Source organism: Haemaphysalis longicornis, unplaced genomic scaffold (assembly GCF_048455015.1).
Source record: "Haemaphysalis longicornis isolate Haplotype H1 unplaced genomic scaffold, Haemaphysalis longicornis Haplotype H1 scaffold_6, whole genome shotgun sequence".
Lineage (NCBI taxonomy): Eukaryota > Metazoa > Arthropoda > Arachnida > Ixodida > Ixodidae > Haemaphysalis > Haemaphysalis longicornis.
The window spans coordinates 87,144,054-87,216,142 of NW_027526407.1; positions in this window are offsets into that span (position 1 = coordinate 87,144,054).

The window sequence follows — 72,089 nt, forward strand, 5'->3', positions numbered from 1 at the left end:
ATGTGGCTGCCTCGCTACGCTTGCAAACCAGCGCAGTCGCTGCGACAAGCGTTTTTAGATTAGGGCAGTTTGAAAACTACGCCGTCGGAGGCGGCCTGAACTCATACCCCGGCCGCAGCGGCGCTTACGTCGCGTCGAGACCAGCGGAGCGAGCCGCTGCCGCCGCCGGCGACCTGCCAGGAAAATCCCCTTCACTCAACGTTGGCGAGAGCCACAGTTCGTTCTTTGCTCACTGTGTGTTTCTTCGTTGTGAAGTGAAGTGAAATTTATCGCTGCTGAGACATAGCGCGCAAAGACAGCAGTGATGTACCACCCCAAACAATGCTCCCGTCGTCTGTGTTCGCCATCCCGCAAGCCTGTTGCTATAACGACGACAAACGCTTCTTTGCCAGGCTTAAGAGCTGAAAAATCGTCCTTCTATCTCGTAACCGAAAGCCGTTTTTCGATTGAAACTTTGGGTGAGCGTTAGAATGGGGAAATTGAAGGCGAAATAAACAGCTTAGGACATTACATCACACCGAGGAATTAGCGACGAAGCTGTTTTCGCTTCGAAGCGGGAGGGCAGGGCGACGACATGTCAGTCAAATCAAACCGGAGATAGCAAATGATGATGGAATAGAGTGCTGAGCGCCATGGGCTCAAGTCATGGCGGGACTCTGCTTCACAAATATGACGTCAGGGCCTCTGCTAACTTTTTCTTTCCTCCATGCCTCTTATGCTACATAGGCGTCAAGGCTGCAGAACAGTGACCCTCGCTAGGCGTTCGCAGAATAACATAGTAAGGAAATGAGGGGCTCATTGAGATAATACAGAAAAATAGGTCGGCAGTCTACAACGCCAAAGGAGGCATAGGGGTGTGGTTAGGCTTTTTTTTCGTACGGTAATCAAGTTAACAGTTTTTTTAATATACGAAAGAAAGAAAGAAAGAAAGAAAGAAAGAAAGAAAGAAAGAAAGAAAGAAAGAAAGAAAGAAAGAAAGAAAGAAAGAAAGAAAGAGAAACACGTGCCCAGAGTGGGGACCGAACCCACGCCTTCCGATTAGACCTCGAATGCCTTACCAATTCGGCTATCTGGGCGACTGTGTTCTCCTTCACCTTCTGGGATATTTATATTTACTAAAAGTATATCTGACGCTTGAGGGTAGTAGCCAGCGCAACTCTGACTACAAGGGGAGAAGGGGACCTTCTTTTCAACCCCCGGGGCATGACTCGAACGTCTACAGCCTGTCATGAGCGGGTAACTGGTGCGAAGCCCTCTTATGCTACCTAGGCATCAAGGCTGCCAGAACCGGGACTCTCGCTAGGCTTTCGCAGAATAATATAGTAAGGAAATGAGGGGCTCGTTGAGGAAATACAGAAAGATAGGTCGGCAGTCTACAACGCCAAAGGAGGCATAGGGGTTTGGGTAAGCTTTTTTTTTTCCTGCGGGTAATGAAGTTAACATTTTTTTAATATACGGAAGAAAGAAAGAAAGAAAAACGCGCGCCCAGAGCGGGGACCGAGCCCACGCATTTCGATTAGATCTCGAATGCCTTACCAATACGGCTATCTGGGCGACTGTGTTTTCCTTCACTTTCTGGGCTATTTATATTTACTAGAAGTGTACCTGACGCTTGAGGGTAGTAGCCAGCGCCACTCTGACTACACGGGGAGAAGGGGACCTTCTTTTCAACCCCCGGGGCGTGACTGGAACGTGTACATCCTGTCATGAGTGGGTAACTGGCTCATGACAGGCTGTAGACGTTAAAGCTTGTCAGCGAACTATTGCTGCGCCGTTCCTACAACGATTTGCTACCACTGTTCTACAACGAACCAAATTAAAGTAAAATTTTCTCACCCTCTTGTCTGGTTGATACGAGCGCGTGACATACCAACACTATAACAAACCCTCTTATGGGAACCGTCATGCTTTGTTAAAGCAGTTGAAAGCCGCCGTACCGGTGCACCACTCGCAAAAAGCTAGCTACTGTGGCTAATTAAATTCATGCGACCGCTCAGTGCATCGTTAGGTCGACTTGGTAATGCGATAAGGCTCATTAGGCTGGCTATACATGTCACCGCAATAAAATGTTGCGCGTCACACAGAAAAGATAAAGGCAAAAAGGGCTGATTTTGTCGTGATCTAACAGGATTATCCGTTCACATTGTATTGTCTCCTTTGTCGACACAAAGTACGTGACAGGAGTAGATGGGTTGCTGACACAAGTACACCTTGTTGTGGTGCAAACAATACGTGTCTTTGTCTTCCGTCAGGGCAATCAGGCTGCATTCTGTGTTTTCTGTCTCTTTACTATGATGGTAGCACTATTCACTGAGACTTTCCGGGTCTTTTGTCCTGGATTAATTGACCATTGTGAAAATGGTCAGGTTGCGCTAAAAAAGGGCCGACATTTAGCACCTCCCTTTTGTTCTAAGGGAGGCCTAGACGCGCGTGTGTTTGTCCAATGTAATGATGTGAATACCATAAAAAAATTACAGAACCACTGAGAAGTTTGCGAAAAGGCACAGTACTTGTGCCCCGCTACTTATAATGTTTCTGGATATGTTGTTTCTCGAAAGATCCCTGCTAGAGAATCTTCATGCTCATCTTGCGGAGTTGCATTACCTTGTCTGAGGTAATAACACACTACATGTACAGAGGAAGCGTAAAGGGGTATTTGAAGCGCCATAAAAGAACCGCCGATGATACGTCGAACGGAAGATGAAAGGTGTAACATTCAGGGACAGAGAGAGCGGAGCGAGTCAGGGAACAAACGCGTGGGGAGGACAGATTAGTAGAAATTAAGAAAAAGAAATGGACGTGGGCAGGGCGTGTAATGCAAAGGCAAGCTAACCGTTGCTCATTAAGGGTAACAGAAAGGATCCCTAGAGAAGGCAAGTGTGGCAGGTGGCGGCAGAAAGTTAGATGGGTAGAGGAGATAAGAAGTTTGCGGGGATAAATGGGTCGAGTTAGAACAGGAACAGAATAATTCGAGATTAATCATATAGACCAGCCAATCCAGCATTTCAGTGGGCTGGATTGGCTGGTGGTGATGATGATGAAAGGAACCACCAAAGTTCGCTGTTCACTCGGCGTCTGTAAGCACAGCACTATTCTTAAAAAAAACGTGCCGGCTGCTGATTTCAATGTTTTTACAAATTATCGGCCTATAAAGATAGCTGATCCCTTGAACAAAACTTTGTTTTGCAATCCTACTGTGGGTGCTGGAATTTTAAATTAAGGAGGTTCGCACAGGTGCCAAGCATACTATTATTGCCTGCCGTCGAGCTTTCCAGAAATAAAGTTTGCTGATGTTGTCATAAAAATTTATTCTGGCAGTGTATGTTCTAACTGCAGATTTCAGGGCAGCAAATGCGAACATTGCGTCTTTTCGTAAAGCGGGTGGAAGGTTAGTGGCGTCAGTGTTGCAGAATAAATACCCCCCTTCAAAGGCTTTTCTCCGTGTCTTGCCGCGTCCTTCCAACTTAGGTATGTCAGTAAATAAATCCAACTTGTGCTTGCTAAAAGGCAACCACATATAGTACATTATTACACCTGAATGAATAACAATGTTTTGACAAGCAATGTTAGTGCAATTACCGTGCCTGTGTTTGCGTGAGGCGTGCATGCGTGCCTGCGTTCGTGCGTGCGCGCTCCTGCTCGTGTGGGCGCTCGTTACGAGAACAAGAGGTATTATAAAATGTCTGAGCTCATGTGGAAGGGCAAAGTGAGAGAGATTTGAATGGGCACGCTCACAATATTGTGAATTTGAGAGAAAACATATTCGCATCTAAAGTCGTCTATCTGTATTTGGCTTAGAATATTGGAACGAACTAGAGTAGCAGATATTCTGGTTCTCATTTGGTGAAAGAAGTGAGGTAGGGCAAGTTATGTGAATGGGCAGAGAAGAGGAGCTGGAGGAAAAGTTTAGTATCGACGATGACGAATATAATTGACGAGTACTGACAGCTCCTTTTGTGATGCCTGAGCCCCTCAATGGTTTTGAGGAACTCTTGTCAACGCATGCCTTTGTCACACATGCCGTGTTGATTCCCGCCTTTGTCAACACATGCCGTGTTGACAAAGACGGGAATTTAAAGGAGCCATGAAGAGAAAACACAAGTTTGGTTCATTCAAAAGATTGTCTCGTTAGAATCATACTGACACCACTTTTAACGTAAACTTCGCTCAAATAAGCTACATAATTAGGAAAAACGGGAATGGTCATGCGACCCACCAGCTCATTTCCCGCAACAGAACCTGTGATGTCACATGGGCTAAGCTCTGCGATTGGCGGAGGCTGGCAGAAGCAGACGCAAATTAGGTAGAGCTTACAAACCAGACGAACGAGCGATTTGCGCTTAAATTTAGGGCACATTCTTTACAAAGCAATAAGAATGATGGGACAAACAGTGGAAGTTACGAAAGCACATGTAAACATAGAAGTGTATACTGATGCGTTCTGCTGTTCGTACTGCGCACAGCATGCTTTGGTTTAGCTGCACAGCACTACGGGGCTTGGGGTTGTCTCAGACGACACTGGCCGATTGACGCAAGCAACGGTGTCTTACGTGACCCCATTTGTCGAGCGAGCACTGTTTCAGGGAACGAATATTTTCTCCCAAAACAAAAACAAGCCAGGTTTAAATGCGGGCAAAAACAAACCAAACGCTTGCCACGGTATGGTGGCGCGATCTAGGTTACGGAACGTAAAGAAACGCGGGAACAAACCAACACCGCTGTACAGGGTGGATACAACCTTTGAACGGTCCCGTGCCGCCGCAATTGGGCCAACGGGCTCAACGCGTTATTCTTTTCGTTTCCCACGAGACCTAGCAACGCGAAACAGACAATATGATTCAAACTTCTTCAGTAAACAACGTTGCGGCGATAATTTTAGCGCGGTTTTGACACAATGACTTGCTTCGGCGGCGAGCGAGCAACCGAACATGGCGGCGCCAGCGTTACGTGTCTCTACCCTGTACGGCGGATGCGTGAATGAAGGTACCCTAGGCTGCAGAACGGTCGGTTCCCGTGATGTCACTTGGGACCACGAAAACGCACGATTGAGCGGGAAAATCAAAATTTTAACCTAAATTGTTTAATTTCTCAGTGAATAAAGCACCGCTTGTATCCGGACAAGCGCTGGGGGCACTATAAAACACGAAATCTTTCGAATAAAACCAACTTGCATTTTCTCTTCATGGCTCCTTTAATCAGCGCTAAACCGAACATGGAGCGCGTGTCGTAGGAACAATACATTAAATAGGTCGTCCGATGGTCTTTGGCCAGCGCTCAGAGTTGCTATGAGTCGGTTATTTAAAATTTGCGATTCAATAATTCATTGAAACTCTAAAACCAACCTGGCGACACTGCCGGATTCCGTGGAGCCTAGCTTCGTCTTCGCAGCGCGCAGGTATCGTCATCCCCCTCCGCGCTCCAAGTGCCGCCACGCGGTGGTTTCGGCGACATAGCCACCTTCTCCCAAAGCATTGCGGCGGGGTTTCGTGCCCAGAACATACTTTGGGAACTCTGCCTAAACGTACGTTCAATGTCACTCAGCTTAAAACCCGTTGTTCATGTTGGTTGAAGGACATCCCTTGATCTCAAAGCCTTTTTGAGCACTTTTTTTGGGCTAGGTATTGTTCTGTAATCTTCCACTGCGTGTCGCCCACCATGCACGATTTTTGTCACTTTGTACAAAACACACAACACCCCCGTGTAGAATGCCAGCAACAGCAAATATATGGAGGATTAGCTGAATCGAAGGACTTTAGTTGTTTGCTAGTGTCTTCAATGTAATAGGCAGGCCGCGAAAAAGGTCATATGCTTCGTTTGCTCACAAAAAGTTTTTTTTTGCGTGCAGACAACTGCCATAGGAAAAAAAAACAAATAACCGCTTTTTGTCTTGCTACAGAAGGTTTCGAAGTGTCCGGCCCAAAATTATGCCGATTACCTGCTGTTTCTTTCTCCGTCCGCATAGCAACAGCTGCGGGTGCGCGCGCTCCTCGTCTTCCTTGGCAACGGGGGGAGATGGGCGCGCGCTGCCTGGCCGCTGACATGGCACATACCCACGTGGGGGATTGGCCAGGAATCTCCTCGTCTTCCTTGGCAACGGGGGGAGATGGGCGCGCGCTGCCTGGCCGCTGATATGGCACATACCCACGTGGGCGATTGGCCAGGAATCTCCTCGTCTTCCTTGGCAACGGGGGGATATCGGCGCGCGCTGCCTGGCCGCTGACATGGCACATACCGACGTGGGGGATTTGCCAGGAATCGGGCGTGAGAAGGGCTAATGCACCCGCTTAAAGGAGTACTGACACGAAATTTCAAAGCTTAGATCCGCTCTAGCAATCAAGTACAACGACAACACAAATAGGTGTGTGTGTGAATAAATGCATCTTTCTTTCTTTGTAGTTGTGTGCGTGTGTGTGTGATCTCTCCATCGCGAACATTACCGAACCGCGCAAATTCAACTCGTGCATTCGCACTTTCACATTCTTCCCCTCGGGGAAATGCGGGGAATTTTTTTGGTCTGTGGTGCCCTTCACGCAAACCTAATAAGATCTTATACACTATCTCAATTGGAAACCACATAAATGTGTTCGCTGTCTTGCCTCTTTTCTGTCTTTTTGGGGTGGCTAAACAGCAAGCAGTGATGGAACATCCACATTTTGATGCTACACTGTCAGTGCTTAGGTGCTTGAGTTGACGAACTGCTTATGCAGCGAGCAATTTTCGAAGGGGACATTTCGAACGTAACCGAAGCGCGCCCTCACTTGCGGTGGAATAACACACATCTACACTTTATGTGTATGAACATTCTTCTGCAAGTAGTCACCAGAGTTGTGAAGGTCAATGTGCGTGCCTGATTTTTCTTCTCTCCTAGGTCAGTACACTTTTCTGGCTAGGCTATACCTTTTAGGTCATTGTGAACGACACACATAAAGCTCTTATATTTTGGATAAATATTCTTTTTTGAGGTGTCTTAAACGTACAGGCGAAAAGGTGCGACACGCTTATTTACGACCACCCCTGACAAACCTGCAACCAGATGACGGAGTTGTACCCACCGAAAGGCCATTTTTCCTTTCTTTAGGGTAGTTAAGATTTACAGGCAGGGTCTACCCCTCCATCAAGCTCGACCCCCTTATAACAGTTGTCAAAGCAACTACGAAGGTATGGTAGTGTATTCCGTAGAGAGTGGTACATGATTTAAGCAATATTTAGGGCGCATCAAACCACGTTTATTGTTCCTAGTCAGCATTGTTTCATGAGAGTGGCGCTATGCTGATATCATACACGCATATTTCAAGGTTAGTAAATGTTAACACACTGCAAGTTTCAGAAACATCAAGCCGTAACTATTTGTCAGCGGCGGAAACGTTACTCCGCATACCAACCGCAGTTCATCATTGCCTGTTGCCGTGGAGACTTTTTACAATCTATTTTTCTAGCAACTCCCTGAGTAGCAGGTGTCCCAATGACACGTCAGAAAATTTATACAATTTCCCTCTTAAACTTCTCTATCCCCTTTTTTAACACTAATACTTTACGTATTTTAAAATGCAAGATCACTACTATAGTTGAATATGGAGTTCTGTTTTGTCATTTTTTCCCAAGTGTAACGGTGCGCAAGGAAGTGCTTCCTTCTAAAAAAATCTGCCGAAATTCAGAAAACTGTCTACTATTGAGTAGCATTCTTATACCGCTCAACTTGAACGTGAGCTTTTCGCAGTTGATTTTTTTTTTTTTGTTTTTCTAAATACCGTCCGACCAGTTATCTCAATTTACGCTATTATAATGGTTAAGAGTCATACTTGCGACAAATGTGCATTTTTGTAAGTGAAGGGCGTTACATGGTTCACCCTTTTCTATACTTTTAATACGCCTTTGTTTTTAGTAGTTTTTCAAAATTCTGTTTGACCAATTACTCCCATTTACGCTGGTATAACGACTACAGGTTGAACTTCTGTGAAAACCGCATGAAAACCGGGGCGTTATACACGGGCCGCCATTTTGCGTAAGTTCTTTATATTGTTGGAAAGTTCAATTTTTCGAAATTTCGCGCGACAATCATCTCTAATTACGCTATTATAATGATTGCAAATAAAATTTTCGTAAAATCTGCATTATTGTGGACATGCTGGGCGTTACATGGTTCGCTATTTTCTGAATTTTTCTGTATTTTAGGAGTGTAGCTCTTTCGCTAATCGTAATTTTTTCTGTCCGCAGTGAAAAATAGCAAGACAATGCCGAGCGCACGTAAACGTGCTTACGTGAGCTCGTTTCTTAAGGCAATTGCCCGCCAGTTAACAAAAGCGACACAACACCTAGCGCTCGTGCGTGCGTGAATTGCGGCTGCCCCCTAGCGCCCGCGACGCACGTTTGTCAAATCAAGCAAATAAACTTGAGGAAATCGGCCAAGACTGCGGTGACCACCCGGTAGTAAAAAACAAGCAAGTATCGAGCGCTTACGTGTACGTGTCTTGCGGCGGGCGCCCAGGTTTTCCAGCTTAAGTTTGTCGAGCCAAGCATGAATGCTTATGCAAACTGGACAAGACTGGCAAAGACTGGCAAAAAAAAGAAACTCAAGCGTTCGCCGTTAGGCAACAGTTGCTCGGAACGACAAAGACACGTCATAGCGTACGCTCCTAAAAAGTCATGTGCAATTATTATCACTCCCCAAAATTAAGGAAGCTCACACTTATAGCAACAATGATGGAGTAAAGCTCGTTGCGGCAGCAAAGGAGAGGCAGCACTGAGTAGGACCTGCTTTCCCCCGCTGCCACCGCATCCTGCTTACCGAGGCCCTTCAAGACCTCAATTTCCTTGATGACAACGGCCTACTCGTGCGCCTTCAGAGCACCTCCTCCTCGCTTTCCCCTTCCCTCTTTGGGACCCCCGAGCTGCAGCAGCCCATTTTATTCTTTCTTTTCTTTTCTTTGTAATCGTGGGACGAGTTTTCAAATCAGCATGCCACCCTTGTCTTCACCCACGGGCGTCCGGGGTCTGTTCGCGCGCCCCCATGACCACCGAGTGGGAGGACCCAGCCCCCACGGGACTGATACGTTGTCACGCCAGACAGTTTCAGACCCTTTTCACCCATCTTCGCCCCCCGCACCCCCATAAAACCTCATAGCATAGTATAGAGAGGCAAATCGGACGCAATCGCGGACTTCAACCGTCATGATGGTCATGAAGGTTGCGTGAGCTTTGCTAACTCAAATCTTGCGCGTTAGTTTGAGCTTCCTTATTGTTAATTTATTTTCTAGTTTTTCAAAATTCTGTTCGACCGTTTACGATAATATACCGATTACAAATGGCACTTCCGCAAAATCTACAATACTGTGGAAGTGTTGGGTGTTACACTGTTCGCCGTTTCCCGTAATTTTCTGTTTCTTTCTTACTTTCTCAATTTTTCAAAATTTGGTGCGAATAATTATTTCATTTACGCTGTTATGAAGACCGCACGTGGAACGTGGTCTAATATGCACTCTTTTAAACTGTAGGGCGGCACACGGTTCGTCATTTTCCGTAATAATTTTATATTTGTCTGGTTTTTATTTGAAAGTATTTTTGGACAAGAGATTTCCGTTTACGCTATTATAACTATTACAGAGTAGAACTTTCGTAAAAACCCGCCGCGGTGGCTCAGTGGCTAAGGCGTTGCGCTGCTGAGCACGAGGTCGCGGGTTCGATTCACGGCCGCGGCGGCCGCTTTTCTGATGGAGGCGAAAAGCAAAAACGCCCGTGTGTACGAGATTTCGGCGCACGTTTTTTTTGCGTTAAACCTTAGTTCCATCGCCGACCTCAACCAAAGTCAAGCTCGAATTCTAGTGTTTAGATTGAAAACCCTACCGAACCTACTTACCAGGTTACTGCATGTCACATTATCAGAATTTCCCCTCACATTGTGAGGTTATGGCCTCATTGAGACGATGATGGTTTAAGGCTCAATGACACAAGGCCGCCAAATAGAAAGAGTGTCACGACAATCGTGAAATAATATGGGAACTGGAAACAGGCTTTTTAACATGTGCACGAGTTTAAATTCATACAATAAAGGTTAATGTATACGGCCGTATTTAAACATAATATATCAAGGCATATAAAGTGTAAAAGCTTCAGATGAGACCAGTCATGCGACAGGTGATGAATGCAGGTAAGAGTTTGGCTGGTATGATATATATTTTAAAAATAAATATCTTGAAGGTGCTTAAAAACTGCCCTATCGTGTAATATACAGTGGACGACCTGATCAAAATAATGAAGGACGGAAGGGTACGAATTGTGGGTATATTCGATAAAGTGATTTGTTCGCATTAAGTTGCACACCTGACATTGTGTAAGCTTATAAAGTACAGATGGCTGTCCCCACATTGATGGCATTGTGGCTGCTTTGTGTAAGTGAAAAGGTATGATAAGTGCGCTATATGCGTAAGGCCAATTATGCGTCATCGGCGATTTACTGTTTCATCCCCTTGTTGGATTTTTTACAATATGCCTCATGCAATTTGGGACTGCTCTAGTTCGCCACAAAAACGTAGAGGCTATCTTTAATTTTGTTTGTTATCTTCCCACTTCTCACCGAGACTGCCTTGCGCCGCCAAAGGGACTGAGCTGGAGTTCTTAGGAACGACCCTTGATGGCTCACATTTGACAGATTCTTACAGCGGTGTAGCTCACCAGATTTCTTGCCGAGAACCCCAAACTCAAAGTCTTTTTTTTAATGGAGTACTTACCAACCGAAAAGGGCTCTTGCATCATCGTCATCTTTAACCCGCGTTAACGGCTGAAGAACCGTTTTATTAAGGGTCTACAAAATCATTTACGTAAACGATGGAGATCACTTGTATATCACGCCGATACGTTAAAGAGTTTGTGAGCTCTGCTATGCAGTTATGTGGAAGTTGCGCCGCCATTTCTAGCGAGCGAAGAAGACAGTGGCACGTTTGGGTTCCCTTTCTCGCACTGTGTAATGAAATCCCGCCCACGCGGCATCTCACCACCATTAACGGACGAGCGGGGCTACGGCGTGGGCCCAATGTTGACTTGCGCTGTTTGCATGGTGGCGGCTGGCGGATTTCCGGCGCACTTCGCCGCACCGTTCTTGGTACGTGGCGTTCCCTCTCTTTTTACTTCTTCACCCGTGGTGCATGCGCACTGCCCGCTAGCCAACCTAGGTATACGTCCCACTCACGCCGCGAAAGAACCAAACCTTCCCTTTGCTCTTTCTCCCACACACTAGGCGGACGTGCATTCTGCGCGTGCGCTGCGGTAATGATGCACTTCACCAGAAGAAGCTATAGCGAAGTGAAAAACCCAGACATCCCATCTACTTAAGCCGAACATCTTTGCAACTCTCTCTTCTCACACGCATGTGCATGGCGTGCGGAGGCAAACAACACAGGTAGCAAAATAGCAAAAATGACGTTTCGATTATGTATGAACACCTTCGTGCTCAGGCGAACGCTCAAAGGAAGCGTGCATGGCGCCTACATCATTAACAGAATTTTTCTCGGAAACGCTACAGAACTAATCTCAGTAAATTGAATTACGGCTTTTCTTACGCCGTAAATAACCCACCATGGGTATAAGTACCTGCTCGTGTGAGGAACTCTTGCTTTTAGGAAGGGAATAACACTGTGAAGGCACGTAGCAAGTGCTAATTTATGACCTGGAGAAATGGTTTTCAGTTCATCGCGTGTCGAGTATTTCGGCAAGACAGTTTCAGACTGGGAAGAAATAGATGATGTTGAGGAACACGGCACTGCGAAAAGCGGCCATCATTCATTCTCCGTAGGTACTTCTGCCAACACGATTACATTAGAAAGCTTATAAATAAATTACGTTTCGTGAGAGAGCTTGGACATTTTTCTATGAACAATTACTTAGTGGCCTACGCGGGCTGGCGGAGATGGGAATAGCGGAAAGGCCGAAGGCCCCTTAATAATGGCGCATTTTGTGGGCGAAGGGAACGGCGAGGGCAATGACGTCACAAACAGAGCTCCGCTATATTAAAATTTATTCTGTAAATGCGGAATGCGATTGCTTGCTATGGCTTTTTCGGTACAAAGTGTAAATTACAGGCAAGCCTGAATGCACGTCCGGTATTGTTTCTCTTCTTCTAGCATCCTCAAATTTTCGCAATTAAGTCTCCAGTTCATATTAACTTCGCCTTTCTATGTAATTATATTACTCCCAATGGCATTTAAAAGCCAAACCAATATACCCAACGCGCGTTAGAGGGCTGAGAGAAACTTTGCCCTGGAAAGATAACACAGGATAATTTTTCCGGGCAGTTTACTTTGTGGCTGTGACCTTTCGATCATGCGGATGGGGTGATTTGCGCACACAAGTACGTTTCTTTGTCAGGTCGGCTAAATTCTTGCTTTGTGCTTTGTACATATGATATCCAATAATGCGCGCGGATTTTTTCATCTTATAAATCCGTTCCAGCCACAACCTCACTGAACCTTAAACTAGAAGTCTCGTCTTTAGTTTGAACACCCTTCACTAAAGCTCTCAGCAGGCTACAGTCTTTCACTTTGCCTAAATCCTCCATGAGATGGTGATGTGAATAATTTCAGATTAACGTGGACTTGGTGATGTGAAAACCTCATTTGGTTAGCACCTCTACTCTGGTGTGCCTTGCGCAAAACACCGAATAATAGCAGGAGGGGCCGGGAATAACCCCAGATGCCCAAGCCTAATCAATTTATTCGCTCAGTTCGGGGCTTTATTTGAATAGCTTTATTTGAACACGACCTAAACTGCACAGAGCCGATTTGTTTTGCGCACTTTTCATTACGATGGGGATATTCAGCCGAAGGCAAGTGAATGCAACGCGTGGTTTGTTTTTCTCCGACAACGCTCTGCCTGCGAAAATCGCTTTCTACACCTATTTTCTAGCTAATGTATTTAGCTGGACTATTGCAGGGAGGAAACAAAACAGCTATTCCTGGACCTTCGGGTTACTGCTATGCAAACAATAGCCACTGTTCATTGCTGGTTCGGATTGTAGCAACGAATAAGGACGATAAAAAATTTATAGCACCAGTTTATTTGGGTATGCCTAAATACATTTTTATACTTAAGATGGAAGTTCTCGAGGATTCAAGTGCCTTTTAAGCGTATGGGGACCACTTATTCGCCAGGGATATATATGAACACGCGGCCCGCAGGTCTTTGGCAGAGGATGATCATCCTTTGTATAATTCCTGATAAGGCACACATTATTAAAAACTGAAATAAAGACCCTTCCCCTAAATCTGAATCACCAACAAGAGCCAGGAGCGCTATTGCAGGATCACCTAGTGGAACACCTGCCTCAAAAGACCGAATTTCACTTTCGTTTTTCTACGCGGTTCTCATCAATGTTCAGATTCTGCGATTCCCGGGAACGCTGCACCAACTTGTAAGAGAGCATTCGGCATACCAAGAGGATTTATAGAATCCCGCGCGTTTTCTGTGAGCATTGGGAGACGGTGCTTTCACGATCTTGTCTCACGTTTCGACTTCGGCTGGTGGAAAGAATCATTAAAGCAGAATGCTCGATTGAGTCTCGAACTGAGCTCTCCAACCTCAATTTTGATGGTCGTAGTAAAGTTTACGCTCCCTCTCTCTCTTTCTTACCTGCAGCTCTTGCAATGCTAAGTCGGTGCACAGACCCGCAAAAGGCTCTCTCGACGGCAAAGTAACTATACCACATTTCACGTCTAAAGAAATAAACGTATGTACCCTGAAACTTTTTAATATAAAAGCGTCAGTTATGTTGGTGTAGAATCCCGCTTCTATGCCATACAAACGGATTAGGTCAAAGGTTACAAGTGCTGCTCAATGAATGTTCGGGATGACATCAGATTTATTAATGACGCTGCTATGGAACAGAAAAAGATAAAATAAGTGCGAAATTAGGAAAGTGCTTGCTGTTTGGGAGTCATACTAGGATTCTCCAGAATGTGAGACATGCGTGGAATGGTTGGCCCAGTGCGCCTAATGCCCCTAGGTCAGAAAAAGTGAACGTGCCAAAAAAATTGCATCATTTGACGTAGAAAAAGTATGTTAGGAACTTACTAGGCACTGCAGGAGAAATTTGTCCATGTTAGTACGCAAATAGCAATCAGGTAAGGAGCAATTCACGTTCCTGTAGTAGCGTGTATATAGCGCCAACAAGAGGAATGCCTATCAAGACAGTCATTGTTCATCACCATCATCATCAAACGCCTGATTGTGTCCACCGCAGACCGAAAGCCTCTCCCAATGGTCACCAGCAACGCCTATCGAGTGCTAGCTGAGTCCATGCTTTCCCTACAAATTTTTGTAGCTCATTTCTCCATCGACTTCTCGGCCTACCCCTACTGCGTTTGCAGTCTTCTGGCAGCCACTCTGTTAAACAGATCGTCCACCTCTTGTTTCTCATACGCATTGCGTGACCCGCCCAGACCCATCTCTTTTTAGGGGCGAAGCTCCTAAAGCCGTGGGTCTGTCCATCCCTTGTGTCTCGTGGTACGTGACCGCCTAGTTCGATGACTCACTAGAAGGTAGCGCTACGTGACCGCCTAGTTCGATGACTCACTCGCAGGTGGCGCTGGTGTGAGTGACGTCATGATGACGTCACTCGCACGTGACTGACACTATAAAAGGCAATCGCTGTTGACGCGCTTCCTCTTTCGCAACGAGTCACCGGGTGGAGGAGGTGGTTGTTGACAAGGCTGCGGAGCGGAGGGCGCGCAGGGCGGCGGCAGCGCGCGCTCGCCGACAGGATCCCGCCGTGCGCGAAAGAGAGACCGAAGCATCTCGTCTAGAAAGTCGCGCTTAAACCGCGCGTCGGTACCTTCGGGCTGAGCTCGCTTTATGCGTTTTGCAGCCGCCTCGCGAGCTCTCACTGCATCGGGGTTTGCCTGCCGATACGAGCATCTTGCAGCCTCACGAACCCTACAACAACAACAACAAACGAACAAGTACAAAATAAAAGAACAAAATAAAAGTTTATTTGTACAATGTACGCACACAGTCTTACGTCTTTCTTAATGATGTAATGGGCGAACTTTCACGGGAGAGTTACGGTTACCGATGATCTCCCCCTCTCGAGCTTCGCCCCACTTATCATTCATTCCGTGGATATGGCGTGATTTTTTTATTTGAACTAGATTTTCCTCCAATTTATTCTGTTCCATAATTCATGAAGGTGGTTTTCTATCCTCCAGCGTGACCCCTACCAGTCTCCGTTAAAATGGTGCGTTAGGCATTTCTTAATTTGGTGACCGATAGACAAAGAAAAGGTCGTAAACAGATAAGTACAATCATAATAAGATCCATTATGCAACAAACAAGAATGATCAAACATTTTGTTCTCTCCTGGCTGCGGTTCTCCTCCATTCGACGGATATACTTACAACACACATACAATCCTTGAAACCTGCCTCGGGCTTCTTCACTAAATTTATCGTCCTGTGTTTAGGCACTGGTATTTTCCAATGAGGATCTTTTCCGTTCGGTGCACTCATTCTATCTGAAAGGAGGTCCCCGCCTGTCATATACGCCAAGTACTGTTACCAGATTTCCCATTAAAACCTACACCCGTTTTTCTCATTCGCTCGACTGCACCACATTTTCTTTCGGTTGTACTTGCTTCATATTTCTTTCAATGGTTTATAGTTCCTTTTGAGAAGCACCCATTTCCTGGCGAATCAAGACGAGTGGGTAAGAGCCATTTGCCCAACCCCACCGCTACCACTAAGGTGACACATATGTACCACTCGACCCTTGCCACCCTTGCACCCCGTAATCCCGGTGCATAGAAGGAATACGGGGTGTTCCAGAAGACACGCGCGACAAATTTCATAGTTGTGGTATATATGCGTCGAAGAACTCTGAAACATGGTGATGCGGAGGATACCTGTACATTTACTAGAATTTTCGACACCAAATATTTCGTATATACTGTATCATAACCCCTCGTTAGGGGTGCAAAAACTTATGTTTTGCTGTGTATTCACACCAAAGGAACGTGTTCTTGATGGGTCGTTAGTAGGTGAATATATGTTGTCGGCCATCAAAACATTTTCAGGGCATTGCGCAAAAAGTGCTCAATCGCGTAGTCATCAAAGGAGGGTTGCAAACTGGGCTAGTTGGAAAGACATTCTTGGATAAAACCAGCGTTAACTCAGACGAAGACGAAGAAAGTGTACCACAAGGACCAGCGGCTGTCCTTGTGATACACTTTCTTCGTCTTCGTCTGAGTTCGCGCTGGTTTTATCCAGGAAGTCGTAAAACAAGGAATCACTAATACTTTTCTAAAGTATTATGTTTGTATTGTTTTATTGCATACGCTTCGAGAGAATTAGGGCCCGTTTTTAATGTTGTTTTGTTTTGGCTGCAGCGAGGTCGGCGGAAAGTGTTGCTGAGCGTGATTTTATTTTTGAGTTGGCGGTATAGAGTGGAAGCTCGACAAGGTAAAAACGTCAGGGAGACTTCACAAGCGCCCGGCCTACTCGAAAAAAATTACTACATCCCGCGAGATCTTGAGGTCGCACTAAACAGAATCGATAAGCCATTTACGCAAGCGGTGACTTACAGTTCAACACCCTTTTTTGATCCTTACAGAGAAAAACGCAATGAAAAATACTTAATGCCTGCCCTGTAAAATCTAAAACAAAGTGCTAGTTCTAATATTGTGTTCAGGACAGCTTATCAAACTTGTAACTCTTTCTTGCGCTATACTTTTTTTTTATCCTTTGCGAGTGCACTGTACCATTATCGCTTGCAGCGTCGTTCATTTTTAATACTGTGGAGGACGAGCCCTCTTTCGTGCCGCCGCTGTCGCCATAGCAACGAGCCATTCAGAGCCGCTTACAGCTGTCGGCGCACTGAAATGTCGACGCATTTTGGCGGTAGGGGGATTACGGAGGACGTCTTTGTCCGCGCGTTCTGGTTATCGGTCTTTCTTCCCCTCTGGCAGCCCCACCGTTGTTATAAAATTCATGGAGCCGTGGTCTGTTTGAGTAGAAAGGTAGCAATGTTAACCTCTCTGTTGAAGCTCCCAAAGGAGACGCTTGTTTTTCATGTGGTCGTCCGACTGCGCTGGTATTGAGACGGGCGTTGTAGGGCATATGTGCGACCGGGGACCAGTGCTCGTTTTTTGTAGGTAATGGGCAACACTTAGAAGTCTCGCTGTATTACGCGCGAGGGTATGATGGCAGCCAGTACCTTTTGAGCTTCTTGGTTACTTGCTTCCGTTTGCCACTTTCTCGTGTTTTTACTTTGATGTCTCTAATGTTCATCCTTATTCGCATGGAAGCAGATTTTTTTCAATATGCGAAACCTACGAGCGAATCGCCCGCCCTAATGCGCCTACGTATTTCAAAATGAAACTAATCAAACCGAAGTGGGTGTTGATCGACGTGCGTGCGGTAGATGGAGCTTGTGGAACACTAAGAAAAGGTAAAATGAAATTGTTCCGGTGCTGTATTCTTGTTATCTTGACACTTAACTTCTTTAGCTTTGGCCTAAATCTTTGGGCAGAATGATCTACCATTTGTGACGATTCTCGTGCACATAGGCTATTTGTGCATTCGGTTACGGGGAGCAGTGGTACTTACTTTCCCCACATTGCGTACAATGTTTATGAGATTTACAAACGCCGATATTTAGAGAGAGAACCAAAAGGAACACAGATAAGCGCTTCCCTCTTCCTTTTCGTCCCCTCTCTAAATATTGGCGCTTGAAAATCGTATAATTTATTACCAACAATCCCGAACACATACGTTGCTCGGTACAATCGGCATTTTTCGTGATATTTTCGGGCAAAAAAATAGTATAGCCCTAGCGCCTTGCACTGAGAATTTGAAATCTTGTGCCTATCAGCTGAAATTAGGGTTTTCGGATTATATTAACTGCGGACGGCACGGTGCCTCGTCAATGTTATCGTCATGCTCAGGAAAAAAATGTATTTGCTTGGGTGAGAGGTAAACAACCGGAAGGTTCTCTGACGCCGTTTTCACTGCAATGAAAATAGGTTGTTGCCATTCAGTAGAATTAAGGGTTTGCCCATGACTACAAAAACGTGCCCAGAACGTCCCCTAAAGATTTGCTTTGTCGGCGACAAATAAACTATTAAAATTCTTTAGCAAGGTAGACCAAAGAGTGACGTCTTTAAAACAAGCTAAAAAAAATTTACACCATCTTCCCGTGGGGAACCCTGATGAGGATGCGAAGCATCGTGGCGGTTCCGTGCTGTTTCACTGTGTTGCCATTATGTTGAGTGATCTGGTTTTTACTAGCGCCAGAGGGAATTCCGTGTCCGGGTCCACACCGGTGGCAAAGGCACGTAACTGCTGTTGTGTTACGGTGAGTAGGCGGTGGTTCTCGAGACGCCGAAACTCGTCCATCATGTTCTTGTCGATGTTGTCTCAGTGGTAGAATCGGTAGTCTCCGTCAGCTTTGGTGAGGTAAAGGTTGTTGACATTAGTGCACCGGCTGAGAGCAATGTACACGCCCTCCTCTTCGCAGCTTTGTCTTCTCGTTCTTCTTCTTCTTGGGCGGTTCCCCTACGGGAAGATGACGACGGTGGTTGAACGCGAACCTATCTTGTGATGGATTCTTTGGTTGGCCAATCCCTAGGGGCATCCTCCCACAATCAGCATCAGAGGCGCTGCGGACGGGGCTGGTTGAGCTGCAAGGCGCGTGGCGCTTCCCGCCACAGCTTTCCCACGGGAAATTCAGCATCCCCCTCTAAAGTTTTCAGTTCGTCGTTTCCGTTGACGTTCAGCTTCGCGTGCCTTCGTTGTATCAGTAGTCTCTTGACGTAGTTTGAATGAGTCAAGGACATAAGGCGCATTCGTAGCACTTGCTCCTGTCCCGGATTTGTAGCGTAGTGGGAAGAGCACCGCGTACCTCCCGTTGCGGCCAGAGAGTCGTGAGATCGAAACCGGGCGCCGCTAACTATTCCTTTTTTGTAGTGTAGTATCGCGGAGCTGTGGGTGTAAGGAGGAGAGTTGCGCATGCGCAGTGAGCGTGTGGACGGCGCCGCCATCAACGACGCAGGACCAGGCGAGCCTAAGAAATGCTCCGCATTTAAAAAACGCGTGCTTCGTAGAACATTCCGCTGCTTTTGTGAAGTTCGCAACGGTTGTTGTGTATCGTGTGTAGGCATACACGTTGACCATACGGAAGGAGCATAAACACTCTATGCTCTCACTCACAGAACCGTCGACGACTGCATGGGAAACCCCCCACTCATTTAATACCACACCGACGCACGTGCGAGTGTGTGCCGGTATTTTGAAACCCCACATTGCCTTAAAAAACACAGAAGTCAAACAACTAGAGAAATAATCCAGGAATACCGTCTAAGATCTGCAGAATGCTACAGCAGATGCCCGCCTAGTGTTTCCATGCCTCGCTGGTAGCGTACGGCGTACGACAAATCCACTTAAGGAAAAACAACTTTACACAAGTGCCTCAAGATAAGAACGCTTCCCGTTGTTGGAATCAAGCCTAGGACTCTTGTTTTAGGAAGTCGACGTCTATACGAGTGCGCTATTCTAAAACGGTGGGCGGTGAAGGCAATTTCAAATCAAACCTTTCTTGTACTGACTGATGGCGTCCGTCATACGGAAAGACACTTGGAAACAATGGTTTTCACAATTCAAGTCACAATTCAATTCAATTCAAGAACAAGGGGGACCAAAAACAATGTAAAATCAACGGTGCAACCTAGAAGGTCTGGATTATAATTTCTCGGTTCAATAATGGCAGTCGCTTTTATTACTTTTGTTGATGAAACTTAACGACTCAGGAGTACCCAAAGCGATCACTAAGCTACATTCTTTCTTGCTTTGACTTCAGGCCTTAGCTATTTCAGTCGCACGCTGCAAAGCTGTGCGTTTCAACCATCGTCGTCGTTAGACAGGGGGTCGTCAATCCTTGAACAGAGACGTTGTTTAATCATGTCAATGAATTTGATTAGGCTTGCGTAGACGTGACAGCGATTGTGTTCTTGGTATTTTTTCGCCGCGTCCGTGCAATAAATGTGCGTAAAAGTTGTGTTTCTTCAAAATAAATCCCTCTTTATAACGAAGTCAGCGGGATGGCGAAAAATTTTGTTATCAGCGGTATTTTGATATAAAACATAACTCGAGAGAAGCTATAGTGGTTAAACTTTAATTGCACTACAACAACAAGAAATCAAAGCAAAATAAATTCAGCACAGAAAAGCTTTATTCAGGTGCAAAAAGGCAGTCAGTTTGGCTGTTTCATGTTCTTGCAGGGTGCGAGCAACGCCTACTCCAATTTTACCAAAGAGTGACTGGCGTCCAAACGCCTTTCAGATGGCAAAGCGATTGAGTAGAATAAGGCAGTGGCTACTTATATAGAAAGGGGGGGGGGGTTGCGCTTGGTGCCGGCGTCCAGGAAGGCTACGAGAGTTTCGCGCTGGTAAGCGTCGCAACTTCCGTGGTCAGGGTCTGAGGTTGTTTTTGTTGAGCTCAAAAACAATGATAAACCAGCTCATTGTGCGTACACAGCGCAATCATGAATACTGAGTAGTTTTGCGCTAGGGTTTTCCATGATCACTGGGGAGTTTTTTTCGAGAAGTGTGCAGCGGTGAAGTTTGCAGAATCAGAGCTTTTCGTTGCCCCGCTGTCCACGACGCTGCCAATTCTACGGTCCGAGTGTCAGTGTTCACGCACCGTCCCGTCCACACTATTGACCAATGTCTAGGAACAGAATTCGATCACCCTACCATAAACTTGGACCGTTTGTCTTAAGTAGGATGACGTGAATCGAGCACGACCGGCTCGAGAAAATCTCAGGGGAAACACCAGCTTGTTAACCCGCTATGTGGACTGCCTGACTCACCGCTGTATCGCCGCCGCTCGGCGATGCCTCCGCTCGCCACTTCACTCTATGCTGGTCCAGCAATTCGTGCGCTTCGAGTAGTGCGGCCTAAAATGCAGGTGCTTGGGTTGCGACCAGATGAATTTTCAAATAAAGCAATGTTTTGAGACAAGCGATTTCGTTATAACGAGGAATTACTGTAGATCATTCGAAAGTGCAGCGTTGGCCTTTTCGTTGCTGCCGTTTGAATGTCGTTTTTCGTGCGCTCCACATCAGTTGTGGGTATTCTCAATTCACTAAAACCTCCTACTGCTAAAATAAAGATTAGTAAATACCCCTCCTTGACATGCTGTGAATAATTTAAATGGCACGGTGTTTCCTTATCTTGCTCCCTTCGGATCAGAAATTTCAAAGTTCTTGTGCGAAGGGTCGTTATGGCTACTCGAATCTTTCTCGTGCTTGTCTTTCAGAATCCCTAAAAACGTTTTCTCCCCTCCCTATTTCCTCAATGCTTCTATCACTGCTCCCCTGTCTACTAAAAAAATGGTTTTTTTATGCAATAAAAGCCCTGCTAAAAGATTTTTATACTTCACAGATTTGTCTATGAGCACTTTTATGACCCATCAACGGGCGGTGCACGCTCACACACGCACGCAAAGACGCACATGCAAACGCACGCATACACACACACAGACATTTTGTATATAAGTTGAGGACCTCGTCGACGTAGAGGTAGGAGCATGAAAAAAGATGAGGACAACCGTGCCCGGCGGAATGGTAAGCAAGAAAGAAATTGGTCGGCCACGTTAGTTGCTTCGGCCTCCTGCACAAAAAAACGTTCGTCTATAGCATAAAGACAATAGCGGCCATCAACAGAAAAAAGGGTGCTGGGTAGTTCTGTGAATTTTATCATGTAAGGAACGATGTCCCAGCTCTCATGAATAAGGCTTACATAGAAAAATACCATAACAAAAAGGTAAAACAATATCGGTGCAATAATCCATTTGTCTCAAGATGGTAACTTTGCTAGACTTTTTGGAACGTTCCGAGAACTCCGAGTACGTACGGAAAGGCGGCTGGCAGTAATGGCTGGCGGCAGCCCCTTATAGGAGAGCGATGCATCGACTCCGCCAGAAAAAAAAAACCTATTAACGGCAGGTTGCTGCATACATCTTATCTTGAAAATCCGCTGAAGGGCTTGCAAGTTTACCGGGACTGCGCACTGGTTCCTGTATGGTTTGAGGGTCCTGAGATACATTGTTTTATTCTCTCTTAAGATTTCCAATAAAAAACCATGCAAGAACGCTGAAATGCAGTTTTCGGATGTGTGTTTCTTCATAGCGAAGCACTTTCACGCTGTTGGTGCATTTCCGGCCGCCGTGGGCGTGAGTAATTGCACTCAGACTATATTCGCGTTAAGGAAGCAGGTGCATTCAGTATCTGTTTTACTTCACGATGATATAAGAGGGAATGCGAAGAAACGCGAAGGGTGAAGAACTGAAAGCGACAGCGAAGATAGCGTGAGGGGCCAGAGGAGGAAATGCAACAGAAACACCAAGCGTGAAGCAGAGGAGATAAGTGGTGGAGGAACATCTGGCCGAGGAGAGCACGCTGCGTCGGCAGGATGGGATTAGGTTAAACTATCATATTTTGTATTACAGCCATTGTGCTCTGAAGCCTATTTTCAAACGTAATTCACAGGAACCAGATATTCAGCGCGATGACTATCTTTTTCTAATTGTACTCTTTTTATGCCTTGCATCGCTCTGTGCTCAATAGTAAGAAGGGGGGGGGGGTAATCTGTGTACTCATGCTTCGTCATCGCGCCATTTTCGAATCTGCAGTAGTCCAATAATGCCGACTGCAAGTGGAACGCCTTCATTGTGGAATGCCAACCGCAGCAATCAGGTGTCTTTAAAATCAATTGTGGGCCCCAAATTTCTCGCTCAATTTCTTAACAGAGGTGCCCGCCCTAAGCTACTGCTCATACGCCTCTCTCGCCGCACTAGGTTTCACGTAATTGTAGACCACCAGTTGATGCCACTAATCCGCTTTGAACGAATGCTAGATTTTTTTCGGTTCCCTGCAATTTACGTTGTTGTGGTACCATACCAAAGCAGGAATACAATAAAAAAGGTACCACTGCGCCGCAAATACTTTCTAGACAATTGATTTCTTGGTGTAAATTTAAATACAAGAAAAGTGAGAAAGGATAGCAATTGAAACAAGAAACAGACCAGCGCATAGTAACAGGGAAGGAATCTACCAAAGTACATATACATTTTATTGCGACTGTTTGCCATTCAGGTGGTAAAACATATGCTACCACGGTTTTAACGGTTAACGCCTCTTGTATATGATGTAACTAATTCTTGAAGTCTTAAAGACCTAACGCTCACGGACGCAAGTCAAACAGAATGTTGTCCGGTTCATGTGGCAAACGTTATTATTCTAGAGTAGGCTACTCCGGGAAACCGCAAGGGGAACCACACTGAAGCAGGGGCAGGATGACTTCCCGTTCCTCCTGTCGATAAGTTTACCCTCTAAACCTTTATAAAGCCCGTTATCTGGGGCGGGTACTCATGTGCACCGACAAAGGAATGGTGTACCCATTGCTGCACTCACTGCGAAAAGGGCGAAGAGATAGATTTTTGGCACAAAACTAAGTACTTACTCCACCAGAAGCACGACCTTCAATCCAGCTGTTCCTAAAAAAATCTCCCACCGTTTTGTTGTTGTCTGTGGACACAGGTATGATGAAGATAACAAGCAATGTGCCAATCAAGGCTCCCGATTTACGAATTTTCTCTGCGGCACCAAAGTAAATTATTCGCTTTCCCTCGCTCTCCCTCGTTTTTCCTCAGATGAGCTTTCAGATGCGCGCTCTAGCAGCGGCCACTTCTGCATCCACTACAGACGCCCTCAACCATAATTATCTACCGCTACCTCCATCGTGAGCCGTGTGTTGCATCGGCCCGCAGGACGCGCCACGCGCCACACAACACCCTGGCCGCTGTGTTGCTCAGCCACAACCAGCGGGCACTCCTCGGATCGCGGGTTCATGCTTACACCGAAAATCATCTGTAAATAAATTTGGGCCCTGCTGCACAGCCACATTGGCGCCAACATTACTTGGTGGCTACATTTTTTATTATCCTGTTCGAGCCGGATCCATGCGCTTGTAAAAAAATGTTAAGGTTGTCATGCGCCTTGAACTCGCTGCTTGGACATGACGCGTTGGTCATCGGTGCCAACGGGAAAACCGGGTTCAGATGCCAGCAGTGAAATGTCCGCGAAAGTGTGTTTGCTGGCTGCAAAAGCATGTTCCATTGCGCCGTCCACAATCAAATGAAATAGATGAGCGTTTGGATGACGGCGTTAGATGAGCGTTAGCCTGTCGAGGGATTCGAGCAGCGTGGCGCAGTTCCTTATGAAGCCGTGGTAAAACTTTAGCAGCCCTAGGAGCTGGCAGGTGTTTGTGACCGACACTGTCTTGGGAAATTCGATGATGGCCTAAACCTTGGCGGGAAGGGGACAAAGGACAGTGGCGTCCAAACGATGACCAAGGAACTCCAAAGCAGCCACAACAAACCCGCTCTTCGACAAGCTGATGACGATGCCTTGAGCAGCAAGGCGCTCGAAGAGAAGGCAAAAATAATGTCGATGCCCTTCCAGGAACGTACTGGCCACCAGAACGTGGTCAGCCAGGGAGCAGACAAACGGTAGCCTTCCTTGTACGGCATCAGTGATGGGTTGGCACTTTTGTGTAGTGTTTCGGAGTCCAATTGCAAGCGCACGAACTCAAACAGGCCGAATGCGGTTGCGATGACAGTTTTCTCGATGTATTCTTTTTGATAGGGATCTGGTAGTACGACGGCCTAAGTCTATTTTGGAGAACATTGTGGTCCCGCGCAGACTGGCAGTGAAATCTTGGTGGTTGGGTAGCGGATAGCGGTCAGGAACGGTCTTGGTGTTCAAAGACCAATAATCTCGGCACGGGCGCCAGTCGCCAGTTCTTTTTGATACCATGTGCAGTGGTGCCGCATGATTACTGGATGATAGACGAAGGATGGCCAGTTCCATCGTATGGTATAACTCCACACGCGCAACTTTTAACTCGCCAGGTGCGAGTCGCCGGGGTTTAAAGAAAACGAGAGGGCTAGTGGTGACGACGCCGGACGTCATAACTAACAGGCTGGGCCCAGTCAGATGGTCAGGTCATGGTTGGAAGGTCACGCAGCAAGGTGACGAACGGCTGATCGGCAACTATAGAGCAGGATGGTGGTACATTAGCTGCTGCCTTCACAGACGCACCTTGCACTAGAGGAGCGGTGTAGCATAAAGCAGTCGCTGCCCCTTCAGGTCGAGAAGAAGACCATGCTTTGGTGGAAACTCTACATCGAGCATGGCGGTGCGAACATCGGCGACGAGAAAGACCCACCTGGAAACTCGGCGGAGCAACAATTCTTTGACGTGAAAGAGAGTATATTAATGAATTGGCCCGAGATCGCTTGTCGCCGCTAGCGGTCGGGCAGGCCGTTTCCCGTTTGGCGGGCGTCAGCTCCGAAGCACCCTTGGTATTAGCAGAGTCCTCTGGTATTAGCAAATGCCTGGGTTCGGCTATTCAGTGTGTGGGTGCTCTTGGCGTCGGCGCTGTGACGAACAGCGACGGCGCTTACGGGAAAGTTGTGTCAAGCGGACGCAAAGTTGTGTCAAGCGGCGTTTGGCGGACGCAAAGGCAATCAACCCTAGACTCATGCGCGGACTCACTCTGCGCAGGAGCGGGGTTGATGGTAAAGGTAGGAAACGTAGGCTCAGCTGTAGCAACCAAGGCTACTTGGAAAAAGGGGCTGGGGATGTCCATGACTTTGTAAGCAAGAGCGGCGATGTTCATGGTTCATGGTTCATGGTGGAAAAACTCACTCAGCAGTGTGTCGTCCGTCCATGGCGTGAGAATGCGTGCCAAGAAGTTCCTTCAGGCGCTGTAGTAGTTGGTTTGGCCTGCGGTCGTCGAGCTTCCTCGGACGAGGGAAGCTGCTGGATGCCTCTGCGTTCCCACACAGCAGTGCGATCCACGAGGGCAATCATGGGTTGGCCGTAAGGCACTGCTGGACGGTTGTGGTGAAACGTAGGAAGTATGTCGGGAGTTTCCTCTGCGGCTGTATGGGCAAGGGCTCCGACGACCGGAAGAAATGTGGTTTCTTGAGAGGTGATCCCAGCTATCTCGAATTGCGGCAGCCCAATGGTCATGGCTGATATTTGTTGGCCGGTTTAAGGTGAAAGGGGTAAGTCCTGGTGGTCGAGGGGCATTGCTCTACATTATCCTCCGAAGGTTACCAGTTCTAGGTCGCTATGTCTTTGGCACCTTTCTTTCGCCCCGACATAGCGCCCTGCATGCCCTTGTACGCATTGTACTGACCAGACCCATCACCATTAAAACCCTCAGTTGACACCAAAAAAGGAATCTAGTGCACCATGTGGCAAACATTGCGAAATAAACGATAAGGAGGATTTTAACCTAAATCTGAGGGCTTACTTCTACTGAAACATTACCTTCAATCTAGCGGCTCGTGAAAATATTCGCAAGATTTTTGTAATTGTTGGTGCACACAGGTACCATACTGATTAGAAGAAGTGTACCAGTGAAGGCTCGCGAATTCTATCTTTTCTGTGCAGAATCACAGAAAACATCCTGCTTTCCGTTTCCGTCCCTCGCGTTTAACTTGGAGGAGGTTCTAAATGCATCCTAGTAAGGCATTCCACGGAGCGGTGCTCTCGACTATAGAACCGTCGTGTTGAAATCCTGTTGCCCTGACGTTATCGACCGCCTCTAATTAGCCTTTAAATTCGTTGAATAACCCAGCCCCTGCCTCGAAAAAGGGAGCGTAGCGCTGCTTGATTTATTTTTCGTTACTTTTTACCGGCATGGTAATCGACACGAGCAGTTCCCGAGGCATGTCGCTGCTTGCATGAGGAGACGCTTCATCGTGTTTGGTGACCATTTCCATTAACACTAGGGCGCTCTGAACGAAAACGCCGCTGCTCTAAAGATAAAATAAGTTTTATGTTTGTTTTAACCTTTCATGAGTGTTGTCACTAACCAGTACCATCTCTTGACGGAGCGGTTGCTCCTCACAAAGTGCCGCTCTTTTTTTTTCGTTTTCGCTTCCCCTTCGTTCTTTTAAAACGTCCATCTCGTCATTTCCTTCCACAGGCCCTTTGCTTTACTCGAAAGTCTTCTTGTCTCATGTCTTCTTGTCAAAGTTTTCTTGTCTCTTGGATCATGTCTCAGGGCCCAAGCAAAGAACCTGTCACTGCCAATGGTGACGAGGATGACAAGGACGAAGCATAGTGCGGGCGTACGCCCAGAATTTAGAGCCGAGTGAAATGTTCCCCGTCTCAGCTTGAGTTTTCAAGAAGGTGAAAAAGAGTCTTTCCGCTACATTTTTTTTTGTTAGAGCAAGAGCTGCTGACTCCTTTATGAACAAAAGCAGGCCGATGTGACAGGATGCCTCGAGCATCGAAGTGCAGATACGCTGTACTCCTTCATATTTGCACTGTATTATCTTTATTGTCCACTTTCCTTAGATATATCTTTCACTAATTCGAACTGAGATGGCGACACCTCGGGTTTCTAATTAACATGCTTTCACTGTACTATTGTACTCCTTATTATTGATTGGAGTTTTTATTGTTGTTGGGTGAACAATGCGTTTACCACAATTTTCAAGTTAGCGTTTCGATACGACGGAAGCAGGGTGCCACGTACGCACCATGTGTCCAGAGAGCGTATGAGAGCTTTTGTAGCGTAAGCTAGACTTTCCGAGTTTCGCGTGGACCTTGAAGGGCCGTGCTGTGCAAGCGCGAGGAGCATGGAATTGTATTCGATTGGATTTGAATGAATTGAAATCGATTGCATTGGATTTGGATTGGATTGGATCGACTTTCATTGGATTGAAGTGCAATTGGAGTTTGGGTGTGTAGAGAATTGGTTCTGCACATTCGCCGGTCTGCGCCTTCCAGAGGAGTGACGTCATAGACGTGGCAGATGCACTGTCGCTGTCGCGTACCCAGCTGCGCCCCTCCGTTGCGCAGTAGGCATATCTGACGGTGCGCCGGAGCCGCTTGATAGCTGTGTCGCGCGGATTCTGGAGAGCCGTGCTCCGCATGCGCGAGGAGCAGTGACTGAACTGGACTGGACAGGACTGGACTGGACTGACTGGGCTGGACTGGACTGAACTGAACTGGACTGGACTGGACTGGACTGGACTGGACTGGATTTGATTGGATTAGAAATCGTTTTAGCACAGTAAGCATGATAATCAGCTAATCCTAGACAACCAGGAAACCTAGAATAAACAAGTTGAATCTTAGCTCACGCTACGTACGTCCTGGCATAGCCGAGCTAAGCCACTGCTAATTTTTTAGTCGACCAACTGGTATATGTTGAAATTTGAAATATTTTACATTACGACATCGTTCCTAACAAGAAAGCTTGTGGTTTAGTATTGTGATCTACGTTGTGGCATCCCGCAATTCAAGCATAAAGCTCTGCATCTATGTAGTGTTACAGCGCAGAGCACACCTTTTGTTAACATCGCAAAGATGTTTTTTGTCATTTGGCAAGATTGCTTTGTTCATGGCACGGATTGGTTGCCATACAACATTGTTTTAAAGCTAAACCAAAGAATTGCTTTTTAATCTAGATTAGTGAGTACCAAGAACTGAGACGACATTGATGCACTCTGCCGTGTCGAAAGAAACTCCACAGTACAACTGCGAGGTATGGTTTGGCAAAGACCCAGTTTAGTTTGAATGAAGTTAAGTTTTGGGAAAAAATTGCTATATAATGAAAGAAAACCGCGTCTGTCGTTCAAGCGTGCCGTCTCCACTCGCGCCGTACTTGCGAAGTAAAACCTAGCCTTCAGGCTACTTTGTTGAGCTGCGTTGTGTTGGCTACTGAATTTCCTTGAGGGGGAACCCAGGTAAGTTTATCGTTCCGTCGATTTATGTCCCCCGTGGTCTGAGTAGTTACCCCGCATATCAAGGGAAACGTTTCAGATCCCAGCGTGTAGCCCTGAAGTGCAAAAAGAAAGTTTATCACAGAACAAGAAACGATGTATTGGCGGTTCCGGGTCTCTATTTTGCCTTTCTCCGTTAGAGTTCTTGTGAAGATATATATGTGTATTTCTGTGTTTTGGGCAAACTTCAGTTACCAGTAGTGCTCCTTTCTTTAGTATTTGTGCTTCACCCACTCGACCAGTTTACCCACTCGACCAACATTTTTGGTTAGCTAAATAGCGCTGCGACGAATTTACAGTACGCGCAGAGCATCATTTTTAAGCTTGAAACGAGGATAGGGAATCGGGTTCGTTCACATGACATTTTCATTCGCTTGTCATGCTTTTTATTCACACACGAAGACCGATGGCGGGAAAACGTCCTGCGCAGGGTCGCGCGCCATCTCCTTGGATAGCACCTATTGGTCACGCGAGCCTTCGTGGCTACCGCGAACTGGCGCTACTACATGTTTGCTCGCGTACAACCCTGACGACGTCAGTTTTTCTGGAAGACTAGGGCCTTCACACTACGGTTCAAAGTGTTCTGCTTGCACACGCTTTAGAACGAATATCCGGCGGTCTGCGTCCTGTAGATAAAACCTAGCATATAAGTCCGGATATTGGTCGAGGTTTTTTAGCAAAAAATTTCCGAAAACTCGCCCCTAGGCCTGTATGCCGTTCACTGGCTTAATAATAGTTGTCACTAGGCAGTCAGCTAGTCCTCAGGACAACACAAACTGCAAAGGAACCAGGTTCACCAATATGAATAATAAGTGCCGCCGTTATTTTTTGTTGGTTCTCTCACTGTCAGTGAACTGGTGCGTTGTAGTTTCTTCTTGCTCAAGATAGGTTCAGGAACTTGATGTCAGTTAACCACAGAATTTAAAAGAACCTGCATATAGTATGCCCGAGTAAGTGGCAACATTTCTGACTAGCACTTGTTTGGTGTTACCGAAACCAGTGCACAAAACTGCCGTAGGTTGAAGGGACAGACAAGCCATATGAAGAAAGTAAATTCAACACAGTGACATTTTCAACGGAGCGAAAAAGTATACTTCTACTATACTGTGGTACGTGCCATAAAACGCGAGAGGCGGAGATTGGAGAATAGAGGTGGCTTGGCTGTGAAGCCTAGTTGTTGATGGGCGACAGTGTTGTGACGGCCCTGAGGTGTCGAGCAAAGGCGGTTCCATCCATTTCCTCCGTAAATGGGCACCAACGTTTGTGCACCAAGCCGCACAACCGCCAAACGCCTATTTACAAGAAACACAGGAACAATCCTACGCCCCTTATAATAATTTGTCCTCCTCATTATATTAGCAGAGGAAGTTCAAACCGCAACCAACGGACGTCGTCGCCGACAATTACTTCAGTCCACTAAGTTAGTTCAGTAATTTGGACATCCACAATAGTTACGCGGTATGCAGCAAAAAGGAAACATTTTCTCCTGAGTTGGGCATTATGGGTACGAAAGCACAGGATACCCTACCGCAATCTTAAGGCCTAGTTGTCGTTGATATTCTCAAAAACCAGTGTTTGTTCTGTCGGCTTTGAAGTGCACGTGCATAAAATTTAACCCGTACTGCACTGGTTTGGGCTGAAGATATTGAAACTTCAAGTCTTTTTAGCCAAGCCCTGTCCCTGTGCACAGGCTATTCAGTTCCGAAAACTGGAGCATAACGATGACTGGAATGATGAGTGGAACAGTAATAACGTCCAGTCCATAGTTTTCAGAAACCATACCTCTGTTAAGATCCGGCGGTGCCCTGAACTTACAGTAGGTACCAGCGCATTCTCTAAAATGACCTCCTCTTAGCCCTACCCTTCGGCAATGTATTGCGGAGCGTTTGTTAGTAGGATTGTTCAAGATGAGCGGTTCTTTTATGAGGCTTAGAGTTCGCAATGGTTCAATTTCACAATACGAGCATGCTTCTCGCTCAATGAGTATTTGACATATTAGCAAAAAAACCGTAGGCATTTGATGCAAATATTTAATACTAAAGCTGCATTAAACGTAGCTCTACTATTTATAAAAAATTACCTGCCCTCGTTATAATTTGGAGCAAGATTATTCATATCTATCATGGTTTCTAGGAGTGATATCCCAATGATATACTTTCTTGTTCATATTTAAGCGCGTGTGGTACCTTACACCGGGAGAGCTACCCAGCAATGTGGCGAAAAATTGGCCGCAAGTAATGAACATGGAGGAAAGAAAAGTTTAGGAGGGAGCGTCACGTGACTATCGTAAAGCCTAGTCATAAAAAACAAAAAGGAAAAACTGATGGGAGATGCCCCACCTCACGTGACAGGCAAGCGGTAGTTCTTTGCGCCTCATGCGGCCGCCCGCCTGCCCGCGCTATGGTGCGTCGTTCCGTTCGGTTGCCGGGCCGTCGGGGCATTCGGGTTTCGGCGACGAGTCACCGTCCGGGAGTTGCGCGCAGCGCTGCCTGCAACCCGAAACGCGCAGCGGTCTGATCGTGCAGGCAAAGTGTTCGGACGGGAGAGACAAAACGTCTTAATTTATTGAGCTCTGGGATCCGTCTGGGATCCGCAGTCGAAGTGTCGTGTTCCGCCGCCGTGCAAAAATGGAGATGTCAGAGTACGACATCCGTGCCTCACATTTTATTTCACACAACACACCTCAATTTCTTGGTTCTGGTCATTTTATCTTTTCACCTCGCAGGCGTAATTTAGCGTTCGTTACCCATATACCTATCGCACAGATTGAGCAGCAATCGGACAACCAGCCCGCGTTCTGCCTGCGACGCGAGGCGGAAAATGATTTGTTCTCCCGCCCCCGCACCCAACAGCAGTGGTTCTGCACCTTTTGTTTTCTGATGCACTGAAGGAGACAGCAACGCAAAACAGACGTCGTCACGACAATTGTGGCACGTACAACGTGCCACCATGCCGGAGCGCCGATAAGGCGAATGTATGCAAATGCGCACGCGAGCAAAACCAAAGCTTTTCGCACCACCTCTCAGCTGATGGGACACTCGTTACTGCGCTATGATGTAAAGGGAAGGTGGCGCGATAACTCCCAGCAAAATTCGAAACGCAATCGTCAAAGCACCCCTGGCAAACACCATGCACCCGTAGGCCGCTCCGTGCTTGTGAATGTTTACAACGGCGCGTTCGAGCAAAGCCGGTCGTGGTTCCAGCGGTAAGCGTCTAATTCGGCTCGCACCCCGTGAGGGTGCTTCGTAAGAATGCGATCGAAGTCGCGCCTTGCTTTGAACAGCGACAGCGGCAGTACTTCCCCGATACGAAGCTTGGAGCGCAACGCTGGCGAACAATCTTGTACGGCGCCTTCGGCGACGGCTCTCGCCTCCACCTCCACCGGCAGCCAGCCGGAGCCACTAAATGCCACCGCGGGGTTGAGCGTGGTGGATTTTCCATAATGCATTGCGCGGGAGGAGCCCGAGGAGAGGAGAATGCGGCGTCAGAGGAGGTTGGCTTGCCAAAGCTGGGCCGCCTGACGTCATGCTCCCTCCTAACATTTTTCTTCCTGCATGGTAATGAAACATCCAAGAACTAATTCTTAGCAACGCTAAAATATCAGACTAAGAACACATATTTTAATGATAGGTGCGTTCCAGGGAGTAAATATCAATAATAACATTTTTCTTCCTCCGTGGTAATGAAACATCCAAGAACTAATTCTTAGCAACGCTAAAATATCAGACTAAGAACACATATTTTAATGATAGGTGCGTTCCAGTGAGTAAATATCAATAATAGCGAACACGACATTGGAGGCTTGAATGCCATACTGTGGCACCAAGCACTCTCTTTATGAGCCCATACCGTATTCTTGATTCATGCATATTCTAGGCATGCATCACTGACTTGCTTTGCCCTGTCCAGAGCAATCACTGGAACTTGTGTCACTGTGGCGACCTAGAATCAGCCTTAATTTTTGACCAGCTTTTGCTGTTCAAGGCACGCTCCATATCACCTGGTGTGGTCTTTTTGCTTTTTCTCTTACATGAAAGTAATACTTCTAAGAAAAGCCCGGTGCTGTGCTCCTAACCAAACACTGTAACTTTTGTTGGCTATTCATGGCGAAAAACAGCGCAAGAACACAGGGACAAAAAGAAGAGGGAACGACACTCTGCGCTGTGCGTCGTCCCCTCTTCATTTTGTCCCAGTGCTTATGCACTGTTTTTTTACCATGAATCTTTATGTGCACCAACTAATACAACTTCCACTCTTACCTTTGTTACAAATGGACTGACCAATGAAGATTGGCCGAAGAACTCTGATTGCGGAGACTTCAGAGTAAAACGTGAATAACTGCATAGTATGAGAAGAAATACTCGGCAGGGACACGTGTGGAGAAAGGACCACCCGGAACGTATTCTTGCGAAAAAAAATACTTCGAACCAGCGCAAGGTGGGACAGATACGACTAAATTGATGTCAGCTCGTGTTCCTCCGACGGGAGGGATTATTTTTGCACATTTACAATTCATCCCATAGCCAGTGTCTTATTACTTTAACCTGACGGAATAATTTCTTGTTGTAGAGACTGAGCACTTGAAGGATTTTTGTTTGGGTTTTTTTATGAAGACAGCGTTGTCTTAGTAAGGTAAACCTTAAACAGGTATCGCGTGTAATTGACTAGTCCGGCAAAATGAATGGGGTGCTTTGAAGTTTGTAATTGTAAAAGTATTTTGAGAAAGCACACGTGTGAACTATACAATTTCAATTTTGAGGCTCGCCTTTCAAAAACCTTCAACGAAATAGCATCTATAATTTGGATCTACAGCGTTTTCTATTATACTGGCCATCGCAATATGCTTTATTGAAATCTTGCCCTATTCGTCGCAAGACCTTTCAGACGACTGCTGTTCCCAACCATTTCTTTCAATCCATCTTAGATGCCTTTTTTTGGCATCCCTCTTCTCTCCGAGAATCTTGCCTCCGTCCCTCTTGTCTCTGCCAAAAGGAGCTCGACTGGGTTGCTCGGTGAGACTCCCTGATGACTCGAGGTCCTCCATACTGTCTAGCTTGCCTTAGTTTTTCCCTATATTCCCGAAAATCACAGCCTTTTCAATATTGTTCCCAAACCAACTCAGGAGTGTGGTGGCATCATCTTAATTTTTTTGCGTTTACTGCTTAGGAAGAATACGTTCTCTACAATGGTGAACAAAATCACTTATATAAACTGTATACAAGTTAAGATATGTCGCCCGCGTAAATTAAAGTATTTTTGAAGTGTATTATGAAATGATATGACACTATGTGCCCCCCCCCATTCATACCCGGCTAAGAAGACACGGGCACGATTGGCTTTGGTTTATGGTATTGTATATTTAAATGCAGCTCATGCGGGTTCACGAAACCATCAACGAACTCGTTTCAGGACCGGCCCGACCTGGACGCTTTCGCTGGTGGGCTAGGGCGGCGGGTGGACTACCGGCGCTGTAAGTCGCGCCGCGCGTTCTTCTTCAGCGCCGGTTTCTCTTCTCTTGCTTTTCACACTTGGCGAGTGCGTACTTCCCTGCACGTAACGGCGCGTCCCACCCACGATGCGAAGCAACCACACTTTCCCTTTCCTCCTGCGCCCTCACACTTGGCTCTAGTGCGTTTCGATCAAACGCTGCGAGAGTACGTGCACCTACCAGGACACACTTGTTTGTAACCTCCTCTGGGCAGGGCTCACCCAAAAGAGGCTGTTAGGTCCCTGTGGACTTTCGCTGGTACCACGGGGACACACAAGAGAATGTAGACACTCTCACCTTCTTTACCGCCTTCTCTATCCCTGACTAGACCTTGAGTCCCGCCTTCCGAATAAAGAATTATAATAATAATAATAATATTACTATTATTATTATTAATAATAATAATACAAATAATAATAATAACAATAATAACACTACAGCTACCTGACGTGGGCTGCGCTGACAACGCCTGTCGGTGACATCGATGTGACCCCGAATTCGCGATAGGTTGCATCTGTCCAGCAGCTTGTCTTTCTGGGCGTTTTCGGCTGCCCTTGTTACAGAGGCTTCTTTCGCCCCCGGGAGCGCTGTTCGCGGCACTGATCGTTAGGCGCACACAGAGTGGGCGCTGCTCGGGGTGAGTGGGCGCTGCTCGGGGCGATGCCGCGGCGACATCGTGTCTCGGCTGCGTCACTGTTCGAAAAAAAAAACTGTGCCACGTCATCGTTCTGTAAAACTGCTGCGTGTATTCTCGTGTTCTGGGCGGCGCGTTTATTCGCTGCTGTTTGTAGTTGTTCGACCATTCGTTCAAGGGACCATGCTTAGAGGCCGTGGAGCATGAGCACAGTGAACTGAATGTGAACGGGTGGCTTTGTGGGATGATTTTGTGTAATTTCTCGCATTAAGGGAAACGAGCTTCTGGGGCACAACATTGTTACCCTAATAAACCGGTGGTCAAAACGCGTCGTGTAAAAAAATGAAGGAAGCTTACAACAATGCGTAAGACCTGAAGGTAGCGAAGCTGCCCGCAACAGTAGCGTTTTTCCTCTGTTTCGCCTCACGGCGCTGTTTAAGCCTCGCCGCTGTACGAAAGGCCACAGCCGGATGTTTGTCATTCTCTAACCCATGTATTTTGAGTGAGTTTTGATAAGATCCAATCATTCTGCACACAGGAGATGGGCTCAGGCTTAACACTTCTAAACCTACTTATCACGAGCAAAAGCGAAGAAATTGCACGAAGTGTTTTCTGAAAGTTTGTCTTTGCTTGAGATTACGCAAGCCTGTTGTGCCGCTACATAGCTTGGATGATTGAATTTGTCCTTTCGCTTGTGCTGATGGGAAAACAGAGACAGCCAATCCAGCGCGCTATCTAAGGCGAGACTGAGGGAAGAAGCACCGGCAAAGCAGTGGAAAAAGCAGAGCTTTCGTGCGGGAGCATCGTGTGTATGGCTAGACCTTACTACGGTTAACTCATTCCTTCCATCGTTCTCATTCATCACTCGTTAAATCCTCGCCTAGTGTCATAGTTCGCTTGCGCTTACACTTACGCTTTGTCAGCGTGACCGCCATTGGGCGATAAGGCGCAGGCGAAAAACGCCCGTTCACCCTCGCATAGTCACGTGGTACTGCTGCTGCAGTACTCCGTGAAAGGAAAATGACGAGAGGCACCGCTGGTGCGATGGCGGCAGGCGACGAGATAATTGAAATTAAAAGAAGTAGCGTAGTAAGCTTTTGCTTCAAACATCCAACGACCAGTATCAACTCCAGCCGAACTTTTTCTCTCCACCCGCCGCGGTGGCTCAGTGGCTAAGGCGTTGAGCTGCTGAGCACGAGGTCGCGGGTTCGATTCCCGGCCGCGGTGGCCGCTCTTCTGATGAAGGCGAAAAGCAAAAACGCCCGCGTGTAGGAGATTTAGGCGCACGATAAAGATACCCGGGTGGTCAAAATTAATCCGGAGCCCTCCACTACGGCGCGCCTCATCGCCTGCATTGCATCGGCGCGTTAAACCACACAATCAATCAATCAATCAACGTTTTCTCTCCAAAACTGCAATTTTTGTCCGACTATTCTGTACAGCCCGGAAAGCGTTCTCCGTAGCTATATACTCGCATATCCTGCAATTAGCGAGAGCACTGCGGTCTGAAGCCAGGACAGCCATACTGGGAGCTTTTGTTGAGACGCTGAGCAGACCATACCCGTAGTGCATTGGGTGTTCGTACTGTGGTAACCTACAGTCAGGCATAGAATTTTGCCACATAGCAGTATTAGATAAGATTTGCACACGTTTTTCAAAACCTTCACGTGAACACTCCCGAAGGTCCAACTGTCTTTGAAGGGCGGTGCACACGCACTCTTCCACGCGACACGTAGAAAAAATTTTATCCGTGGGGCGTATGCGTGGAACGAATCTGAACCGGCTCAATTATACTAGCTCTGAAATTTGCTAGAGCGCTGAATACCCGTATTTTCATTCCGAAGTTCGACACTACAGCTATAGAAGAGAGAAAAAAAAAGAAAGGAAAGGCCGGGAGGTCAACCAGGTGTAGAGCCCGGTTCTCTACCCTGCACTTGGCGAATGGGTCTCAGGGAATAAAAAGGGGGGGGGGAGGAAGAGGAAGAGATAGGAGTGGAAAAGCGCGCACTCTAGTCCCGTTTCGGGCACTATAGTCTTTCAAGCTAGTTCGTTTCACTCAGGAAACGTAAAAGGGCTTTCGTCGACTTCTGCGAGGTCGATGGTAAAGACCGATGACTTAGAATAGTTTCCACCGTAAATGGTCGATTGTCCAATCGGCTCAGCGCGGTGGCAAGCACGCTCCTCTCCGACGAGTATTCGGGGCAGCAACACAGCACATGTTCTATTGTCTCTTCCGCCCCGCAGGCGTCACAGTGGGCGCTGCTGGCCATCCCTTTGAGGAAGGAGTAGGCTTTCGTGAAGGTCACTCCGAACCACAGTCTACAAAGTAAAGTTGACTGGGTTCGAGACAGCTCATACGGAAGACGGCGCTGAAGAAGGGGATCCTGAATATACAGACGGGGATTCGAAAAGTACGGTCTGTTCCATTGCTGCATGGTAATCTTGCGTGCAAAGGAGCGAAGCGTCCTGGCGGCATCGGTCCTTGAAAGCGGAAGTAGAATGGTGCTGTCGCTCTCATGGCCTGTACGGGCAGCTTCATCCGCCAGCGCGTTACCGATGCCTCCGCAGTGACCTGGAAGCTACTAGAAAATTACGTCATGGCCGGCTGTGATGGCTTGATGGAATTTTTCTCTTATCTCTGTCACCAGTTGGTGTAGGGGGCCGTAGCGCAGGGCTGCGCGTAAGCTCTGTAAGACAGCCTTGGAATCCAAAAATATCGCCTAATTTTGAGGAGTAGCTCCGATGATATGATCAAGAGCCTCACGAATGGCTGCAAGTTCTGTAGCTGTCGAGCTCGTGGTATGGCCAATACGGAATCGAGTTGCTGCAAAATCTGCTGGCGCAAACACTGCACCTGCCGAACTGGATAACGTTACTGAGCCATCTGTGTACACATGTTTCCGGTCGTTGTACCGTTCATGCAGTAACAGCAGCGTAAGCTGTTGAAGGGCCAATGATGACAAGTCGGCTTTTTTTCGAATTCCCAGAACACTGAGACGAATCTCAGTTTGTGTCAGGCACCACAACGGGGAGGTCGGTGTTGCTGCAGGGGCGTACCTTGAAGGGATTTCAGCCCTGTGCGTTGTGATAATGGCTGCAAAAGTAGATCGTGGTCTACTTTGAGGAAGCTGCGCCAGATGGTGAGAAGGCAGCCTCGTGAGTAGCCTGGTGTACAGGCGTAGTGTTTCAGTAGCCACGTACCTTGCTATTGGGTGTTCCTGTGCGATGCAAATGGTGCCCACTGTTGATGCACAACGCGGCAAACCAAGACACGTGCGCAGAGCCTGCGCTTGGACGCTCTGTATTACCCGCAGGTTAGTGGTACAAGTGTTGGCAATTGCTGGCAAGCTGTAAGGCCAGGCGCCTAAAAAAGTGCGGAGTACAGTTGCAGCATTCCTCTTACCGATGTTCCCCACGTCTTTCCAGCAAGAAATCTGAATATCTCGGCAATGGTGGTAAGTTTCTTCTTAAGGAAAGACACATGTGTGCTCCAGGAAATGTCCCTATCGATGATGACGCCAAGAAAGTTTTGTGATGCCTGGAGTAGGGAACCTTACCTTTATTATGAGGCCTGCTTACTGGCCAAGGAATTTTCATTGGTCAAGACGCAACCTGTTCTTCATCGGCCACAATTGGTTGAACGTATGTGCTTGGGGCATCCGAAAATTTTCGTGGCCTGGCGTAAAGACTGTTCTGAGAGCGTAAGCATCAAAGAAAATTACCTGTTACTTCCCAAAAATATTATAACGTTGTTTTTCTTTCGATTGAAACCCCTGGATAGTAGCACTGCACTTTAATTTAAAGTTATTTTCTTTTGACGCGTGCTGTTGAGGAGGGAAAATATTAGTTTCACGACGGCGGTAGGCGAGTGGACGATTCACAACCTCAAAAAGCGGGGGAGCGTTCAGGGGTACTGGACTCACGCAGGAAAATTACTATGTCACTTGAACAGCGTATTTCGGCATTAAACAAGTCCGATAACCAGCTTACTCAAGCTGCGAGCGACAGTTCATCACCCTTTCGTTGATCCTCTCTGAATAAAAGCGGTCAGTCGATAATCCATTTACGCAAGCTGTGAGCGACAGTTCATCCCTCTTTCCTTGATCCTCTCCGAAAAAAGGGCTGCTCGCTAACCTGTTTCCGCAAGCTGTGAGCCAGAGTTCATCTTCCTTTCGTTGATCCTTTCTGAAAAAAAAAAAACAGGGCTACCAAGCGCCTAATATGTAAAGTATACTGAATGGTGTAGTTTAAATATTTTGTTCGGGGCTGTTTAGATAACATCCACATAATTCCTCGCGCTATGCAGTTTGTTCTAACTCTTTTGAAAGGGTTGTGGACAGAATTTGTGCCAATTTTTTTCTTGTTCTCGAGGGTCAGCGGGCTCTAAGCTTCTCCTGCGGCGACAGCAGCGAGAAATTTATAGCCGCTTCCAGACGTCGGAGCTCTTGTGCGCTGTCACTGTCAAGACACAAGTATTACCGATGACGTGTCTGTCCCTGCGTTTTGTTTAATTGGCTTCCTTGATCGCTGACAGACGCGCCGTTCATATAGAGAAGTTTAAACCCGCAGCATGTCTGTGTAGGGAGGTAGCAATATTTTTCGCTTGGTTGAAGCTCCTCCAGCAGATGCTTATTTCTCATGCGCCATCTGACACTCGTGGTGTTAAGAGCTGTGTTATTTGGCACAAGTGCAGCCGGGAACATATGATAATTTCGGGCGATTAGCCGTGGTGCACTTTGAAGCCTAAGTGGCATTGCGTCTGATACCGCCAGTATGCTTTCCGCTTCCTTGGTACTTGCTTTTATTTCGCGTTTTGTTTTCCTTTCTGATCTCTTTGGTGTTTCTTCTGTTTCGTGTGGAAGAAGGTTTTTTCACGTGCCAATCTCTACGAGAGAAGTGCCCACCCCAGTGCGGGAACAAATTTTGAGCGAAAACCAAATGCACCGTTGTAGGTTCAGTTTTAGGTGTATTCAGTATGTGGCTACTGAAAACCCTCATTAAACGTAAAAATTTAATCTCTCAGTGTCGTATTCTTATTTTTCGTATCACATCACTTTTTCTGCTTTGCGAAAGAGCTTTGGGCAGACATATATATAATTTAAGATGATTATTATGCACATTGGCGCATCTGTACCTTCGGCTAAAGCCAGAAGTTGTACAGACATTCTAAACATTATGTACATTCGGTACATAAACATATAATACGGGTTCTGCGTAAACTTTCACGCTAATTTTAATATCATGCCGTTTCTCCTCTCAGAATGGGCAACTAATGAACAATAGCTGTTCGGGACAACGTATACTGCAGCGCTCAGAAGATAACCGGGATTAACTAAAACTTTTAATTTTGCCGCCGCCCTACTTATTTGACATCCTTTCAGCCTACGGTCTATTTTCTTTTACTTTCGTAACGTCTTTCGACAACAGTTCTGTTAACCTAGTGCTCCCCCCCCCCCCAGTTATCAGTTATCCACGTTATCGGGCAAGCCGCATTCTTCGGTTTGTTCTTTAGTTTGATTGAAATCTAAGGTTGCAGAAATTCTGTTAGCGATTACCTTTGTAAGTACCTTGTAGACGACTGACAGTATGCTGATCGGCCTGTAATTTTTCAAGTCCTTCATGTCATCTTTCTTACGGATTAGGATGATGTTTGCGTTCGTCCAAGATTGCGCTACACAAAGGTTATTAGGCATTGCGTACACAGGCTTGCCAGTTTTCAAGTACGATTTCTGTGCCGTCCTTCATGATGTCTGTAGTTATCTGATCCTCACCAGGTGCTTTGCCTCCTTTCATTTCTTTCAAAGTCTTCCTTAATTCTTGGGTCGTTACTGGGGAAATGTCTATCTCCTCTGAACTACTTTCTCGTTCGACATTATCCTGGATGTCCCGACTACTCTACAGATCCCTATAGAACTCCTCGGCTACTGTGACTATTTTATCCCTATTGGTGATGACATTGCCTTGCTTGTCGTTAATTGCATACATCTGATTTTCCCCCACGCCAAGACGCCTCTTTACTGCTTTCAGGCTACCTCCGTTCTTTACAGCGCATTCAACCCTGTCCATGTTATACTTCCGTATGTCAGGTGTCTTTCGTTAATTGATTAACTTCGAGAGCTTTCCTAGTTCTATTCCGTCAGCTGGGGGGAGGGGGGAGAGGATATTGTCATTGGTTTGCCATTTCCTAGTTCGATCTTTCCACTCCTGGGAAAGTTTACCAAAAGAACAAGCAGGGTTCCGTAAAGGCAATTCAACAATGGACCATATTCACATAACCAATCAGGTGATAGAGAAGTGCGCTGAGTATACTGAACCCCTATACGTAGCCTTCACAGATTATGAGAAAACATCTGACTCGGCCGAAACCTCAGCAGTCATTCAGAAATTACGGAACCATGGGGAAGATGAGCATTAGTTAAGAACACTAGCGGATATCTGCAATGGGTCCACAGCTACTATCATCCTCCATAAGGAGAGCAGTAACATACCTATAAGCAAGAGTGCCAGACAAGGAGACACGATATCTCGAATGTTATTCACAGCGTGTTTACAAGAAGTATTCAGAACGTCGGATTAGGAACAGGTGGGAGTAAGGGTTTGTGGGGAATACCTCAGTAACCTCAGATTTGCTGATGACGTTGCCTTGCTAAGTAACTCGGGGGACGCACTGCATAGCATGATTTCCGCACTAGACAGAGTAGAACCGTGGGCCTGAAAACAATATCCATAAAAACAAAGTAATGGTCAATAACCTCGGGACAGCACAGCAGTTTGTGATAGGTAGCGAGGCAGTGGAAGTGGTAAGCGAATATATCTACTTAGGCCAAGTTGTGACCCCGGATCCCAACCACGAGGCAGATGTAATTAAAAGGATAAGAATGGGTTGAGTGCATACGGCAGACATTCTCAGATAATGAATAGCAGCCTACCATTGTCGCCGAAGAAGAAAGTGTATGACAGCTGCATCTTACCGGTACTCACCTAAGAAGCAGAAACTTGGAGGCTCACTAAGAAGGCTCAACTTAAATTGAGAACGACTGAGCGGGCAATAGAGGGGAAGATGATATGTGTAACATTAGGGACAAGAGAGCGGAGTGGGTCAGGGAACAAACGCGTGTTAAGGACATATTAGTAGAAATAAACAAGAAGAAATGGACGTTGGCGGGGCATGTAATGCGATGACAAGATAACCGTTGGACATTAAGGGTAACAGAGTGAATCCGTAGAGAAGGCAAGCATGGCAGGGGGCAGCAGAAAGTTAGATGGGTAGATGAAATCAAGAAGTTTGCGGGTATAAATTGGTCGCAGTTAGCACAGGACCGGGATAATTGCAGATTAGTGGGAGAGGCCTTTGCCCTGCAGTGGGCGTAGATAGGCTGGTGATGATTGTTCGGCTCTCCTATATGTTCAGCACATTATTCTTCATAACGCGTTTCCTTCGAAATCCAAGGAGCTCATTACCTGTCCCTATGCGGTGCCCTGACCAGTACGTTCACATGCTTTGTTGTGCCGGCCTAAATTTTGTTGTGAAGCTGCCAATGTGTCCGCAAGTTCCTGCCTCATAGTCATCGCGAGGGTTACAGACTGGCTGTATAAATTTGCGTTTAGTAACGAGATTGCCTGCTGTTTATTACGTCAGAGTTTTCGGCGAACTCTCCCCAGACTTCAGTGATCCTACGCATAAATTTGCTGTCGTTGTTCGTATCACCACTGAAAACTTAAAAAAAGCTATGCTTCTGCACCTTAACTGCCAAAGGTGTAGAGGGTGGCTTCTCCATGCTTATCTAAATTTAGTTTGTGCTTACTCATGTGCATCTTTAATCCTGAGACTAAGTTTTGCCATCGATGTTGCTGACTCGTAGTTCGCAGCTCGTGTCGTGAAACAAGACGATATCGCCGCCTATCTCCGCTGGCTCATTTATTCTCCATTCAAAAGCACTGTGACTTTCGCGAGCTGGTTAATGCTCCTTATTATTATTCGGCGCAACCAGAGCCAGACGAATAAGGGAATAACGAAACGTGCACCGCTGTTATTTTTGATTGAATATACCAGCATTTTATTCACCCACGTCGCAAGAAAGCATAACAAAAAAAAACAATCACAGGCACGTCTACGCAGGCGTAGTCTGTTTCTAGATATGGCTAAACAATGTTGCTTAAAAGGACAAATGTTTTATCGTGCAGAGCTATGAAAAGCATGCAGATTCAGTGGTCTGGAAACAGTCAAAGGGCCTTCACATTCTATTTAATAATTGTGGCTTAAGGTTTTAGTCCACGGTTGAACTGCCAAAAATGAAGGAAGTACTGATCCTAGACATGGAACTAGTTTGGAATGACGTGCACGTATGCTGGTGTTACCTTCCCAGATGCCAAATTCGGTTCTAAAGTTTAACTCAGGACATAACAAGCTAATTAATACAGGTATAGAATTCAGCCTTTTGTCCAATCCTTCAAAGTCCTGCGTCCTAAGGGTAACAGTTGTTCGGATAAAATTACTACACTACGAATGGCATTTTACCTCATGAATTGCTATACCCGTCATCTGGAAAAACTGGTTGTGTTGGGTAAATAGCAATCAAGCAACAGATTTTGTGAAGAAGACTCTACTTCAAAGAATTGATCTTTTGTCATTCTATACAAACGGCGGCCCTCCCATTAACTGCAATATTCTTACAAATGCGTTCGCTCCTAATCTTATTTGTGCGTCCGAATAAATGAGGACAATTGTGCATCAAGGCGGACCAAAGCCGCGCGTCTTGAACTACAAGTTAGAAATCCGCATTCGGAGTGAAACATCCGCGCCCTTTGTTAAATCCGCAACGGGTGTTCGGTATTGTTTCCGCTTTCATGTGGGCACACATAGCTGGACTATCCGGCAAGAGAAAAAGCAAGATAAGCGCTCAGAGCACCGGCGATCACTCCGCGGAAATTCTCACAGACACCTGGTGTAACGCTGCTGCTCGAGTAGCTGTTGGCCTCACGGATCCTTAAAAACCACTAACCAAAAGACTAGCAAACTAATCAATTCGTACCATCTAAGACAACCTGCAGACCGCTGCATCAGTATTCGCTTTTTAATATTGCCCAATCAAGAATGTGACGCTTACGCGAGGGCTCTCTATGTTCAGTGATGGCATACATCTAATGGCAAAACGAATACAGAAAGTCTTTAAACAAACGCTTGAACAAAATGTGATGTCTGTGTTCGGAATCTGTGATGGTTCCCTAGCGTTATGAAGCCGACGTCTTTCTGATTGCGCAATTTCAACGCGGCAAAGACGGAGCGGAATTTAAAAGCGAACCTTTTTCGTCTCACTAATGGCGCCCAGCTCATGGCAAAAGCGTGAAGAACAACAGCTTTTACAAGAAACCTCTATCACATCATACATATCTAAGAAAAATGGTGACTAAGCACACTATAAAGTCGTCGATGCCAGTGGGAACGCAGAAATGATGAAGACTTGTCGATTCAATAAAGAAAATTTGTTTTTGATGTTCGGTCATTTAGCCTAAACCTTTCAAAGTACCATCAGCTATCACTCTGCTACTATATATCTTGCTTTGCTTTTTGCACTTCGCCATTTTATACGCACCCCCAGAAAGCTTTGCGTTCCAACCGTATTTGGCGTTAGACGCAGCGGTTGACAGTTGTTGGAAAGCAACTTTTTTTGTACCTGTCCGTAAAAATATAACGCTTGTAAAGACGTGCCAAAAATTGTGTTGTTGTTGTTTTTTCGCCACGTGTGTTACTGGATCGTTGATATATGCACCATTTCTTCAAAAATAATTTTTTAGAGAGTGCACAGCTGAGCTGTCCGTTACGGTCTTTGCTGCCTCCGTTTTCGTGCGCTGATAATTGACTACGAGTATTTTTTATTGTTTAAAACCTTGGCCTTCTGAAATAAAAGTTCTTAATTTCCCTTCATGGATATGCTGTAACTAATTTAGACGAGATGGCGTTTCGTATCTGGCCGTTTGTGTAACAGAAACATTCCACTTCGCGTGTAGAGGGTAATTTGTACATATATGTAACTTCTTCATGTCCTTCAGAAGCCCTAAGAACGTTTCATGCGCTGACGTTTCCCACAATGCTTTCATAACTGCTGCTATGTCTACTAAGTGAAATAAATTTTCCAAGTCAAATATAACCGTGAAAAATATTTAGTGTTCTCTACACCTCTCGGTGTTACCAGCTTGATCATGCATAAGCTGATGCGAAAGGCTCCCACGCACACAAATAAAGACACATGCAAACGCACACATGCACACATACACAAAGAGATTTTATATACGCTGAGAACCTCGTCGACGTCGAGGCTGGAGCATAAAAAAAGGGCTAACCGTGCCTGGCGATATGATAAACAAGACAAAAATGGTCACTCGGGTTGGCTGTACAAAAAATGTACATGCCTGTACATGCCTGTACATGCCTGTACATGCCTGTACATGCCTGTACAAGCCTGTACAAAAAATATACATGCATCTAAACCATAAAAGTATTTGCGACCATCACGAGGAAAAACAATCTTTGGGCGGTTATTTCAATCTTAGAAAGTGAAGAGCAACGTCTCAGATCTTATGAGTGAGGTCCATATAGAAAAGTGCCGGAAGAAAAAAACGTAGAATAAAAGCCCTGCGACAATCCCTTTTTTTTTCTCAAGAAGCTAACGTTGCTCGAGTTTCTTTGAACGTACCGACAGCTCTCAGTACTTAAGGAAAGGCGGCTGGCGGGAATAACGTTGGGCAGCTCATTAGAAGATAGCGATGCATCACTTGAGCCAGAAAAAAAGTACCCATTGAAATGCTCTTAATGACAGGTTGCTGCCTTCATTTTTCTTGAGATAGCCGATGAAGGGTTGTAGATTCACACCGACTGCGCGCTCGTGACTGTATGGTCTGAGTCTCTCAAAATATCTTGCTTTACTCTCCCTTATAATTTCAAATAAAAACTCAAGTACCCTGAAATGAACTTTTCGGGTGCGTGTGTCTTCATAGCGCAGCACTTTAACGCTGTTAGTGCCTTTCCTAGCGCCATACGCGTGATTGAATGCCCTCAAAATGTAATCACATTCAGGATTTAAGTGCACTCAGGAATGCACTCAGGATAAATTGGCACTCAGGAAGCTAAAAGAGAAAACTCGCAGTATGTTGAAGAACGACTGAAGGTTGCATCCAACATAGCGCGTGTAGCTAAGCGGGGGAAGTTACAGGAGATGCAGGAAAAGAAAAACAGGGGAGGAAGCTAGTGGAGGAGGCAAGACTGTGTGAGGAGAACTGCATGTGAGGAGTTCTATCCGGGAAATAGAACGTGTGATGGTACCCTCTGTTCTGCCCATTGCTTTACCATCTTCAGCGTACTTCTTTGCATGCGGGTGGAGAGGACTCCGTGCCATTCGGAAGAATATGGAATGAGCCAACTGCCTTGGATTCAGAAAGAAATAAGAGTTTGAAAAAATACTAGTATTTGACTAGTGCTAGTGCCAGGCACCTATACTTCCTCTGAAGGCTCCGCTCGACGAAAAATCTTTTCCCATTGCAACCGGAAGGCTGCAGATTATCCGGGTGTAGCAGATGACGTCAAAAACTGAAATATCTATAAAAAGCTGGAAACTTGAGCCAGTCACTTATAAAACCTCATGATAATGCATTGAGAATCACGGTATCGTGGTCGTAGTTTTCGCGAGCACATGTGATTACCTCGTTAAACTATAAGTAAACCATTACATTTTGCATTGCAGTCATTGTTCTCTAAAGCTCAATTTCGCACACACCTCATTTGAACATGAGAGTCTGCACGATGACAACCTAATTATAGCCATTTTCTTCCTCCTGTCGCTCCGTGGATCAGACATTATGTCCCGGCTAATTTATCTCCTCGTGATTAATCAGGATAATCAACATTGCCATCAACACCCTCGGAAGCAACCTAATAATGCCAGATGCAGTACTTGCGCCTGCATAGTAGACTTCCAAGTGCAACTATCACCTGCATTTTAATTCAAATATGGGCCCCCAATCTACTCGCCCCATTTCTCAACCGAGTACTACGCCATCTGCTACTGCCTACCCGCTCCTCTACAGTCTATCCGGCTACACTTGCTGCCTACGTGTTGATGCCAGCACTCCACAGTAAACACCTGCTAGTTTCCTCCCGTTCTCTGCATTTTTTGTTGTCAGAATTACAAAACCTGTTGCGAATAGAGGAAATAAAGAGAATAAAGTTTTGTGACATCTTGTTGTTGAAAGTGTGTAGACGATCGCTAGGTTTGTCTACATCTAAAGGCAAGTGAGGGGCGCAGAAATGGCAATTCAAAGAAGAGAGAGACGACTGCCTGGTAACAATCTGCCTTTGAAGATAAATACATCTTTATCCGACATTATGACATTGAAGAGGAGAAAAAGATTCTATCGTCATGAAAAACGATTAATGTCTCGTGTCTACAGCCAACTCATGCGCGGAAATTGAGGGCCTAACGCTTGCGGGTGCATTTAGAACAGGAGATTCCCTGGTGTATTCTCTAAGCGCTATATTTTTACAGTGAACTAAGTGGAAATGCGCAAGCAGAACCACGCTTAAACCACGGCAGCATGACTTCTCTTCCAACCTGTCTGTACGTTTATGCTCTAACCCTTTACATTGCAGGATGTTGGGTCTGGTCCAAATTTGCGCAAAAAAATTAATCGTGTACACAATGCTGCACAAACGGCTCAAAGGACTATGAGTATGACTTTTAGCACAAAACTTACTCAGTACTTACCTCACAAGAAACACACCCTTCGATCCAGCTGTTTCTAAAAAAAAAAATACTCAAAACGTTTTGTGGTTGTCTGTACATACAGGTATGATGATCATTAGAACAAATGTGCTACGGAAGCCTAGAAATTTCCGCCTTTTCTCTGGAGCACCAAAGAAAATATCCCGTTTTCTCATGCTCTCCCTCGCTTGTTCCTTGGAGGAGCTTTTAAAAGCTCCGGGTACGGATTTTACTAAGTGTAGCCGTTGCCTCTTTCTCTCACGTCTCTCTAAGAAAGAAATCCTACGCACAATGTGGCATTATTTTTAAAGTGACGATACGGAAGATTTTTAGTACAAAAACTGAGTAAATACTTCATAAAAAAAACAACCTTGAATCCGGCTGTCCCATAAAAACTCCAAACGTCTTGTGGTCATTTGTACACATACGTTTGATGATGATTAGAAGCACGTGTGCTATAAGGCTTGTGATTTACTCATTATGTCTGCAGCACCAAAGGCCATATTTCCCGTTCTCCTGCGCTGCTTTCTTTGTTCTTCCAAGGAGCTTTGAAATGCCTCCTCGCAGGCATTGTACTGAGCGGAGCTGAAGCGTTTCACACCTTCGAGTCGCACTAAGAGAGGATTCCTTTGCACAATGTGGCACGTATTTCTAAAAATACGTGGAGGAAAATTTTGAGGTCAACATTCTGAGCTCATTGTAGTGGAAAGAGACAAGAGATGGGAGCCACATATCTGGTTTTCTGTTCTCTGGGCTGATCACGAGAGATCACGATCACGAGCTAGGCCTTTATTTTATCATCATTTTCTGTCCTGTACCCTCCCAGCAGACGATTCTGATAACCTAGGCGTGTTAGCCTCAAAGAGAGAGGCGCTGACCACGGCGTCTAATTTTTTGTCCTGATGAGACACGCAAAAGACACGACCGCACAACCCAGTCGCGGCCTTAGAAAATCTGCAACACACGGCCTAGGCGCAGCAACAATGAGGACGAGACGTCGTCCTCGATGACCACAACGTCGCCGATCTAAACTTTGGGAATGAATGGTGATGCAGCTTCGTGTGCAGAGCGCAAAAGAAGCAGATAGTCTCTGCGCCAACGACGCCACAGGTGCGCAATAATTGCTTATTCATTTCCCTCCTCGACGTCGTAGCTCCGTGCTCGTGAAGGCCGCCTCGCGTAATCCCAGCCTCTGCAGCAAAGAGGTCATGCGCCTTCCAATTAGGAAGTGAGCCGGTGTCAGAGGGGAGAGCTCTCCAGCATATAATGATGACTGCGTCAACAGACGGCTGTTATCGACTACCTCTATACCTCTACTTCAGAAAAAACCATCTCGAGGTATTATGGGGAGTCGCGAATTCGTAAAAGAACCGTCCGGAGCGTTTATTTTGTGAAGTTTTTGAGCCGTTTCTACCAGCAGCCCCAACCGGGTTTCCTTTCGACGCTAAATGTTCACTGAATTCGGCGCCCACTGCGGAAGTCGAGGACGATGGCTTCGCATATAGTGGGGAGGGACCAGACGAAGTGGTGGAACGTAAAGGCGTTGTCTGAGTATATTGTTGTTGGAATGCCACGCCGGCTTATAAAACGTCACAAAACTCACAAAAACATCGATGCCGACTTTCAGGACGAGGGCTCTAGGGGAATGGCCCTTGAGACGGCCAAAAAAAACGATGATGTAGGCCGTCTTACATTGCGGATGCTACGATTGACAGTATAAAGGTTAACAGAAGTGGATGCCTACCAAAGGAAACAGGTCAGCTTCGGTATTCTGATCTCTGGGCAGAGGAATGACCTGCGCTAGTTTGTGTGTGAACCAATTTTTTCAGCATGGCGGGCAAGCATGTGTTTACAGCTTGACGGCCCTTTAATATTGTTACGGGGCGGCAGGACACAGATGAGGCGAACGATGCGATGGGGTGAAGCGATCTATTCACATTATGTACATTGCGGCCATGACAGATCGCGCAAGGTGCGCGCCAGGCACTTCGACGTCGTCGTCTTCGTCATCGTTCTTGTTTCAATGCACTCTGGGGCATTGTACACCTGAGCTCCGTAACATCACCCCGCGGGTCGAGAACGACCGTCCCGGTCGAGGCCGAGGCAATGTGAGGACTTTGATGCGGATGACCAATGCGATGAAGACGTACAGTGAAGATGTGTCCTGCCACCCCAGATGACGATGATGTTCTTGATGCCTGGCCCCACAACAGCGATGTCTTGATGGCAGAAGCGGTCTGTCTGAGGAACTCGAACCATGTCGGACGAGAGGGCTGGGGAAGCGGGTTCTGTTCTTCTGGTCTCGGCATGTAGCGGCTCCTCTTCATCGGCTGGTCACGGGCTGTGGTCATGGGGCGGGGGACGTGGTCGAATGCTCGTCGCAGTGGGCTGGGGCTGCCCAACACGGCTGAGGTTTCCTCGGCGATTCCGCCCTGGCCGAGACGATGCGATGTGGAGGCCAGGATGGGGATGACACCGCACGCTCCACCAAAATGTTACGGGGCGGCAGGACACAGATGAGGCGAACGATGCGATGGGGTGAAGCAATCTATTCACATTATGTACATTGCGGCCATGACAGATCGCGCAAGGTGCGCGCCAGGCACTTCGACGTCGTCGTCTTCGTCATCGTTCTTGTTTCAATGCACTCTGGGGCATTGTACACCTGAGCTCCGTAACAATATCCAACAGTTCTCCAGAAATTTAAGCGGTGTTAATTCTATACCACCCTGGATTATTTGTTCGTACGTGGTTGCTATCAGGATACCAGTGAATTCATGTTGGATCGGCCGAACGACTGAATTGCGGAAGTTCATCGGAGTAGCGGTGGAAAGCATCCATCGCCGCGGATAAGCCCAGCTTCCACAATTACTGGGCAAAGTAGTGGGAGGCGGGATGTCGCTTTACTGGATTGCTCCATTACTAACGTTTCAAACTCCTCCAAGCGAGCGTCTATCAAGTAGTAATCCGCTTGAACTTACTCCTCGGCTGGTAATGGGCCGGTTGTGGACTCTGCTGCGGTCGCCTTTTTTGACGAAACGACGAACGTAAGCAGTTACACGGAGCATTAGGGAATATCTACTGTAACGGTTAGTTTAAAGCAAAGGCTCAGGATGCACGCTGCCAATTGTAAAATCTGCATTTGGTATGGCTTGCACCTCGTCGCTGTCGCCTAAGACTTCCATGTGCATCACTGGCCATGACGCGTCCGGTAAAGCAAACCACGGTGACCCACACCAGCAAAGTTGAGAATTCCGAAGAGAAAATAATGGTAAAGCCACACATGAGTTGGCCAGGAGGATTTTCTTTGCTTTGGCAGTATGGCCAATGGCGACACCCCTTCAGCCACTGTATTTCTTTGATGCGGTTTCGGATAAATGGTGGTCATCGATTAGGTGCTGCAGAAATCCAACATAGACTAACCTAGGCCCCCGTCCAAAAATACAATTTCCTGGTTGACAAACCACGAAATAGCTTCAAATAGTTATACGGTTAGGCGGCGATGGGTCATGCAACCAAGTGGAGCGGCGGAAGGGTGATACTGGTGTTAGGTTGCATACGGATATTACTCATGACAAGGTTAGCTTCGTACGTTTTAGCATAGCCTGAGCGTGATACAACGTACACAGCTGTGTCGGACGCTCCAGCATTAGCATTGGCGAAAAAATGCAACTGCACGGAATTACTAGAATCACCCGTCGGGACACACGCATATGGTGCCACTGGAATGTTTCTATGTCAGTAAGCTGGCTGCACCAGGAATTCCAGGCCGGAAGTTGTGCCATTGGCAAGGGTTCATTAAAAGGGTCGTTGAGCTCCCACAAAACCTGAAAAATCAGCTGGGCGCGGACTGAATACAGACACGAAACCGGGTAGATCATAGTGCAAAATGAGCGACTGCAGCCTTTTTCTCTTCACCGCCGGCTTCTTCGCTACGAAGACCGTAAATCTTTTTGGTGCTCAGAACAGTAGTATTGTCCTTGAGCTCCCAGCGGAGCCCAGCGGACCCTAATGCATGCGAATAACCCCCTTAGATCTGAAAGAAAACTCTCTAGGCTACAAACTGGTCTCGCAAAGAAGAGGCTCTAGATGACAAATTTTGCGTAACTCTATTCCCACATCGGCCATGTTGGTCTGCGCTTGCGAGAAGATTTCGGGCGCTGCTGTAGCATTGTCCGCGCCGACGAACAATTCATTCCCATAGAACCAAAAAGAAAGACTTGCCACCATGTCCGGGAACCGCTTTTTAACCTCCACCAGATTATGACGCACGGTAGCTTCCTGCAGGAGCGGACATGAGGCGGTGCAAATCCCATTCTCGGCATTTGCACCTTGCAAGATGCGGAAATGTTTCACTCTCAGCTGGACGCCGCTCGGCCCAAACAAAACTCTCGGTGGTTCGGAATGCTCCCCTTACTACCACTTGCAAGTAGGCCTTCTTTATGTCGAACCTCAAAAACCAGAATTCAAGGAAGATCATTATTCAACTGGGGTACATTTAATGTTGAGGCCAGTCAGAATCGGAAATTATTTTCAAAATAAAAGTTTTTTGTTTTCCCTTTCGTTCGATGTGGAATGTATTTGACATATTTTTGCTCATAAAAGTTTCTTCCTGACAGCTTGTTTCAAAAGATACATAAAACTAGAAACCAACTAGGCGTCTACAAAACTTAAATTGAAAGTGCCAGTTTTGTGAACAACGCAAATATTCAGAGTTCTTAGCTTGTGTTTTAACAATCGTACCGTGCACGAAAATGTGATATTACCGTAATATTATTTCTGTCGCCTAATTTATCAAATAAATTCAAACTTCTCACCAGGCACATGCGCAATGTTTTGCATGTGTTGTTTACGTTCTAAGCTTTCTCGCGCGCTTGAATGAAGATTTGAATTGTGTGGTTGACGTGCGTACACTCTCTCGCGTACGTTTTCTTACTGGCAGTGAAAGTACGGGGTAGTTTATAGTGTAACGACACAAAAAACGAAAAATCAATTGCCAAAAACGAATGATCAGCCTTTCATCGCAAAGGCATTTCCGTAAGAGCTTTGATACTGCAAAGCGGGCCAGAAAAAAAGGCGAAGTGCCACACGAGCGAAATCGGCCACGAGCAAGACCCAACAAGGACGTAGCTACAGATGTGCTGAATGTTTGCTATCCTGATCACCTTATGTAAGCGGTGCACTTGCTTCAAAAAGTTTTTGTTATTTTTGTCAGAGCCTTTTTTGCCGATTTCGTCACAGGCGAACGTTTATTCCTTTTTTTCTAAAAAATATTTTTTTGGAAACCTGGCACAGTTCGTTCTTACATTATTGGCCGTGCATTGAACCTCAAGAAATAACGTGGAGTTACAAGTTTTTTTATGGCATGTTTTACTCCAAGGTACACCTAATTGAAACGTTCAGGTTTTGGTCATTTCATTACTATGCTTCGACGATTCAAATCATCTCATTGTTTTGGTTCATTACACACGCCAAAGACTCCCCTATGCCACTACAAAAAGTGTGTTTTCTCATGAAATGGGATTAGAGATGAAGTAATGAAGTTAGACCCACATTAAATACAATTAAACCATGTAATAACCTAATTAGGACACACTTTAAATGGCGGCCATGAGACTCGAAAAGCGTGCTTTATGATGTAGACCCACAACCTGCATTGTTTATCTTATTTTTAATTTCCCCGGTACTGGGCCTTATACCTCAAAAGTACATTTTTTCGAGAAGGGTGGCAAGAACGAATTACCTTCTTGTTGTACCCGCGGACCTTCGTGAGAAAATTTTGAAGCGTTCCACGACGACCCGTCTTCCGGACATCTCGGCACAACTCGCACTATTGGAAAACTCAAGGCGAGGTACTACTGGTCCCGCCTTACCTCTGATGTCACCCACTACGTGCGGAGCTGCCGTGACTGCGAGCGAAGAAAAACGCCGCTGACGAGACCCGCCGGACGTCTGCATCCAATCTCCGTCCTATCGAGGCCTTTCCAGCAGATTGGAATGGACCTTTTGGGCCCGTTTCCTACGTCACGATCTGAGAACCAGTGGATTGTCGTAGCGAGAGACTACATGCCGCGCTACGCAGAGACCGCTGCTCTTCCGAGGGGGACTGCCCAAGAAGTCGCTAGGTTCTTCATAAGTCAAGTTGTGCTGCGACATGAAGCCCTAGAAGTTCTAATTGCGGACTGGGGAACGGCCTTTACTGCAGAGCTGATGCAAGGAAGCTTACGCTACAGGAACACAGATCACCGAAGATTGACGGCCTACCACCCCATAACGAATGGGCTAACGGAACGTTTGAGCAAGACGATTGCAGATATGCTGTCCATGTACGTCGATGTAGAACATAACACCTGGGACGAAGTGCTCCCATATTTCACGTTTGCGTACAACACGGCTATCCAAGAAACTACACAGAGGACACCGTTCGAGCTTGTCTACGGAAGACGGCCGACTACGATGCTTGACGCCATGTTTCCGAATGTAGAAGACGATGTCCTCAACCTCAACGTACAAGGATACCTTGAGCGTGTGGAGGAGGCCCGCTAGCTCGCTCGAGTTCGTACAACGGACCAGCAGCTGGTGGATGCCGGCCGCTACAACCTCCGACAGCGAGACGCCGAGTACCACCAAAGGGATCGCGTGTGGGTTTGGACTCTCATCCGACGACGCGGACTGAGTGAGAAGCTTCTACGATGGTATTCCGGACCCTACCAGATTCTACGACGTGTTGGCCAACCTAACTACGAAGTGACCCCGGATGGTGATTCCGGCACATCACGACGACGCACACGACCCGAAGTCGTCCACGTGGTTCGCTTAAAACCTTTCTACGCACGATGGTTGACTTTTATTTTTTTTCGTTCACTCTGCTTCTTATGTAACCAATGGGTCGATGCACTCTTAGAGGGGGGTAATGCCGCGAACTAGTGTCACTAGATAACATACAGAGTACCGTCACTGATGCGCGCAAGTGAGCAACGGTGGCCATTTTGTTGCTTATCAATGTTGCCAGATTGCCGCTTGTGCGGCCTTACCGCTAACTTGGACAAGGTCATTTGTAAACAACACTTCCGAAAACGCAGCAACACGGCATCTTCGGACGCACTTCTGTAGCTGAAATGCTACCAAGCGCGTTATCTTTGATTCGCCTTCGTAACGATGTCAGTCGCGCGCAGCCAGAGAGCAGGGAAGGTCAAGCTGAAACTACCACAGTTGGTTGACAGAAAACGCATAAACAACAAAATGGCGGCGCTCATGAATCGTCACAGTGTAAACAAGTGTCAGGTGATGCTAATTGACCAATGATCACGGCGGCGGCACGGAACAATAGGTGAAAAGAGTGCCGGTACTATGTAACCTTATCTAGGGACACTACCGCGAACCATGCGTTCCGGTTTGTTTATTTATGTCTTGGTTTTACCGCCTGGTTGCGCCGGTCTGTGTTATCTGTGTTATCTGTGTGCCAAGGGAAGCGCGTGTTCCATTCTTTCTATGCGGCATGTGTTATCTCTTCTGATAGGGAGAGCATTCCGAACTAACGTGAACAGCCTAGAATAATTGTCTTTGTTCTGGATGTAAGTCGACGGTTCGAGAAACACTCGCACCGAAAGATAAAAGCCTTCAGAGCCGACACCGCGGTATTCGACTCTCGACGCTCACCTACGCACGTCATTTTCTTGACTGCTGTCTTACCGCCTGTGTATTCTTTGAGTAGTTAGGGGGGCACAAGTTCACTCCAAATAACTTGTTTCTTTGAAGACAACTGCGTCGTCTTTGGCTTCGTGACAATATGGTCATGACGAATCTGTCTGGCGGACACTGACAGATGATTTGGTGGGTTGTCCAGGGAAGTCGCCCGCACTAGAAGTTACGGCACACTTGCTGCAAATCTGTGATTCATCATCCTCATCATCATCATCACCTTGTCTACATTCACTTCCCTGCAAAGCCCTATGCCATATATCTCCAATTGTCCCGGTCGTGGGCTAACTACGACCAGTATATCTACCAAACGTTCTTTATCTCATCTTGTTACCTAATATTCTGCCGCCCCCTGCAACTCTTGCCTACTCTAGGAATCCACTCTGTCACCCTTGCAGACCAACGGTTATCTTCCATTCGCATTGCATGCCCTGCCCACGCCCGTTTCTTGTACATAAGTTCTACTAGTACGTCCTGAAAACGCGATTGTACCCTGGCCCACTCTACTCTCTGCTGCTCTATCAGCGTTACAACAATCATCTTTCGTTGAATTACTCCCTGGGCCGTCCTCAGTTTAGCCCTTTAGTTAGCCTCCACGTTTCTGCCCCTTACGCGAGTACGGGTAAGTTGCAACTGTAACACACTTACCTCTTCGAGACAATGGTAGGCTTCCATTCAGTATCTCAGAATGCCTGCCGAATGTACCTCACCCAACTTTATCCTTATAATTATCACTGCCTCATGGTTGGGATCCGGGGTAACTACTTGGCCTAAGTAAATGTATATGCCTAACACTTCTACTGTCTCGCCACCTTTCTCAAACCACTGTGCTGTCCCGTGGCTATTGAGCATTACTTGAGTTGCTGCATATATTTTTCTGGCCCTCGATTCTACTCTGTCCAGTGCGATAATCATGCTTTGCAATTTGTCCCCCCAGTTACTTAGCAAGGCGACGTAATTAGCAACTGAGAGGTGACTGAGGTGTTCACGGTTAACTCTTACCCCCACCGGTTCCCAATCCAGTGTTATGAATACTCCTTGTTAACAGGCTGTGAATAAGTTTGCCGAGCTGGTTTAATTGTCTGACGCCTTTCCCTATGTGTATTTTTTGCTCTCCTTAAGGAGGACTATGGTAGTTGTGGGCTCATTGTAGTAATGCTCGTGTACACCGTGATTCCGCAATGCCTGCTTGACTGCAAAGGGGTCTACTGCGTAAAATGCGTTCCCTTAATATATGAAGGCTAAAAATAGGAGTTGAGTATACTCCGCGTTTATTTTTATCACCCTATTGTGTAAATTTTATATGTTTCGAAATAGCTTTTATGAAACCCTCCTTGTTCATTTAGGGGACTGGAATATCAGGTGGTAGAATTTCTGTTATTGATTACCTTGGGAACCATCTTGTAGACGACTGACAGTAAGCTCATTGGCCCCTAAAAATTCAAATCCTTCAGGTAGTCTTTCTAATGGATTAGGATGATGTCTGTGTTCTTCCAAGATTCCGCTACACTTGAGATCTTTAGGCATTGCATATACATATATGCCAGTTTTTTAGTCAAATTTAGCGACCATCCTTCAAGTCGTCGGCTTTTATCTGATCCTCACAAGGCGCTCTCCCCCTTGCATTTCTTTTGAAGCTCTCTTTATTTCTTCTGTCGTTAGTGGTAGGATGTATACCTCCTAGGAACTACATCCTCGTCCGGTATTGTCTATTATGTTGGGGCTACTGTGGAAATCTCTGTAGAACTCCTCCGGTACTATATCTGTTTTATCCCTATTTGTGATGACACCGTCTTGCTGGTCTGCAAGTGAATACATCAAATTTTTCCGCTTTCCTAGATGCCTCTTCACTGCTTTCCGGCTTACTCCCTTCTTTACAGCATGGTCAATCCCTTCCCTAATATACGTGTCAGCTGTCTCACGCTTATCGATGAACTTGGAATGCTCCACTAGTTCTATTCCTTCAGCTGGGTTGAAGACTCGTATAATTTGCCCTTTCCTATTAAGATCTTTTGTCCCCTGGGAAACAGTACCACTATCCTGTCCAGTGATTTGACCTTCGACTTCTATTTCGCATTCCGTGATAATGCGTCTAAATTTGTCGCTAGCTTTCTTGTGTAGTAAACTCTGCTTATTCGGTTAGAGGTTAGTATCTGTTCTGATGCGCGATCCTTAAATCTACACCTTTCCCTCCTCTTGTTACCTCATTGATCGGTTTATTTCGTGCTAGCTTTGTACTGATTCTCCTCAAATCTAGCCTATTTCGAGATCTGACCATTCTGCGGTGACTATACGTCACCCTTCCGAACACTTCTACATCCCTCACGACGTCAGGGTCATCGCATAGCATGAGGTATTTTTCATTTTTATGCTCCCCATTCGGGCATCCCAATGACCTCTTCCGTCTCTCCCGTTTGCGGGAGAACGTGTTCACGATGCATATATTATTCGTTTTTGGCGAACTCTTCTAAAAAACCCCTCTGTTATTCCTTCAATCCCTAATTATAATTCTCAAACGCGTTGTCTCATGCCTGCTTCTTGCCAACTTCGGCATTGAAGTCTCTCATACCTCCGGTATACTGTGTATTTACCTTAGTCATTGCCGATTCCACATGTTCATAGAAGCGTTCAACTAGCTGGTCGTCATGGTACATGTGGCGCGTAGCCCGGTTCTACCTGGAATCTGTACCTCTTATAAGCCTAATTACAAGCTATAGTACTCGGTTACAAGCAGCTATATAATTGCAAGCTATAGTACGAGCTCTATTATAGTATAGTATAGTACAAACTATAGTACGCTATAGTACTCGGGAATGTTGCCGGCTATGCTTTTATTGACTAGAAATTCCACTCCGATTCTCTGCCGTCCGCTAGACCGCGCAACAAAGGACGTGTCCACTTCTCAGCCCTGAAAAGGCTTCACCTGCCCTCCTAACCTTATTAAGCCCTATTACGTCCCTTTTAATGCTTTCTAATTCCTTGGACAACATCCTAGATTCGCCTCGCTAGATAAAGCTCTCGTGTTAAGCATTGCAACGGTCATATTCCAATCACGGCCTGTCCGGATTCAGTTATTCTTAGCACTCCCTGCGGCGTCACAGGTCAGACCACCGATGTGATCAGTTTCTTCGCAGCTGCTGGGGACTGAGCTCCGAGGGTTTATTTCCGCAGTAATGGGGGGTTGTGGCCATTATTACACTACTACATTACTGTGATGTTTACTTCGGCTTAGTTTTGCGTTATGGCGAGAGCGCTGGCGACTTCTTGGGCTTGTACGGGGTCGTATCCAGGTAAGGTTAGGCGGCGGACATGCCTAATGCGCTGAACAACCACTATTTTCATGGCTCTTATGCCAGCAGAGAAAAACACGTCCGTGCGGGCTGTGGGGGTTCCTACCCGTAGTATGTGTAGATGGCACTCGCTGTTGCTTCTCGGCGCCCATTGCGATGCATGGGGTGCATGTTTCTAGGGAGCGGCGCAAAGTAAAGCTGTTTCCTGATATTGTGGTGGAGGTTTCTCACTTGTGATGTCTCATGCTACAGAGAGACATGTGAGCCCCAGACAAGTGTTAACAATCTTCCCTGTTTTCTTGACTCCCAGCCCCAATATTGGCTTGAAAAATGGACTCCTATGAGCTCGTAGGCTATATTGTGCAGGCAGAGCTTTAACATTTTGTCGGTGGCCGTGCAGACGGGACGTTGAGAGCCTGTTTGAATGCCTTCGAAATGATAACATCCAGCTTTGAATTTCTTACTTGGTGAGAAGGGCATAGCGTATGGCGTATGTAATTCTTTAAATTATGAATGCTTCAAACAGGTAAATGGTGCCGTCCTCGCGCATTCCCTGCGTTTTCGTGGTGACGTGACTGATCGTGCGTGTTGCTTGGTCTGAGGTATATTTCAACCTATGTACTAGGATGCAGTTTGTAGGATCGGCGTGAAAGGTCCTACCAAGGATCTTGATATGCGCGGAGGGAACGATAGATTTCCTTCTTGGTGACATCTATAGGAGTTTTTTCTTGTAAAAACCAGGAGGAGTTTGATTGTTTTAGAGTACATCGGAGACCGCAAGACTGCGTGTACTGATTTACCATGTTGGCTGCAGTTAGCAGGCGATCCTCCATCTCGCCCAGGGATCCTGAATTTGACCAGATGGTAATATAGTCTGCATACAAGCCGTGATGTATGACCGGAATGTTATCCAATAAGAGAGGGAGACCCATGAGCGAAATTTGTTAGAGCAAAGGGGAGAGCACTGCCCCTTAGGGGGTGCCACGGCTTCCCGGAAGAATCGGACCTGTGGCTAGGTATCCTACTATCAGTATTGCCCTACGACCCGTGAGGAAATCCTTTATCTACTGATGCACTCTAAGCAAGCAGTCGGGAGTATTTAGTTGTGAGAGTATGGCGGCATGCTTAACGTTGCCAAACGCCCCCTTGATGTACAGCGCAAAGATCGCTGTGAGTGAGTTTCGCGTGACAGGCACCATTACCTCTTACGTGAGCTGGAGTAAAATGTTTTGCGAAGGAAGACGAGGTAGAAAGCCAAACATGCCCGTTGGGCAGCTTATCACGATCTTCGGGATACGTTTGTGGACTGTTTAAAACGATGTGCTTTAACAGTTCCCAGTTTCCACACAAATTACATGAGGTAAATAAGACAAAAGTTAACAGTACTCAGGTTTTTTTCCGGCTTTGCTATGAGCCTGACTTCCACTGTCTTCGATTCACCTGGGAGTAAGACCGCCTACCAGATGTGATTGAGATATTCTGCTGACTCAAGCAGGAAAAGGGTGTCCAGGTTTGCCTGACCTTGTTTGTTATTTTGCCCATTCCGGGTATGGTATTACGGGGAAGCTGGACGAGGGCGGCAGAAGCTTTTTGCAGATGGATGTCGCCGTCGAGGATGGGGTTAAGAATTCCTGAGTATGGGGGAATGAGCTCCGTAGGGTGAGTGGGGGGATAGCGGGCCGTAAAAGTGGCGAGATGATTGCGTGTGTCCCCCGGGCGTTGATGAATGATTCATGGCAAATGCGTTGTGATTGCGTCTTACTCTTGCCGGGGTCAATTAGAAAGCACAGCAGCTTCCAAGTTTTAGAAGAGTTAAGGGTGAGACGCATTGCGCCGCAGAGGGCGAGCCAGTGTTTTATTCACAATTAGGCGGCATAGCGCGCCGCTGCTTCAGTGATATTAGCAATGAGTTTGTTTACCTTACGATTCAAATTTTTTTATGCAAGCGTTTAATTAAACTGCTGCGAGCTTCCCACATGTCAAGGAGTCACGCGTCCTCACATGGGGCGGTGCTCGACGTTTTAATTGCTTGTGTGTCCTTGAGGACACGGCATATCCACTCTTGAAGAGTGAGTCGTGGATGATTAGTGCTTTTTTTTCTCTTGTTGGCCGTTCTTCTTGGAGTTTGGTCCAGTCAGTGAGGCTCGCCATGGCGAATTTGACTCTTTACTCGGTACCGCTAATGGGGGTAGCCAAGATAGCGTGGTCACTTCCTAAATATTCTCCGAGGTGCGCCCATTCAGCATGGGGGATGTGGCCAATAATAGTTAAGTCTGGTCAAGTGGCCTTGGGGACGCTGTTGCCCTCTCGTGTGTGGTAGGTGGAATTGGTCAAGAGAGTTAGGTCATAATCTTGGATGATGAAATGCAAAGCAATACCACGTGTATTAGAGAACGTATACCACCAGAGCTGCAGGGCCGCGCTGAAATCCCCCGTAATAAAAGAGGGCGACTTCCTGTTTTTCCGGATGGCCTGCGTGATCATACTGTGGAGGCAGAAGTCTTTATATTTGGGTCTGCAGTAGATGTTTAAAAGGAAGAGGGTCTGTATTGGTTCTGCATTGCAAGGAACGAATTCTAGCAGAATGCCCGTCTTATCTGCGCGTTGGAAAGCGTGTTGGATAGCAATGATTTGTTTTCTCACCAGCTTGTGAAGTCAGCAATGAAGTTGACGGGCTTCTACCCTGAAGCAGACTGCAGTGAAAAACCGCACACTCCACCGTCAAACAACGACGATGGTTGAACGCAAATTTTCCTCGTGAGGTATTCTTCGGCTGTCATTTAAGATTGGTAAACCCCTTCAACCATGTCGAAATGGAAGTATCGAATTGACGCCGGCTTCATAGCACGAGCTGCCCAGGCTGGATTCCGACGACTGAAAGCGTTCTTTTTACGGGGAAGCAGCATATGCCCAATATGCCCAACCCTCCTCACCCCCAGTTTTCGTTTCGGTGAGCCGACATACTCGGCGCCGCACAGGGACTCCTCCTCACCACCGCTGACCCATATTTCGCAACTGTAACTTCCCTCGATGCCATCGATGCACTTTTCACAATTTGCGCAGTCGCCTGACAGCGGTGGTACCGTCGTTACCAAATGATTGGGTGTAATCAACACAAGCGCAAATGCGCGTTAAAACGGATGAATTGATTGATTGATTGATTGTAGGGTTTAACGCGCCAACGCAACGCAGGCGATGAGGCGCGCCGTAGTGGAGGGCTCCGGATTAATTTTGACCACCTGGGGATCTTTAACGTGCGCCGAAATCTCGTACACACGGGCTTTTTTGCTTTTCGCCTCTATCAGAAAAGCGGCCGCCGCGGCCGGGAATCAAACCCGCGACCTCGTGCTCAGCAGCGCAACGCCTTAGCCACTGAGCCACCGCGGCGGGTAAAACGGATGAATGCCGCCGCCGCCGTTTCCGGCCCAAATTCTACATCGCCCAGTAGCTGGGAATTTTCCCGGTTTAAGAGCAACTTGCCGGAAAGGACCTCCCGCGTGAACCAATAATTCTTCTTTCGCTTGAAATGATCTCCGAACGACATTCTTGACGTTATACTTTACGCCTAACTATGCGCACGTCACCGGTTGCCCGTTTATGCGTGTCCGCGTTGGGGGTGGAAGGATAGTGGCGTAAACACACAGTTGGTCTTCAGTCACTACCAAAAAAAAATACCCGTTGTGCTAGTTGTAGATTTAAACATGGAGGTTTTGTGGCTCAGTGCGGCCTGGCAGCTGTACTCCATTGAGTGCTTTGGGTCAAGGTTGGTCGGTTACACGTCAGTAAGATGACTGGATGGGGAAGAGAAACTGACAGCCACGTGTTTGTGCGCTAGAATAAAGTTCGAAGCCTTCGAAGTTTTAACTACTTGACGGACGCATATGTAGTTCGCTTGGAGGAAGGATGGCGGGAATCGAAGGAACGGCAATGCGAATGGAACGACCCGAACAGCAATGCCTATGGACGCGATAACCCCAAAAAGCCGCTGCCGCCACCGTTGCCGCCTAAATTTACAGCTCGTGAAGTAGCTGCGGTACCCCCCCATTTGAACAGCAACTTGCTGGCTTAAAAGGACGACACTATTACTTCTTCAGTTCAAGGAGCTTTCAGAGCAACATTTTTGACGGTGTCATTCCCATCTAAGAACGCGCACATTACCGGTTGCCGGTGTATGTGTTCAGGGCTTGGGTATGGAGGGAGGGGGCCGTGCACGCGTCGCTATAGGTTTTGTGCCCTTACTCACGGCATGTCTATTATGCGGCTCGGAGGTGTAAACGTGGACGTCAGGTAGCCAATGCCCATGGTCCTCAGTAGTCGAGCGGATTGGTTTGGTTTATTAAACACACTGTAAGATGCCTACGACGCTGCCTATACAGGACAACGCCCGTACTGTGCGAAAAAGTCTTCGGGCATCTTCACATGGTTTGGGCATGCCAATCAACTCCGAACCTCACCCCAAAACCCAACCCCCACCCGAGAGGACTAGGAGGTGGCCCTGCTCGGCTGCTCCGAATTGGTGAGCCAGAAGGCCCTGGTCGACCGAGCCCGAGCCGCGGCGATCGCCAATGGGATTCTGTAATGAGAAGCCCATTGGCGATCGCCGTGAGAGGTGGCGCCCTCCGGGCCACCTCAAACTTCTTCCCTGTATATATCAGCAATAAAGTTTTTCAGACAGACCGAGCGAGAGGGAAACAGACAGAATGGATAGCAAAGCGCTAAGACCATGCCAACACGGACGCCTACTAACACGAGTTTGTTTTTGGCAAAGAAAAATATTTATTGGGGAAGAAAACTAGCATGGTTATCTGTGTGCGCAATGCGGCCGGCGGAAAAAAAGTTCAAACATGCTGTCATAGCACGTGTTTTCTATGGACATGGTCTTAAGTGAAACATGAACGTCTCGTACCTATCCAAATAAGCTATTTCTTTATCTGGCTGAGCCACGGACGGTGTGCTTATGTTGACCCTCTGTTGGGAATGTAGAAGGCGCTGGCCTCTGTGTAACCGAGAGCCACAATATTTGTCCACCTGAATAAATATGGGGCCCACCCAAGTTGCATTCAACTTTTCGGCTAGCAAGTATGCTCAATTGCTAATTACACACAAACGTGTTTTGTTCCGTTCACTCCTTGCACTACGACAAGCTTTAAAGGTCATTCATCTTAACAGAGGAGAAGGACACTAGTTTTCTCATTCAGCGCTTTCGCGTTATAGTCGGGATTAGTGAAAAAAAAATAATGCTTCGCTTAAAACATCGCTGCTTTCGCCACTGGGTATTCCAGATACATAAGTCACAGCCGTACGTTTGTGCGGTATGCCATCGCGTTCAACCGCATACATACATCTATTGGTTGAGCTTGTACGGAAGGCAAAACGTTTCAACACGAGTAGAATCCAATCACGTGCTTTGACAAGCCAAATGCATTCTATTTTAGATGCAGGCTGGCTTGGGTTTGCGCACTTCCGAAGTTACATCCGAGCAAATGTTTTCGTATGCATTTTTATTTCTCATACTTGTACCAACTTCCTCAGTGTTAGCTTGAGGCAGAAAGCCTCCACCAGTTCCAAATGTCACCGCTCCATATAGGTGATGACGCAAAACGTACAGCGGAAAGTGTATGAAGCGGTGATGGATCTTTTCACGCTTTCGGCATTTCCTTCGTTAGTAAACAATTGCTGCCGGAATTATCGCGTTAGTTGTATTAGAAATGCTTTAAAATATTGACGTCGCAAACCTTGCTTTCGCAGCGTAGTCTCCCTTAACGGGTATCAATGATCGATACTGTTTTTACGTGGATGTACAATCGGTCTGTAACAAAACACAGTTTGAGGGGGGAAGCTCCTCTTGCTCGGGCCCTGTCCCGTCCCTCGTTGCTGTTGTACACGGCACCATGATGATGATTGTGCCAGGATTCCCCTAGGGATTGGCCAACAAAAGATTGGCCGAAGAGGTCAAGACGTTCAACGCGTTCGTTGCTACCCAACAAAGAGGAGAGGAAGAAAAGGTTCTCTTTTGTCGCCCGCGAGCTCAAGACACGTACCAGGGGTACGCGACACAAGACGCTCTGCAGACGGCGACGGCCAAGGTGGCTAAAATATCACACACCGAATTGGCCAACTTACCCATGGAGATTCCCATCGTCCCAAACCAGCCCTACATAATCACCACAAACATCGACGTCGTCGATGGGCTTGTCAAAGGAGCGGTGGGAAGCCTCAAGCTTTGCGAGCGAGGAGTGCTGATCTTGACGCGGCGGCGCCTGGTTTTGATCCCATGACTCTCTGGCCGCGACAGGAGGTACGTGGCGCAATCCCCACTGCGCTACAAAGCGCGACGCGAGCACGGCTACGAACGCGCCTTATATCCTTCACTCATTCAGATGGTGCGCGCCGTCAAGAAGACCTGTAACAATGTTCCACGGTTTCACCGATAAGCATTTTAGCTTCGCCCCTCTCATCATCATTCACTTCGTGGAGATGGCGGGATTTTTTTATACCAACATTTGTACTCACAGTCATAAATTCTAGAGGGATCATCTGCTGTGTAGTCTTTACCGTGCTAACTTCCTTTCACCCTTGCTAATTTTGCAGAGGCCACGAGCCAGTGCAACCTACTACAATGGTGAAGGCATGGACGAGTTGGTGCAGTTACAAAGATGGGAAGAGCGGAGTACAGTCGAAACACATGAAGAAAGTGACAATCACGAACGATGACTTACAACTGAAATTTACTTTTAGGGAAAGCGCATATATGCGCTTACAGTCAAAAAATACAAGAAAGAAGAAATAAGCTGAATGCTGGTGATAACCCAGGCAATCGCTTCACTCCACCAATGCCACGTGCCACAAACACGTGCCGAGCTATTTGTGGGACAGAAAATTATTCTCTTTTTAGGAGGGGACAACGAGGGTATGCCCACACAGTTCTCTTTTTGGCGCCCTATTTCCGCGGCCTCTATTATTTCCCTGGTTGTTTTAACTTTGTGTTTTGCGGAGAAAGAATTCACCAGGAAAATAATGAAGGCTGCGGAAATAGAGCGCCGAACACAAAATTATGTGAGCGTACCCTCATTGTCCCTCTCCAAAAAAGAGGTTAAATATTTCAATTTTTTCCCACAAATATCTCAGCACGTGTTTACGGCACATGACATTGGTGCAGTGTGACGATTTCCTGGGTTATCATCAGCATTCCTATTATTTCGGCTTTCTTATATTTTTTGACTGTCAGCGTATATATTCGACTTTCCGAAAAATAAATTTCTGTTGTAGGTCAGCACTCCTGGTTGATACTTTCTTTAGCGGTTTCGTCTGTGCTCCGCTGTTCCCCTCTTTGCAACCAACTACACACTCGTACAAGCAAAAGTGCCTAGTCGCTAGTCTTGCAGAGAGATGTAGGTTTTCATAAAATTTACAAGGGCATGAAACTAGGATTTCTTCATGTCTTTTTAGAAAATATATGAAAAATTGAGAGAAAGACAATATTGCGCCTATATTTGTTACTGGGCATATTGCTTATAGCAAAAGCATCAGATATCTCATCAGACGAGAAATCTTACCCCCTGTTGCTTGCGACTACACGAATAGAGCAAAATAACGACTGCTCTGAAAAGAAAATTAGTAAATAAGAAATACTTAAAGCAACATTTTAGTTCTCACGCAGTTTGAACCCTGGTCGCCGGAGCTGCAGTTAAGTGCTGTATCTACAGCGCTAACCATGCACTGGGCCAAGATTGAAGAAGAATTACCCGGATGTGCGCCGCATAATAAATGAACGTGATGGTACCGCAAACAGTGTGAATGAGTGAGGAAGTCTTTGTTATTTGCTGGCTTTCGCCACAAATTTCAAAAGACACTTATAGGCCTTCTCACGACTTTTTTAATGCCGTCGGAGAGAAGATTGGGAGATAAGATATGGGGGTTGGGAGGCTGCGCTCATTACCACCCCCGCTTCTTTTTTCTGGAGGCCGCCGTATTTGATTTCTCTTAGGGGAGCGCAGCTCCCATTTAGCAGGCTTCGGAATGACGTGCCCAATTACGCAACAGCACGCCGTTGCGTGCCTCTGGGGTGCCGTATATCGCCCGCAGTGCGTAGGCCGGGAAGCCCGCTCTTGTAAGCGTCACCCACGCATTCCTTTGTGTCCACAGGCCAAATGGCACAATGGGGAGCCCGGCTCCCGTTTAGGACGCTTCCAAAGGAGGCGCCCAATGAGGGCGACGAAACACCGTCTCAGAGTTGCGTGGCTTGACGCCAGCAGGTCACGCTTGCAATGCGTAAGCCCTGGCGGCGACATTTGTGGGCGCCGAGGCTCTTAAAGTCGGCCTCGACCTTGGGATCCTTGCCTCTCCCACACGTAAGCGTTCTCCCGACGTTTCGAAAGAGTAGATGAGCATCAGTGATTCCGTTTGGCTCCACCGAAATAAGACTTAGCGCAACGAAAGACACGAATGATGAAAAGGACGGGACGGGCACTATCCCGTCGCCAGGACGAGCGACCATCCCGTCCTTTTCACCGCCTGTGTCTTTCGTTGCGCTAAATGTTGTTTATGTAATACGAACGAACTCGCTTAGGAACACGTCTTTGGCTACAGGATTGGGCGGGGTCCAGCGGAAGAATTGAATTTGCCCAGCGGCATAAAATGGGTGCGAGGGATTATCTTCCCGCCCAGTATAGGGAGCAGGAGACTTGGCGGTAATTTTTGAGGTCATCGAGAACCAGCGAGCCTTTATGGTTATTGCACGTTAACTGTTGCCGTCTAAGGAGTAACCCAGCATCGACCGTTAAGGCCTGATTCTTAGGCTGCAACTTGAATTGCGGATCGCCAAGACACCCTTGCTGAATCACCCGTTTATGTGTTTCTGTAAACAACTAATAAGTAATTGTAAATAGAGTTTTTCTTTGTGATAGTCCCGTGATCTGTCCTCATCCCTGCGGATTCTTCGCCAGCACTGCCGAGTTCTTCAAGTGAAGGATTCCTTCGTCGCACAATGAAACTGAAAACTTCAGAGCAAGGTTTTACTGGCGCAGCAGCCGCGACAGCATTCGGTCACTTTGGCGGAGCAACTTTGAAGAGAAGACCTCCAACGGAAGCATGCACCGATGGCCGCACCACCCGACTCCTTTAGGGTCATCGTGTGGCGAAACCGGAGACAGGACGCCTGCAAGTCACAGCAAAGCGGTACCAATCGCAGAACGACGATCCAGGCCGTGGGCCAGGAACGACGACGAAGTTGACGAAGGGTGAGTGGGATTCCTTTCCTTTCGTAGCAGTTGGCATGGCTCAGGTGTAAAGCATAGACAGCTTCCTTGCAAGATAGGATGGTGGTTACGGGGACGTCGGAAGCGCTTCAGCTTGCCAAGATAGTTGGCAAGATACGCCTTTTGGACATTGATATTGAAGCAATCGCGCTGTGAATACTTTCACGCGTCAGCTCTGAGCGTAGTGATCGCCGGCAGGCGAACTTGGACAAAGTTTCTCAGAGCTCTAAAGTACTGGTAGGGTAAAGGCTGTCGCGCGACTCTGACCCGCAGTTAGAGTTTGAGATGTCCATGTTAAGGCTTGCCCCTGAAGACCGCATCATCGTTGAGCGTTTGAAGCGGTAGGCCAACGTGAAAAAGATTAAAGCCGTTCAACTGAATGCGAAAGTTGTCGGAACTGCAGAGAAATTGATTCGCCTAATGGGCTGCGGCGCCGTTATCCGCAGACTGCTACCACCAAAAGCAATTCAAATTTCTGCCTCCGTAGTGCTCGCGCGCCCCCTGCCTGAAAAAGCGCCAGCGGTAGTTCTATTCTTTCTGTGCTTGCTTTTCCTCCCGCACGTGCCAGAGTTGCACTGCCACATTTTTTCGCTTACTATCGCCAAAGCCAACCCAACAAACGTGCCGAACTAAGTGAACACGGGTGCTGCAAGTTAAGTACATATATTTGGCGTAAACGGTACTTGCAGTTCTTACGGCGCTCAACAACGCGGTAATGTAGCACACGCGCCAGTGTTTCACGAGTTTCGAACGGTTATTGCTGTTTCAACCACTTGATTTTCGAAGACTCGGCCGAACGCCCTACGACGGAAGGCCGGGCTCTCCTTGTGTCCGTTATCTTGCGGCACTGCCTGATTCAAGCAGTCGTGTGACATCAACCGTTACAGCAAACTACGGCGACAAGGAGAGCCCCTAATGTGCTCTACACTTAAAAACAACGGTCTAATTTGTGAGCAGGAAGGTGAGTCCAAGGTGGCGGGTGGCGAGCAGGATTGTCCAGTAACAAGTCTAGTGGAGGCAAAACATACAGACCCGGTCACTGATATTGCATCGCCCCGCATAGCGGTGCCGGAACATCTCGTCGGCGGGGGTCGGAGTGCTTCAGCCATCGAACACATGAGGAGCCGTGCGATCAGAAAAGCACACCCTCTTTCGGGCGTAGAGAGTGGAAGACAGCTGGTGAAGTTGCGCTGGTGTTTTCCCAGTTAGGGGTACAGCTAAAGAGGAAGGCACGGTTGCGGGTGTGGCAAATGTCGCGCTCGTGGGCACAGTAGCCGCTCCCTAGCAGGTCACAACCGATAGCGGGGTTATAAGATCCATTGCCTCTACTCCTGAGGCTGAGCCGTCCAGCGACGATCACTCCCACGCGGAGCCAGTTTCGGGAGGACGCAATCATGCAGCGTCGGGTCACCGGGTTACCGCAATAAGTGCTTGTTAGAACGCTGCAGGGAGCCGATCCGGCTACCCGAGGATGACAGCGACGAACCCCAGCCGACGATAAGGCTCATGAAGCAGTCACGAATAGTGGAAATGTGATTTAAGCTGTTGTGAGAAGCGGGGACCTTGAGGCGGGTTCGCCGGTGGTAATTTCCAGGCACTTTGATTCATGCGCATGTGCCACGAGCAAACAAGACTGGCTCGCGGGCCGTAGACGGCGGGCTTTTGAGAGTTTTTCGCCGCTCCATGGAGATAGTTATGGGCGATCCGATTGGGATAACACCAAGCATAGAAGCGGGAGGGGGGTGGCAGTTACATAAGCGCAAGAGATGCTTGGTGGGTATTGTAGAACTTAGCTGTTCGAAGCCGCCGCCGCCATGTACCAGGTATGGTCGCTGCACCCGATACTCTACTACTACCGGAGCAATTGGCCTAGCTCGAGAAAATTAAAAGTGAAGGGGAAGAACACTGTCCAGAAATACCGAGGTCAGGGGAAGCTTTCTGCGATCGCACCATTCTTTTGTTACTTCGGGGCAGTTGTCACTGAGCCATGCAACCGCTGACAAACATGAACGTTCCTGCTCACCCGAGTAGTTAGGTTCAGTGCACGGACTTTCCGATCGCTCGTTTGGATTCACGGTGCAACAGTGACGTTCGAACAAACATTTGGGTTTGCATTAGTTCATGCATGTATGTTCTGTGCCTGAACTACCTTGATCAATTGTCCATGTAGCAACTTTTTTGGGGTAGTTATTTCTCGCACAGGAAGTGTTGGCGTTGCTGTTGTCGCTACTTTGGGGTTGTTAAAGTTTGGGGAGCGGTCGACCTCAGACACTTCACAGCACGAGGTTTTTTTGCCATGTATGTCACTGAACTGGCAACGTACGCTGTCTGAGTGCTTGTATGTCTGTTTTTGCATGAAGTGATTTGTTCGCCTGCTCATAATAAATCAGCACGTGGGGAAAATGTTTGTTTCGCGGGCATGCGCGTAAGTGTGTGTGTGTGTTTTTTGCCTTCTGCAGAAGTGTTACTTTGCAAAGTTATTCTAACTGTGGGAGGCACAGCTGTTTTTTTTACATCGCGTTCTGTCTTTCATCCCCATGGTTAAAATTTTACTGGTATTGTAAGCGTGCAAGTTGTTCTTGCGGTGTGTGGTGTCGCGGGGGCTTTTATGTTTCGCCGGTGGTTTACTACGAGTTTCCGCTATCGCCTTGGTTGTAACCACAGTAAGGTGATTGCTGGAAATAGGCTCGCGCTTAGGGGAGGTATACTTGGCGTCAGCTGCCCTTGTGTTATCTTCGCTTAACCCGCGTCGTGTTTCCTCCAGTTATACTCTATGGGGAAACGTTTAGGGTTTTTAACGGCTTTTGTCATGGCGGCAGAAAAGAGAGTGCCAGATAAGGTGCGATGGTTTGGATGCTGACCGCATTGCCGCCACCGCTTCTTTTTTGTGGCCGGCGTGGTAATAGAGTTTTCTTTAGGGACTCCTTTCGCAAGACTCGTTAACGTTGCTCCCGTTAAGGAGTCTTGGGAACGACGCGCACACTTCCGCAGCATTACGCCGTTGCGTGCCTCGGGGCCGACGTGTTACGCTTGCAGTGCGTAGGCCGGATGTAAGCTCCACCCACTCGTACCTTTGTTGCCACCGGCCAAATGGCATGTTGGAGATCCCTGCTCTCGTTTAAGACGCTTAAAATGGACGCTCTGAATTAAGGCAACAAAATGGCGTTTCGGAGTAGCATTCCTTGTTGCTAGCGGGTTACACTTGCAATGCAGAAGCCCTGGCGGAAACGTCTGTGGGTGCCGTAGCGCCTAATCGCCACCTTCACCATGGGAACCTTGCCTCTTCCACATGTACGCGTTCTCACGACGTTTGAAAAGAGTGGAAGGGCGTCAGAGATTCGAAGAGATGGTGTTTGGCTCCACGATTGGGTTATTGGAGAGGTCGAGCTGACGGATCACATGGGCCACGCGGCGTACCTATGGCGCGAGGGATTGTATTCCCGTGCAGAATAGGGGGCAGGAGCATTGGCTGTAATTTTTGAGGTCAAGAACCAGCGAGCTTTTTTGTTTACTGCACGTCACACCTTGCCGTCTACGGCGTAACCCAGAGTCCGTCGCTAATGTAGACACCTATGGCTCAATTCAAAGGGGCGATCTCGGAAACAGCCCCACTCAATCCCCTTTGCTGTAAACATCTCGTAAATAATTGGAAACACAGTTATCTTCTTTTCGGTCTTCGCATCCTCCGTCATCGTCGTCGGCTTGTCTGATCCTTTACTACCACCACAGCCGAGCACCCGCATCAAATGGCTCCTTCGGCACCGTCAACGAACCGCAAACCCCAGTGGGAGGGACCTCTAGTAGACTTAAGTGCTTAATGAATATTTCTGTTAACCGTGAAACAAATATAATTTTTACATGCTGCATCACCAAAGTCCCAGAAGAGCTCTCGCTCGTAAAATCTTCGCACGATTCCACGTCGAAGCACTGATTTTAAAAAGCGCCCTCTTTGCTGGAGTTTCATCGCATCACACCTAATTTCCTTCCCGAATCTGTTTTTAAATGTTGTCTTGGTTTTAAAAAGCGAAAGAGTTTTTCACAACTTTCTTTGTTTTTTCAAAGTCTCACATCTCTCGTCTTGCATCGCCTGGATATGTATACTCGCTGCTGTTGCCGCACA